The 72,089-nt window shown below is 44.0% G+C and overlaps 1 protein-coding gene across 1 annotated transcript; it reads left to right on the top strand.

Moving 5' to 3' along the window:
- Positions 1-25,926: 25,926 nt before the first annotated feature.
- On the top strand, positions 25,927-27,250 carry LOC149874444 (uncharacterized). The gene is made up of 2 exons (XM_090044612.1): positions 25,927-26,809; positions 27,165-27,250. Exons 1-2 carry the CDS (start codon positions 26,020-26,022, stop codon positions 27,248-27,250), a joined length of 876 nt encoding a protein of 291 aa, XP_089900738.1. The 5' UTR covers positions 25,927-26,019.
- The last annotated feature ends 44,839 nt before the right edge of the window (positions 27,251-72,089 follow it).

The following is a 72,089-nucleotide window of genomic DNA, read 5'->3' as shown; positions in this document are numbered from 1 at the left end:
CCTGATCATGCGAGTGGCCCTCCTCTGGACCCTCTCCATGCTGGCCTCATCTCTTCTAAAGTGCGGTGCCCAGAAATGGATGCAGTACTCCAACTGTGGCCTGACCAGTGTTGCTAGAAGGGGAGGATCACCTCCTTGGATCTGCTTGAGATGCATCTGTTGGTGCCACTGGGTATACACCTCTTTTTTGGCTTTCAGGCATTCCTGAATGCCTTTGGTGAGCCAGGGGGAACTTTTGAGCACTCTTTTCCCCTTTGATCTCATTGGGACTGTCACCCCTTAGGCTCAGAGGATCATCTCCTTAAGGAATGACCACTCATCTTGGACACCCAGTTCCCCAAAGAAGCTTGAATCTCTTCTTTTCCCCACCTGTACAGCAGTGACCATTGGGAAGTTGGAAGTAGAGCCTGTTTCGGGGGTCAGTTGTCAGGCTTCCTTATGACATGTCCTGTCCAACAGACCTGTTACTGTATAAATATGGCTTAAAATGCTTGCAGTACTTCCTTAACCACAAAGCTAGCATTCATTCTTCTGTCCTTCCAGTTAAGATGGAGGATATTCTGAAGGCATTGTAGATGACAAGGTCCCAAAGCTTTCAGGTGTTTCTGAGATGTTGCCCAGGTTTCACACCCATACAGCAGGTTAGGAATGGGAACAGCCTGACAGATGAGAAATTTGGTTTGGGTCCTGATATCAAGATCAAACACAAGATTTCATAGACACCCAAAAGCAGTGCTGGCAGATTTTAATCATCATTTTTGGGAAAGCGTTCTACCCAGGTTGGGAAAATGCTCAACATTCTCCAAGGACTGCTCTCTAATTGTATTATGTGGGTGAGCAGCTGGTTGGTTTGGGGTAGGTTGGTGAAATATCTTGTTGGTTTTCATGAAGCTGACAGTGAGTCCCAGAAGCAATTAAAATGGTCTAAAATGGAGAACCAATCTGCAGCATCAAATGTTCTGCCTGACCATCATGATCCCAGAATTTGCTACTAACATTACAGCATGTAACCTATTATAGGGTACTAACCTGCCACCCATCACCCCAATATCCAACCCCTTGCCAAAAAAAGTTAATAGCAACCATGAAGTCTCTCCTGGAGTCTCTGGCACTGCTTCCTGTTAATAATTAAACACTATATTTAGGAGTAGGGCTTTTTTATTATTATTCATCAAAGTACTCAATGTATATGTAATTGTAATTCCTGGGTGCAAATGACATGGCATTTAAACATGTATTTAGGTCCAACCACATTTAAGAGGCAACTTGAATAAATTCTACATGCATTCACATTAAACCCCCTTTACACTTCTGGGAGGCCTTAGGATACATTAAAATGAGACCCTGAGGCAAGAACAAAGTAAACAGTTCATTCACAGACTACCAGACCAGGAAGATGAGGCAGATGAGGCTTTCTTCAAACATAGAAGTTTCTAGATCACAGGCCCTGGTTCTCATGGGGGATTTTATCACCCTGACATCTGCTGGTAGGGTAACACTGCAGTGCACAGACAATCCAGGAAGTTTCTGAAGTGTTGGGGACAACTTCCTGGTGCAAATGTTGAAGAGGCTAACTAAGGGGCTGTGCTCTTCTTGACCTGCTGCGCACAAACAAGAAAAGGATTGGTGGCAAATGTATAAGTGGATGATAACTTGGGCAGCAGCGACCATAAGATGATTAAGGAAAGGAAGGAAGGAGAGTAGCAGAGTAAGGACCCTGGACGTCAGAAAGCCAGACTTTGACTAACTCAGGGAACTAATGGGCAGGATCCCCTAGGAGATTAGTCTCAGGATGGCCAAAGTGCAACTGGAGTTGCAGCTAGTAAGGGACATGTAGGAAAACAAGAAGGGTTTTTACAAGCATGTCAGCAACAAGAGGAAGATCAGGGAAAGTGTGGGTCCCTTACTCAACTGGGGAGGCAACCTTGCGAGTAACAGATGATGCAGAAAAGGCTGAAGTATTCAATGCCTTTTTTACCTCAGTCTTCACAGGCAAGTTCAACTATCAGACTACTACACCTGGCAGCTATACCCAGTTTTAAATGACATCTGTCATGAAATAACAGGATGTCTAAAACCAGCCCTAAGGATAGCCCGCAATTACTGGCTGGCATTGCACCACCTGATATCAGAAGAAAGCTAGCAAGCTAAAAAGAAAGATCAAGGCAAATGGAAGACCCCAGCCATCCACTCTATGGTTGCACAGAAGTTATTAAATGGCTTAAAGCACAAAAGAGTTTTATGACCAGTGTTGCACCATTAGACATGACAGTTGACAGGGCACAACTGAGGTTATGGAGGAAAGATTATGTATAGTCAGATGCTCTGCAATGTACCTGGAACCCCAGGAGGACCTTCCCAGAGGGTCTAATTTAGACTAGCCAACATGGCAATGCCTGAATCACCTGTGTACACAAAATGAAAGATCAAAAACAAACGTGATCAAATGGGGCTATTCTAATGACACAAATATATCCAAGTGAAGTGAAGTGCAGACTGTGGAGCTAACTCCTTGGTGAGACCTGTACAAAGGAGTACCTTGCTGCAGCAATGGAAACAGCTATCGCCTGCGCAGAATTCTGGAAAAACACTTATTTTATGACAAGGACACAAGAAAAAGAAATAGAACAACTAACACTACAATTTGTGGAGGAGGTGAGTAGCCAACAGTGGCAAAAGAACAGGTTAGGGACTATTTAGAAAAACTGGACCTGTACAAGCCCATGGGGCCAAAAAGGGTGCACCTAAAGGTGCTGAGCAGAGTTGGCTGATGTGATTGCAGACACACTGGCCATTATCTTTGAAAACTCATGGCAAATTGGGAGAGGTCCTGGATGACAAAAATGGGAAATGTAGTGTCTATCTATAAGAAAGGGAAGAAAGAAGATCTGGGGTACTACAAACCAGTCAGCCTCATCTCAGTCCCTGGAAAAAATCATGAAGCAGGCCCTTGAAGAATCCATTTACACACACTTGGAGAAGGTGATTAGGAACAACTAGGCCTTTCATCAGTCCCATGGGATGCCCATGCCCACTATGGGACAGGGAGGTCCGGGTAAGGATGATCCCCTGCCCTCCATCAATGCTGACCTCGTGAAGGAACACCTTGAGAAGCTGGATACCTTCAAGTCAGCCGGCCCTGACAATCTACACCCCAGGGTACTCAAGGAGCTGGCGAGCATCATAGCCCAGCCCCTGGCACGGATCTTTGAAAACTCCTGACGCTCTGGTGTAGCGCCCGAAGACTGGAAGGCAGCCAATGTGGTGCCTGTCTTCAAGAAAGGGAGGAGAGTGGATCCAGCAAACTACAGACCCATCAGCCTGACCTCTATTCCGGGGAAGGTCTTAGAAAAGCTTATTAAAGAGGCCATCCTTAATGGACTGGCTGATGCCAACATCCTGAGGGATAGCCAGCACAGGTTTGTTGTGCGTAGGTCTTGCTTGACCAATCTCATTTCCTTTTATGACCGGGGGAAGAGATTGATGTCATATATCTTGACTTCAAAAAAGCCTTTGATCTGGTATCCTATGATCACCTCTTGGTGAAACTGGCCAACTAGCCTTAGATCCACCATGATCCACTGCCTGGGAAATTGGCTCCGTGGTCGGACCCAGAGGGCGGTAATAGACAGAAGTCAATCATCATGGTGTCCTGTGACTAGTGGGGTCCCCCAAGACTCTGTCCGTGGGCCCACATTGTTCAACATCTTCATTAATGATGTGGATATTGGAGTCAGAAATGGATTAGCCAAGTTCACCGATGACACCAAACTCTGGGGCAAAGCATCCACACCCAAAGACAGGAGGGCAATCCAGCCTGACCTGGACAGGCGCAGCAAATGGGCAGACGAGAACCTGATGGTGTTTAACACTGAAAAATGAAAGTTCTCCACCTTGGGAGGAAAATCCTGCAGCATCCTTATAGGCTCGGCCTGGGCAGGGCACCCATGGGGGTGTGCTACGGCTAGTGCTACGGAAGAAAGAGACTTGGGGGTCATCATTGACCACAAGATGAACATGAGCCTTCAGTGCGATGCTGCGGCTAATAAAGTAAGCAAAACACTGGCTTGCATCCGTAGATGCTTCTCAAGCAAATCCTGGGATGTCATTCTCCCCTTGTACTCGGCCTTGGTGAGTACTGCATCCAGTTTTGGGCTCCACAATTCAGAAAGGATGTAGAGAAGCTTGAGTGAGTCCAGAGAAGAGCCATGAGCATGATCAGAGGTCAGGAAAACAGACCTTACAATGACAGGCTGAGAGCCATGGGGCTCTTTAGCCTGGAAAAGCGCAGGCTCGGGGTGATCTGATGGCCACCTATAAGTTTATCGGGGTGACCACCAGGATCTGGGGGAACGTTTGTTCACCAGAGTGCCCCAAAGGATGACGAGGTCAAACGGCTATAAACTACTACAAGACCATTTCAGGCTGGATATAAGGAAGAATTTCTTTATTGTCCGAGCCTCCAAGGTCTGATATAGCCTGCCACTGGGGGTGGTTTTTCTGAACACCTTAGAGAGAAATTTGGATGCTTATCTTGCTGGGATCCTATGACCCCAGCTGACTTCCTGCCCCTTCCGGCAGGGGGCTGGACTTGATGATCTTCCAAGGTCCCTTCCAGCTCTAATGTCTATGAAATCTATGAAACAGTCAGCATGGATTTACCAAGGGCGTCTAACCATCCTGACTTCCTTCTATGATAAGATAACTAGCTTTTTGGTTGAGGAGAGAGCAGAGGATGTGACATACCTTGTCTTTAGCAAGGCTTTTTATACAGTCTTCCACAATATTCTTGCAAGTAAGCCAAAGAATTATGGGTTGGATGAATGGACCGTAAGGTAGAAAGAAAACTGGCTGGATCACCAGGCTCAGAGGGTAGTAATCAACGGCTCAATGTCTAGCTGGCAACTGATATCAAGCAGGCCTGCTCAAAGCGGCTAGTATTCACTTTGTATTTGGATTCGGCCAATTCAGGGAACAGCAATTTGATTCGGTGATTCAAATCACTTCCCTGAATCAATTTGGCCAAATCTCCGAATCAGCCAGGCCCATCCCCCGCCCGCTCTCCCAGCCCGCCAATGGCTTCCTCGCCCACCCCAGCTCCCAGCACTTGTTAAAAAAAAATCCCTGGCTTACCGGGTGCTGCCGGGCAGGGAGGTGATCCCCGCTGCCCCCCACTGCTCCACGCTGCATGGGGGGCTGTGCACAAGCTCCCAACACCCCTCTCACTCCCCCAGTCCCCCTATGGGTGCCCTGCCCAGGCCAGCTCCGGCCTTTTATGAAAAAAAAACCCAAGAAAACCCCAGGACTCACTGCTTCTGCTGGGGGGGCATGAACCCGTTGCCCCTGACTGCCCCATGCCATGTGGGGGGCTCTGCATGAACCCTCCAAAGCCCTGAGGCCATTGCAGGAGTGGCGAGTCCTGGGGCTTTTCTCAGGTTTTTTTTCTTAAAGGGCCAGAGCTGGCTTGGGCAGGGCACCCATGGCAGGGGCTGGGGGAGCAAAAGGAGGGGTCAGGGGGCTCTTGCATAGGCCCCCATGCAAGTGGAAGTGGGGGGAACTGGGGATTGCCCCCCCCACCACCAGCACACAGTGAGCACTGGGGCTTTTAAAGTACTGAGCTAGGGCAGATGGGGCATCCATGGGGGGGCAGAGGGAGCAGGCAGGGTTCAGAGAGGCTGGAGGAGCAAGGGGGAGCTGGCAGGGGTCCCCCATGGTCCCCTCCTCCCTCCCTCCCTCAGCTCTCTTCCTCTCCCCCTAATACTTACCAGCTCCCAGTCCAGCTGCAGCTTCCTGCTGCAGCCACCGGGGACTGCCCGAACCATCAAAGCATATCCAAAGATTTGGAGAGCTTTGAATCAATTTTGACCTTTAAATTGGTCCCCTGATTCAATTCAGATTCAGAGATTCAGCCATCAAATCGGGCTGAATCTCCTCTGAATTGTATCACCACTGGAAGCTTTGCATAGCCCTAGAATCAAGTGGAGTGCTCTAGGAGTCAGTTCTGGGACCAGTTTTTGTTTAATATTTTCATCTACTATCTGGAAGATGGCACAGAGTGCACCCTCAGCAGGTTTGCAGATGACACCAAGCTGGATGGAGTAGTAGACATGCTGGAGGATAGGGCTAGGATTCAGAAAGACCTAGACAAATTGAAGGACTGGACTACTGAGTAACTGAAGCTCAGTTAAGACTCACAACTATTGCACATATTTTGTATATTACTCCATGGACATGGAGAATGATCAGTTCCTCCTAAAATAAAACAAAACTCTATTGAAAGCAAAGAACAAACATTTTCTATCTGTGGTGTACACAGTAAATCTTAAATTGGTCATGTTAAAAGGATGATACTCAGTGGAAAGTATAAATTAATCCTTCTTATTATTTGTCTTGCAGTTTAATCTCAAATGCCACTAACCTATATTTGTTTAAAAACAATCAATTTCCCTCTGCTTCAATGATAGTTCCATATACTCTAGAATCAATTTTCCTATTTTTGCACTGCTCCATCCTTTCACAAGTTTAATCGCCTTACTTAAAAATGTGCAAGAACTATAAATATCAGAAGAAGCAAACCTTTCAACCATGAGGCTGAGTGGAGACGTGCATATCGGTGAATACATTTCCTGAGTAATAGCACACTATGTATTTGTAAAATGCAATTACGCAGTAGCAACTCTTATCAGGAAATGTATTTACACTGAATTCCTTGTAGCAATAGATCAAAGAACTTATTTTACAGGCCTATATCTGAACTTAATCATACTTCAATTTTTCACATAAGCAAATCATCTCCCTTTTTCTGAATAATTTCCTACTTATGAAAACCAGTTTTCTTGACATAGATGATTTGGACAGATGAATTTCTGTAAACTAAAAGTCTTGTTTGTATTTAATAGAACCTACCCTAGAAAACTTTCAAACTTAAAAAAACCACTGGTTGGCTATAAAAGAAAAAAACAATAACGCACTATATGAGGCAGTGGACCTGTGAGGAGAAAATAAATAGTATGTGATCACACAACTGAAGCAGCTGGGACAGCCATTGTGACAGAATCGCAGTCATAGAACTCACTGGGAAAAAAGTCAGTATATAATTTTGTTATGGTGATAAAGGCCACGGAGCCTGGTAATCCTGGATTCCAAGGTCCCAGACAGATTTCTAGCCTCCCAAGGGCTATGACAAGTCAGCAGACAGACTGCCCTATAACTGGGGCTCCTTTAAACCTGTAGAGACAATGGTAATTTCATTTTATGGAGAATTTCAACATTTTGGGCTTTTATTACAAATTAAATTTAAGTCTTAAAAACCTCCATGAAAGAGAGCAACCATTCTCTACACAACTTTAACCATGGGCTAGTCTGTCTGGCAGCTTCAGAACATGAAATTGTGCTGTGTAGATATTGTAAGGCTTGCTATCTCTATTTAAGGGCAGGGATAGCCACAGAAAACTGAGAGGGGATTTTCACAGGGGTAGAATATCATCACACTCAAACTAAAACAAGGGGTCGAGTAACAAGTTTCACTGAGGGAGACACTTGTCCCTCCAAAACCAGAAAAGACTGTCTGAGGCAGGGGTGAGCAAAATACAGCCTGCCAAGTAATTGTATCCAGCCTGTGGTGGGTCCCTTGACCCTGCCCAGCCTAAGCATGGGGGAAACTGCAGCCATTGCAGTTGCAGTCAGTCCCAGAACCCCCAGGTTAGTGACAGGTGGGGGCATCATTGCAGCCGGACTCCACTTCCCATCAGCCCCAGCAGCTGTGTCTCCTTCTGGGTGCTGCTACCTGTTGCTGACATCAACAGACCCTGTCCCACTACCAGAGCCCCAGTCCATCCTCTCTGCACCCGCCACTGAGGAAGACAGATACAGCAGTCAGGCAGGAGGGCAGGGTCTCCATGGACACTAGCTTGGACCCCACAGGCAGGGCATACTTGACCAGGCAAATGGAACAGGGCTGTGGGCAGGCAGAGAGCAGCATGGGTGGGAAGGAACTGGGACTAGGATCACAGGGTGGTAATAACATGGCACCTGGGGCAGAGGCATGATCTGCTCCACATACAGTAGGAACCTCAGCCCACAACAGCTCACCCAAATGACTAAAGAGGCCCTCCAACCAAAATAATTGCCCACCCCTGGCCTAGGGAGCACCTGGATGATGCTAGACCATTCAGAATGACAGAGTGAACCAGATGCACTAGAAAGCACTAGAAGACACAGTAGCGATGCATAGGGGGTGCACAGGAGTGCACATGCATCCCCTGAGAGCACTGGTACACCCCATGACAGCCAGCATTCCCCGATTAGGTGACAGGCGGCAGGGACGGGGAGGCAGGTGGGAGCTCTTGTGCCCCCCTGAGAGCACTGGATGGGGAGTAGGGGTGCCAGGAGAGGTGATCATTGTGGTCTCCCCACGGCCAATTGTGCTGACTGGGGGGAGGGGTTCTCTGCAGCGAATCACACCAACTCAGAAGTGCCAATGGGTGACCCCTCCACCCCTGGTTGATGCGATTGGTCCCCTCCCCCGCTCGCTGACTGGCCACTGTGGGGCAAGTGCCCCCCTTCAACTCAGGAGACACCAGTCACCCATGAGAGGACTGCTGTCCACATCAAACAACTAGCAACAGAGACAAAACAACCCTCAGTAGAGGTTTGGTCCTTATCCCACAAGCACCACAAAAGCTGGGCAGGTGCTACTAAAATAATGAATTGGGTCAGAGGACAATAATCTATATTTAAGCACTTGGAACATAGTATTACAACTTGTGAATGTGCATATATAACTTTGCATGGGGATTTCCTTCTGCTTTTACTCCCTAATGTAGGCTAAAGGTTTGCCCTGCCCATATGAAGTAAGGTTATGTTATTCAAACCTCTGTCCGTCCCTGCAGTTAGTTCAGGCTTCCCAGAAAGAAGTTGGCTTTGATCATGGTTGCCTCAGATGCATGGGTTAGGGCTGAAACCCCCACAGTTATTCCCATATACTCCCATCTAATATTAAGTTGTCAGAGCATATTTTTAATGGACAGCAGCAGAGACTTTTTAATGACAGGAAAATTTACAAAACTACCTTTTCTCTGCTACTGGCTGAAAATGCTCTGCTTCTGGTGGGGGTAGGAGAGGAGGGTGGGGGCAAGAAAGAGGGAGTTTCATTAGTGCATTGCTAAAACCAAAACTCATCATGGGAATGTGCCAGTTTCATTGAAATGTTCAACAAAAAAAGGTTTCTCAACTCCAGGATTTTAATTCTGTAATCTACCTGATTTGGACCAGGGATCAAAATCAATTTCCCACAACTCCAATAAGGTCCCTAACACCAGAGAAGGTTTTTTAAGGAGTAAGTCTCTTTCAATTCTCCTGATGGTGCTGTTCCACTCTTTTTATAAATACGTGAACTCTTACTGGAGCAAAATACATGAACCTGAGTCCCCTATGTCCTAGAAGACTTCTCTAACTCTGGGCTATAGAGACAAACCACTCAGCAAACCAGCTACAACTGAAAAGAATGAAGGAGACCCACCACAGAATGGCCAATAACCTAATGGTTAGGCAACACCTTTTGAATGTGGGACACCCAGCATCCCCCTGCTCAGATAAAGAAGGTACTTCAAGCCAGCTCTCCCCCATCCCAGACAAGTATCCTAAGCATTGGGCTAGTAGATATCTTATTTTGGAAGGAACTCTTCCTTTGCCATGAAAGGGCAGAAAATCTTTGAAAAGTTTCTATTTCATCCAGCTGTGGAATGGGAAATTTTTCATGGGATGGGAATACCATTTTACACTTAGGCCTAACCTTGTTCTTGAAAATGTTGGGTGTGTTCACACGTTCATTAACACACTTTAGTTAATACACATTAAATCTAGTACCTCCATTGTGAAGTACTAGGAAAATGCATATTAGCTTATTTTAATGTGCATTGACTAATGAGCAATGGGCATTTTTACATGTGCTACAAGAGCTACTCTAATTAAAATGCCACCGCATCTCATGTATCAGTGTCCCCACACTTAAAAATGTCAGCGGGTGCAGTTGAAATAAAGTTCATTGAATAAGATTTACTTCAAGCACCCCCACCACCACCACCACCACCATTTTTAAGCATGGGGATGTTGATACACGAGACACAACACAGGAGGCTGATGGAGTGTAGTAATTGCCAAGTTTCAGCAGACTCGATTAATCAAGTCTACTCCAATGCACTGGAATGCCAACGTTCCTGAGCAGCCTTCTCACTCATATATAGGTTCCCATGTGGTTTTTTGATGCTTTAACATTTATTAGCCTATTTTAATTCTCATTAGCAAAATTGCATGTTTTTTTTAGTGACCCTATAATACACATTGAAATAAGCTAATGTGCATTAAATTACACATGTGGACAAGCCCATTAGCACCATTTTTGCTAAAAAAAAATTAATTTCTTAAAAAATTAATCTTGAAGTAGAGACCAAACTTTCAAAATGCCTATCAGAATGGTTATTTTGACAAATACATGAAAGAGGATTACATAATGGGAACTCTTGGTCTACCTTAATAGTTAAATATAAGGCATCCATTTGTGAGAGTCTGGGTTTTAGTTTGAAGTTCTGTGTGTAACACAGGCTTCCTTTTGGCAAGAAAAACAAATTTGCTTCCTCAAATTAAATTAAATACCACATGGGGGGATATCAACATGGATTTAAAATTATAAGGTAACCGATTTGTGAACCTGAAGTAGTTTTACTACCCTGCAAAAATAAAATATAATTGTATTGTTTCAGGTTTTGTAAGTCTTACCATCTCTACTATCCCTAGCCTGTGGTTTTTATGGGGAAAGTAAGATGCAATAAGTTTATTAGTAAAATTGTATACAGAAGGTAATCTGTCTCTATAAAAACTACTATATGTGGTTGGTTGTTCTGTCATTTGTTACGTCAAACGTTGGTGGGTTGTTTGAAGTTTTAACTGAGATTTTCAAAGTAGCACAGGAAATAGTCACATGTTTTCCCTCAATTGTAAAGAGAATAGGTGGCTAAATCCATTGCACGGCTTTGAAAATTTCAACCAAGATGTTTATAGTTCAATTGCATTATGTTTGCAGCACGTAACATGTTTTAGATTTTAAATGAGTGGTAATTCAGCAGCAGAATGAAGGATTAAATTACAAGCTTACAAAGGTTACCATTCTGTAAAGGTAAACTGTACCATTCTGTGAGAGGAAAAAGCACTCACAATTTACAAGAGCAATCACAATTTTAAGCTATGACAATATTAATCTCTGGTGGACAGCAAATGTCCATTTGTACCCTATATCCAACTACAAATTTGACTTGGTGTTTGCAAGTGCCATTTTGATAGTAAGACTGTACAAGTCCTACATATTTGCCATTTTACTCTATCGTGAACTTCAAGAGAAGTATCAGGAATAATTCTTGCAACATGTGAAAGACTAATGGTACAGAGCCACAAAGGGTAGGTAAAGTCTTAATTTTGACTTCCAAAGAACTGCTGCTCTAAGGAACCTGTTCAACAAGCTGAGCTTGTAACCAGCCAACAGATCACCTGAGAATATATCTGAAGTCACTGAGGAGCATCACCTGATGCACTGGAGGCCTGGAACCTTATAAAGGGAGGCTCCTTCACTGGTCATTTCAAAGAAAGGAGAAGGTCGTGATCAGGAGCAGATAAAACTGGGAAGAGCAAAAGAGAACACTAGACTTCCTAAATGTTGCTGAACATGTCCCAAAAGATTTCTTGGTAGGTTGAAGAAAAAAAGGAAAAGGTTGGCATACAGGTTCTGTTTTTTCACAGATGTTTGTCTTTTGTGCCCTTTTGAGGGGAGAGAGAGGAGGTATTAATAATTTCCTCTGCAAAGTCTTTGCTACTGGCTTTTAAATGTCTTACAGATCCTGAAGAAAGAAGCAGTAAACCAAGGGGTCTGCAGATTTGGTCAAACTCTAGAAGTCGAGAAGGCTTGGGAGAGCTGCTACTGTTTTCATTGCCTAGGTACCTGGACTCAGGGACTTCACTGCCAAAAAAGGTGTCAGACACTAGAAGCAAGTTTCCAAAGTGCGTAAAATGAGGAAACTTACACCAGCAAGCGGAAAGCATGTGATCCAAGATTTGGACCCAGTAGAACAGCCTTGTGGGCATCCACCAGGGGGAACTCAGAAGGGACTGTAACAAAAAGTGTTAATCTAGTCAGGAAGCTTTTGTTCATGGCTTTATCTTGCAAGAAAATGCAAAAAAGAACCAAAGAAATCAGAGAGGAACAAGCCATAAGAAATGAGGAAAGCTGGCACAAAGACCACAGTACATCAGAAAAGAGATTCCATGAAGAATAAGGGAACATGACCATCTAGTAATGATGTACACCAAAAACTGCCTTTAGTAGTAACACACACATACAAAAAATAGACTTCCCTATGAACAGCACCATTCTAGAGTTACACATTATACAAATGTTAAAACTTAAAATCAAATGTCGAAACATGTTGCATTAAAAAGAAAAAAATCTTGAAAGAAAAACAACTCTATTTAATCATAGAGAAGTAGGCTGGAAGGGACCTCCAGGGGTCATCTAGTCCAGCCCCCTGCCTGAGGCAGAATCATCCCTATCCAAACCATCCTCCACATTGCATCATCCAAACTCTACATATTGTCAACCCTGACACAACACAGACCTAATACCCTAACCTGCCACAGGTAAAGTTAGAGGAATCATGGCATACAACGTCTGCTTCTGTGGAAGTTGTTAATATAAGCTTAGGAGGAACCAGGTAGAGGCGATGCTCCCTGCTACAGAGGAAGGCAGAAACTCTTGCAGTCCATACCAATCTGACCATACATTAAAATTCCTTCCTGACCTTAAATATGGCGATAAGTCTGACCCTGAGCAGAGGGTCAAGATCCTCTGGCCAGGAACCTCCAAGTTTTGGTCCCAGGAGGAGCATTGGCACACTCCATTCAAAGTCCCCAGCCTTGGCTGAAGCCAACATCCAATGCCACTGAGGAAGGCTTAAAAACACCCTGAGACATAGCAGAAAAGGCATGCAGGAGGAAAAGAGGGAAAGGGCAACCAGCAAAGCCCAGAAGCATGAGAAATACCCATAGTAGAACATAGACATAGGGATCATCTCCAACTGGTGGCTGTCCAAACTCTTCTTGAACACCTTCAGTGATGGAGAGTCCACAGCTTCCCTAGGCAGTCTATTCCACTCCCTCACTATTCTCACGGTGATGACGTTTTTCCAGATACTCACTTTGAACTTACTTGGCTGAAACTTCAAGCCATTGGTCTGCATCCTCCCCACTGCAGCAAAGAAGAAAAGGTGCTTTCCTTCTTCTTGCATGGCAGCCCTTCAAGTATTCAAAGATTGCTATGATGTCCCCCCTTAAGAACCTTTTCTGCAAGATGAACATGCCTAGCTTCTTCAGTCTCTCCTCATAAAACTTACCTTTCAAGCCCTTTATCATTTTTGTTGCCCACCTCTGGACCCTCTCTAACTTCTCCACATCTTTTTCAAAATGTGGAGCTCAGAACTGCATGCAGTACTCCAAATGAGGCCTAACCAGTGCTGAGTAGAGAGGCACTGTCACCCCCTGTGTCTTGGACCTAATGCCTTTGTTGGTGCATCCCAAAACTACATTTGCCTTTTGTGCCAGCTCTCATCTCTGGGAGATGCAGATGACTAATAGTGTTGTATCAAATGATCATTCCAGAAACCAAGTATTTAATGAATAAGTGGCGTTCTAGACTGGGAAAGTGAACAGTATTTTGAAATGTATTACACATTAGTTTTCACACTAGAGGTTGCTGGAAACTGCATTTACTTCTACTGAAAATTTCAAATTTTTGGTGAAAAACTGAAAGCCAAAGTATTTCAGCTCAAAACTGAAAAATGTGACCATCATTTTTTGATTAAAAATAAACTCCAAAAGATTTTCTTTCAAAATGCCACCATGATAATTCCAACCCTCACATACTCTATGAGAGAGTGAGCTTGGCCCAAAATGCACCATGATCTCATAGTACCTGAGATGTACCACAATTGTGGAAGGAGGGGTTGTTTGGGGGAGGAGGGTTTTTTCCCCCAATCAGAAGTCAAGAGTTTTCTCAGAAAATATTTTCTTTTAATCAGTTTTCCTTAAGCCAATTTTCAGCCAAACAGTTGTGATGAAAAAGTTTCACCCAGACTTAGCAACTAATGCTGAGAAAGACAGCAATGCTATGTTTTGTTTATGGACATGTTAATTAATATGGATTAGCTAATCTATTGAAAGCACCATTTACTATCCCAGGTTACACTTTGAGCTTTGGGCTGGTGAGCCACAAGATAAGAATTCTAACTGGAAAGGAAGGAGCAGCATCTAGCTATTAAATTAAAATATCCTTTTGATGTGTGATCTTTAAAAGAGATATTACAAAACTGGTTAAAAGGCCGCTGTTTACTACACTGCTTATATACAACTTGAACTCTGGTTCACACAGGAATTTGGGGGAAGGAGGTGATTGGGAGGTAACTTTTATGCCAGATGAACTATAAACTATTTTTAAAATCAAGAACTACCATTTGTAATAACTGGGTTGTTCTTTTAATAGGTACTGGTTTACTAAGCAAAAGTAAATTGAAAGGCTGAGGTGGCAACAGTGATTAAGCAGCAAATTTGTTTGTTCAGTTGGAAATTGCAATATGTCGGCTTGTGCTTTGATGAAGTCAAATGGAGAGGTTTCAAAGTGCACACAGGAAATGCTCCAGCAGATAAACTTTGTCCCCAAAGGCTCATCCCCGTCAGGTCAGTTTCCTGCATTCTGCACTTTGTTATCTGATCAGGCAGTTCTATGAGCCAAACACCAAGGAATCCATGAATAAAAGTGACTGTGATAAAGTCAAGAGCTGTCTTCTATGACAGGGACAACCAAATGTCTTTGCCTTAATGCAAAAATGTCAGGTAAAGTTGTTAATAGGACAAGAAAATAGAAAGATATATTTTTGGGTCCAACAGCATAAGAAACAAAATTGTTTCATTTAAAACAGAATTCATTCATGGGGTAGCTAATTATTTCTTACCCAAAAAAGCTTCATAAATAAAAAATTGGAAAGGGTTGTCCCTGTCAAAAAGTTAACAAATTACCTATTCTTTTGCAGGGGGAGGAAGGTAAAAGGAGAGGAATGTTTCGTTTCAGCCAATGTTTAAATGTTTTATCCTCTGCTCTTTATAACTTTCATGTGAAAAGGTGAGGAACCAATTAACAAACTCTTCCCCCTGTAAATCTGCAAACATGCATACCTCTGGAATATTGATGAGGAAACAAAATTGAAAAAAGGGAGTTTTTGACCTGCCATCAGCTATTGTTTTAAATATCAAAATATCAATCTTTTGATTATCTAAATATGTGTTTTCAATTTTAGAAGTGAAGAGAGGGTTGTTTTTTATTTGTTTTTAAACAATAATTCCTGGTTGATAATCAAAGCCCAAGGGGAATCTGCTCTCTATCAAGTCAAAGAATCCTGCTAGGTTTAAAATGGGGATGAGATTAGAGCCCTTTTAACATATGTGTCAATGTGGCCCTGGGCCCTCTTTAAATATTACTGAATTTAATAAAAGGCTGTTCCATTGACAAGGCTGTCTTTTTTCACAAAGAAAAGAATGTTGCTTTTATACAGCAGAAGGTCAATCTCAGAGGCCAACATTTCATAAGTACGTTAATGACCAATATCTACTGAATAGCAATTTATATAGCATCTATCAACAGTTCAATAAAAGAACCAAACTTTTTTTAAAATTTTTTCTTTGAAAAAGAACCAAGATTCATCCTGGATCTGGGGGGCATCTGGTGTCCCCCTAAAGCCGATTGCCGAGCCAGGGAGGCACGGGGGGGTCTCCAGCACACTCCCTGGCAGACCTGTAAGCAGGCCAGAAGTAATTCCAGTCCACTTCCGGGTTTGCCTTCAAGCACACAGGGGGCCCCTGTGCTCCTGTGCGATGCTCCATCCACCCCATCATCGCAGCATTCATGAGCTGCGCCTGGTACCTCAAGGTATGTAGAAAAAACATGTAAAGCTATATCTATGCCTCAATCGCTGATTCTCTGAATCAGCATCAAATCTTCAGATTCAGGTTCAGCCAAATTGAATCGGGACAGTGATCCAAATCAACAAATCAAATCACTGTCCCTGATTCGGGCTGAATCTCAGTCAAATAGGGCCCGTTTCACACACCCCTACTGCCAATATTTGTCTCCAGTGGTAGCCAGCACCAGGCACCTTACAGGATGGTGACAGTCTTGCAGTAGGCAGATATGGAATAAGCTCACCCTCCCCATTAGGTCTTATTCTTATTTCTGATAGTTAGAAAATGACTTAAACCCAGAAACATGAGGTTAATTGTCCCTTGCAAAATCATTACAGTTAATTATCACAACTCCAAAGCTTCTTGTTACCCATACAAGCATCCAATTCTTTTTTGACTTGATAACTAATTTACTAATTCTTATTCTTTTTAAAAAGCACTGTAGAATTTTTTTTTAGGGGGGTTCACTGATCTTGAGCTTGTTTTGCTGCACCATACACCATAGATGCAAACTGTCTGGCTTTCAAGGGATAGCATGCCCATTTGAGGAATAAATCATTCAGAATTGAGGATACAAAATACTTGTTTTTTGTGGTGGGGGGGGATAGCAGTGATTGCTCATTTAAAATGGTTAATTTAATCCATGAAAATAATACAGATTTGCCTATCAAATCTAGGGAGAGCTCACTAGTTTTAATGAGCACTGACTTTTGCCCATAATGCACAATGTTTGAAACTGGCAACTGACTTCAGTAGAGCCACCTTCAATGGAAGTGCAGATGTTTAGATCAAATTCATGTCTGTCCATAAATAAGAAAATATCAATAGCCCCTAAACCTTTGCATCTACAGTCATGCTCAAACTACGTCCCATGGAGTGGTGTCATCTGGATTGTGGGGGGCCCCAAGAGCTAAATGATGTGGCCCAACCTGTAGGGTCAGGCTGCAGATGGATTCATCATATGGGATCAGGCTGACGTGCAGGTCACTATGCCAGACCTACTACGCGGGGCCGGACTGGCATGTCAGACTGCACCTCTGCTGGATCTAGCCTGCAGACTGACCCTGCATTTAGGATCCAGCCCACAGGCTGGCCCCATGCTACTCAGCAGACCCATGGGTCTAGATAAATCAAACACCAGTGGTCTACATTACTCCATGCTCCCCTAGTCTGACCATAAAGGAAGTTAATTGTGGTAAAATAACACTGTAGTGCCTCATTTAAGATTATGGCTACACAAAATTCTCCTGTAGTTGAGAAACCAATTTATAGCAAACCTCCTTGTGAAAGCTTGTATTTTTTCTAAAAAAACCTAAGCCCCGATTTACTAAAAATCTAACCCAGGTGGCTTTGTTTTTAAAATATCTAAAAATATATAAGGCAGTTTGCCAATAACAGCAAATATAAGAGTTTCTTGTTCTCTTGAATACTGTGGCATAATGGAAACAGGACTGCTTAGTGAGTTATATAGTGCTAATATAGAGCTAATTACTGAATTATATGGTTTGGTGTAGTATTGCTTCTAACCTAATGAAATAACTTACCAGCCATGAACAGCAATGTCTAAGCTGATTGGTCAGCTAGTATGCTTCACTCTTATAAGAAAAGCACTATTTCTGCAGATAATCAATCTCAGATTATGCCACCTAGAGTGTTAGAAACCTCAGGTACAGCCTTAGTTTCCAAATACCTCTGTCTTGGGATCACCCTGATACTTCAAGAAATATAATTTGCTGAAACCTTGCCACACTTCTACTTGCCAGGTATTTATGTTTCTAAATCTTGTCACGTACAGGACACTTAACTGTCAAAAAGTGTGTTCACACAACAAAAAACACTCTTTCTACCTGGGGCCCATGGAAGGTGACTGTAATCAATTATTCATAGAGCGCTGACAATATGTGGCAGGCTAAGTTTGGTTCACTGAAAAGCTAAGTTGAAGTGCAAATAGCTCCAGTATATTTGTCCTGCATATCACCATTTGCAGAGATGTAGCAACCTCTTCCAAAACCTGGAGCATGAGATGGAGAAGGGATTATTCTGGCCACAAGTGATAATAGGAGTGGGGTAGGGATGGAGAAGTGGTGACTTACCTGATAGGGCTCCCCTCAGGCAGCAGCTGCTCCTGCTGCAGTTGCTTCTGTAGCAGCAGAGGTTTGGGCAGCTGCTGCTGAGAAACAGGCAGTGGCACAGGCTTCATGGGGGCCCCACTCCTGGTACCCCATTTTGTGCTTCCCACTACTGAGTGTGGGGTCTGTGCCTGTTCGCCTCCATTAGCTAGGCAGCAGAGCTGCACCTTCTGCGGCAAAGCCTCTTGGGGAGAGGAGGCCATACTAGTGTGCCAAGTCAGTACCCAAAGAGAGTGCCCTGTAGGGCTGTGTGAAGCTTTGGTCCCTGATTCAATTCGGCAGAGATTCGGCCTGATTCAGTGGCTCAATCTCCGAATCCAAATTGAATCAGGAGACCCTTTAATCTCTCCAAATCGACTCGGAGAGATTCAGAAAGATTCAGAGATTCAGACATAGACACAGATTTTCTACGTACCTCTAGGTAGCAGGCAGCTCATGAATGCTGAGATGTTGGAGTACATGGAGTATCCCACAGAAGCATGGAGGGGCTCCCCAGCATGCTTGGCAACAGACCCAGAAGTGGACCAGAAGCACCCCCCTTGCCAGCTCAGCAACTGGGTCGGGGGGGGGGCACCCAGAGTCCCCCCCCACAGCTGATCGCCAAGCTGGGGGAGGTGCGGGGGGGCCCCCTGCATGCTCCTCGGTGGACCCAAAAGTGGACCGGAAGTACTTCCAGTCCACTTCTGGGTTTGCTGCCGAGCATGTGGAGGGCCCCCCCACTGCACTCCTGTGGGATGCTCCATGTGCCCCAGCATTATAGCATTTACAAGCCACACTGGTACCTCAAGGTATATAGAAAAAACCCTTAAAGTTGTGTCTGTGTCCAAATCACTGATTCTCTGAATCAAATTCTTCAGATTCAAATTCAGACTAATTAAATCAGGGACAGTGATCCAAATCAACAAATCGAATCACTGTCCCTGATTGGGGCCGAATCCGAATCAAATAGGGCCTGCTTCGAACATCCCTAGTGTCCTGGTTGCCCCTTTTCCCACCCCTCTTCCCCTTTCCTCACAGTTACACTATTGACAATATGTCCTCCTGATCCTACCTCTGGGCACTCTTCTATGCAACACCATATGTCTGGATTCTCTTCCTGTTCCCTTCCAATATTCTTCCACTTGCTCCCCAGTGTACTTCCTTCATCAAAGTCTAGAGACCCTATCCCTTTCTTCACAAAAGTCTCAAAGTGAAAGTATTCGAGAAAATCCAACTCCCCAAAATTAACATTGTGCTCTTTCACCTGATTTTTCTGATAGTCTGTTCTTCATCTTTCTGTTGGTAACCTGTTTGAGCCACTGAAACTGTTTTCTCTGCAGAACTCCCCATAACATCTCTAGTGCTCCATAAACAGTTCTACATTCTAGTTACTAGTGAAGCTCAAAAACCATCCATTTTTAGTTTAGCAATTAAGCTGGACATTTCACAAAGGCTTTCTTGTAAGCTTTCAGATATTTCTTTAGGCTTGAGACAGATCAAGTACACCCAGAGGAAAACTTCTGTTCACCATTTCTTTAGGTTTTTTTCCCAAACCAGTCAAAAACATGAAGACATGAAAAGTCCAGGCTTCAAAGTTTGGGCACAAAGATAAAGGGTCAAAATGAGTAAAGCTGTGACACCGCAATTAGAGATGGAGAATTTTGGAGTACTGCTGGTAAGACATGGCTTCTATTTAGGAACAAAATTCCTTTATTCCTGGAGGGCCCATCAGATACAAAAAAAATCCTTGTCTGAAGAACTATGTGCAACAAGAATACCCAGTGACAACTGACACATCTAACCTGGCAGTCTGCCTGGCTGAGACAGCATCATTTCTTTTAGCTGGAGAATGACAGCCTGTCTTCTGAAGTCCTCACTAAAATATGAAACAAACTTCAGAATACCCAGATCTATTCAGAATTAAAATAAAAGAGAATTCAGGGGGCAAAGGGCAGATGATCCACTTGGTACTTGGTCCTCACACTGACTACTCAAAGGAGAAATCCAGGAAGTATATTGTTCTGAGATGAAGATCATTTCAGTGACCTCAGAATGAAGCGGCTTTTGCCCTTACAAGAGTTACAGTAGGAAATGTCAAAAAATCTGCAAAGCCCTCTGTCACGGAGTCACGTAAGTGCCCCGTGACTGTGAGTGTGATTGGCAGAGCTGCCAATCACCCGGGCAGCTCAGGTGCCGGTTACCAGGGCGACCAGGCGGGTCACATGGCCAGAAGGGGGCAGGGCCAGGCCTTTATAAACAGCTTAGGCTGGAGCCTGCCTCACAGTTCCCTTCTGGCTGCCGCAGGAGCAGGAGCTCTGCGGCTGAGCTGAGTGGCCTGAGTTAGTGGTCGCAGCCTTACTATGCTAACCGGCTGCGATGATGCGGGGAGCAAGAACGCCCTAAAGGGAGGTAGGCTTGAGAGCCTTGGTGGGGCTTGTGTTTATGTTCGGAGCAGGGAGACTCGGTGTGGTTTATGTTACAGCCGGGGTGAGGCTGTAGGGGAGTGAGGAGGCCTCACGGGGGCTCTCCAACAGCTTGGGGGTTTCCGGTGCCCAGTAGGGGCACGGTGCCAGTGGGGCACTACTGTCTGTGCCGGAGAGGCACTGTATTGCGCCAGGGAGGCGCAGTATGCGGGGTTGCAGACCCCAGCCCATAAGGGTGGTGTTTTGCCCAGGGGGGCAACCGGACCCAGAGAAAGGTCAAGGGGACAGGCACGGCGACGATCGCCTGTGCCCCTAGCATGCGGGGGTGGTAGCGGCCCCTGAGAGGGCGAGGCCCCAGAGCGGGGCAGAGGAGGAGCGCGAGGCGCGCGGTGTCGGCCCCAGAGCGGGCAAGGCCCCACAGCGGGGCAGAACAAGAGAGAGAGTGAGCCAGGCCCAAGGGCACTGGTATTGGGGCGGTGGTAGTGAGCTGGACCCAGGGGACGCCAGCAATAGTCGGATACCGGCGAGACAGGCCCAAGGGCGCAGGGAGCGGGCTGGAAGATAGGAGCCCGGCCCAAGGGGGCGCCAGGTGGGCAAGGAGCCCAGGGTGCCCAAGAGAGAGAGAGAGAGAGGGCACCAGAGGGGCGAGGGACTGTACAAATGTCCCACAAAACAGCTGTGAGGCTTGGGGCGTGCTGAAGGGGAGGTTTGGAGGCATGCATAGCCCTTAAGGCGGGGCGCATAGAGATATCCCATTTCGGAGTAGGGGCAGGAACATCGGTACCGTCAACTAGGGGAACAGAGGCAGCCTCCCATACAACTTACTTGTCATCAAAGTCGTGGCAGGCGAGATTCTGAGGGTGCTGAGTCCACCCTAACGTGACGGTAGGGGGCGCTAGGGCGTTCACGGCCGCTCCTAGGCCCCACTCCCTCACACCCTCGTATCTCACTTCTCCTTACCTCCATCTTCCAACAAACAGGAGTTTCCTGGGATGCTTGCAAGTTTTCCACAAGGGAAAATTAGTCATCCACAAAACGCTTTATTTTCTTCTTCCCTTTTTTTTAAAAAAAATGAAAACCACACTCTTCCTCGTTTCTTGAACGTGAAGATAGTTGGGTCCTGAGAATTATTCAGAAAGATTATTTCCAACCTAGTTACATGTCAGTGTAAAGTTACACCACCAGTTACTTTGAAAACAAATTTGGCCCCTTGAGTTGTGTTTATTATTATACACAAAAGAAATCATCACACTGAGCCAATGATATAAATTGTTTGTGCGTACTAACGTTTCTATTGTTCTGAACAGCTCATCAGTACACAGGGACACAGGCTAATAAGCCTAAGTTTCAGAAGGCTACTAGCAAATTTGAAAGTGAGTTTTTCAAAAGTGAATCTTCTTTTGCATACAGATAAGTCAGCTACATTAATTCCAGTGTAAGTTGGAAATAACTCATTAAAACCACTCCAAATTTACCTTTAACAGTAAAGACAGACATTGGTGATACATAGGGGGTGCATGTGGGTGCACACGCATCCCCTGAGATCAGCTGTGCGCCACCTGGAAGCACCAGCCGCAAAATCAGAAGTGCCACTGGAAGTGCACTTCCAATTTCTCCACTAGCTCAGCGATCGGCAGCTGGGGACCCCTCCCTCCTCCCAGCTGGCGATTAGCTGCTGGGGACCCCACCCGCCATCAGCAATCTGGTGCCCCCCTCCAGAGTTAGGAAGCACCAGTCACCCATAAGATATCATAATCTCTCTCTCAGTTTTACATTTGAGCTAATAAAAGGCATCATTAAAACTGCTCAGAGGATTTCTTCAGATGAGTACTGAATAATGTTACAGTAAATCTGAATGACCTCTCAGCCTAAAAGCAAATGTGACATTTACATTTATTTCAAGTTGGACTTAGGTGTGCTAGCCATACCATGCCAAAAACAACCTTCTCAGTGTTGAAAGTAAAAAAAACCACAGGCAGCAGAAGAAAAATGGCCAAGACTTACAGTTTATAAGGGTGGTCTTATCTCTGGCTAGAGAAGTACTGAACTTTTATGTAAAATAACAAATTGCAAGAGCTACTATTTGTAATAGTATCCTGAGAAGGAGTGAGAGAGAGGAAAAGACTCTTAGTGAGCTAAAAACACATAGGCCGCGTCCAAACGAGCGCAGCCATGTGGTATGTGATGCCACAAACACGTCTGCACAGCCACATACTGCATATTTAGATGTTCTCATCACTCTAGTGGTGCACTGCCCATGTGTGCACTGCTCTGCTTTTTTTTCCTGTGGGTTTCTTTTACCCCTGGATAGTCAGGGTCAAAAAAACCCACGGAAAAAAAAAGTGGAGCAGTGCATGCATGGGCAGCACGTGCCACTCAAAAGCAGAGCCAGGCCGCCTCGAGCCACCCTGCTGGCCAGGCTCCACATGGCAGAATCACCACTGCTGCAGCCCCAGGAGGCCCCAGGACCTCACATAAGGCTGCTGGGGCCAGCCTGGTGCTAGCCTCAGTGCACATGGTAAGGGCATTCCCCAGGGACAAGTAGTGGCAGCACGCTTGTCTCCAGGTAACCAAACATCCACACACATCTGGATGCAGCCGGAGTCCTTGCTCTCACCCAGAAATTGCATTTATTAGACTGAAAGAGACCCAAAAGAACTGAGGAAGAGTCTAAGGATATTTTCCAGGGGATAGGGAAGCAATAAGATACAGAAAAAGTTTAAAGAACCTAATCATCTCACAATGCATTTTTCTGGAAAGACTTCCTCTAACCTAAAGGCAAAGACTGAAAGAGTAGCCCCGCAGATTCACTGCTCTGAGAGTCAGAGCCAGGAAATGAACCAACTGAATAGTATATTTCTTAACCACTTAAACAAAGAATTCAGACATTTTTGCTTAACTCTTTGCTTATGTATAGGCTCAAAAGAATTAAATACATTTTTAAAAAACAAAACAATTCCCACTATTTACAGGGGGAGATGTTTTTGAAGACATAGGGGGTACCAATTTTTTTTATTATTATTATTTTTAATATTCTTGATTCATCAACAGGATTTTTGCAGGTGCCCTAAGAAAGGCATCATACATATGCATTCAGCATTCCCTTTGGGAGACACTTCAGGCTATGTTCGGAACCCAAGGATGCACATGGAAAAAATGAAACAATATTTTGATTGTATAGAAAAGGGGTGGGCAATTATTTGGGCTGGAGGACCACCTAGGGAGTTTTGGAGAGCTGTTGAGGGCTGGCTCAGCACTCCCTCACCTCCCTCCTGGCCCCAGAGCCCACAACAGCTTACCAAAAAACTCCCTAAGTGGCTCTGCCCTGAGGTCCAGCCCCACATTGTCACCTCCCACCTGGGATCCACATGGGCAGGGTATACTCAGCCAGGAGGATGAGATGGGGCCATGGGCGAGTGGGGAGCAGTGTCTGGGAGTGGGATGATTTGGCAGGGCTGGGGCCAGGCCAGAATCTTGGCCTAGTGACAGTGCGGATTCAGGGCCCAGGACAGCCCCTGCCCGCAGAACCGGCGGCCGTCACAGGGACATGTGGGCAGCTGTTTGTGGCTGTGCCCTGGCCCTACACTATCAATGGCCTACGATCCTGGCCCTGGATCTGGCCCTGGCCCCGCCTGCCCATCCCACACCCATATGTTAGAAATATTATTAAAAATGCATTATCAATAGCAGATTTAGGGAAAAAAAAAACAACACAGCTGCTACCCCTCCTTGTCTCCTTAATGGGAGAGGGAAGGGGGGGGGTTGGAAATTGATGGGAAAAACCACCAAAAGCCCATTGTACTAAGGTATCACTCCCTCTCTGTCCTGCAAATTTACTATCTCTTTGTTACACTAAATCACACTTTCTTTCATGACCCCACATTCCTAAGGCTAAGATAAGAGCAGATGCCATTTTTGCCTTCAGGTTGAACCTTGAGTAACCTTGGGTTCCATCCACGCACGCGTGATAGCCTAATGCATATTAAGCCTACCCGCCCCGCATACTTAAGTAGTTCATTATAATGCACATGGGACGTATGAAGCGACATGTTTACATATATGTTTGTATGAACCGGAAATGAGTTGTAAAAATTCCTCCTTCTACACACGTGGTCAGGAGAGGGGGGATAAAAGCCTGCTAATGATTGTGCTCGGGGGCAGAGTGATTGATCTTTTGTCTCTCTCTCTGACCCTATTTGCAAATATATACCTTTTGTGTTGCTAATAGAGTGTGTCTGTGAAGGTTTTTTTTCCTCCTCCCGAGAAACGAACCACGATTTTTATATCAAAATTGGCGCCCAACGTGGGGCTTCTCGAGGACTACCCCGGAATTCAGTGACGGAGCACCTCCGGTACCAGGGATTTGTGCACACCGAGCCGACTTTGGACTCACCCTGGTATTTGAGGTTTAAGTCCAAATATCCGGGAAGTTAAAGGAAGTATCCTATGTAAATTCTGAGTTTCTGGAGAGGCAGACACACTCTGGAATTTGGATCGAGATCTCTGGGGTATCTGAGTGAGTATACGAATTCCCTTTGCCCAATCTGGTATACGGATCTAAAACAAAGGATGTGTAAGTTTGCTGAGAAATTCTAGGCTTAGCTCTCATTGTAAATCATCTGTTGTTGAGATCTTTTTGGTATTTGGTGTGCATTGGGCGCATTTTTGTGGGCAAATGGGTACGAATAGCTCTCGTGTAGAAAACAATATTGATACCCCTCTAAAAGTCTTATTACGTCATTTTAATAAATTTGCAAGGCCGGCCGATTATGGAATAAAAATGAAAAAAGGTGATTTAACTAAGTTTTGTCAACTCGAGTGGCCAACATTTGGGGTCCACTGGACCCCGAAAGGATCCTTTGTGCTAAAAGAAGTGATAGCTATCCATGAAATTGTTATGCAAAATGGGTATTGGAATCAGTTTCCTTATATTGATTGTTGGTTGTGGGTGGTTCAAAATCAGCCACCTTGGATTAAGAATTACTTAGCAAAGTCTCATGTGATGCTTGTTAAGAAAAAGGCTCGGGGGGGGCCGCCTGTACTTCCTGAGTCTAATGAGGGGGGGGAATTCTGAATTGGCTGAGTACCGGACCCGTGCTCCGGTTGCCCTGTCGGGTAGCGAAGATGAGTCAGACGCCTCCTCGGCATCCAGTCCTTCTGCACCACCGCCCCCTCCCTTAGAGAGACCACCACCGACGTACCAATGCATACCTAATGAGTTAGAGCGTGAGCCTCAGCCAAGTGCCTCATCTGAATCAGGAAATAAGGGTTATTATTTGCGCAAGCCTGTAGAGTCACAGCCGGTGTTGAACTGTCTGATGCGAGAGGTTATTGGGGAAGGAGGCACTGCAACTTTTGTCTACACCCCATTTAGCACTTCAGATTTATTTAACTGGAAAAATCAGAGCCCCTCTTTTCGTGAAGACCCTGAAAAGATGAGGGATTTGTTTCGATCTATTGGGCAGACTCATCGACCCACTTGGGCTGATGTCCAGATGATGCTCCAGACCCTCCTAACCCCGGAGGAGAGGAGATTAGTGTTAGGTACAGCAGAGCGTATTGCGGCAGCCAGAGTTGAGTCAGAGGGTGCTGCTGGTCGTACTCTGCGTGATACCTACCCGGTAGAAGAGCCGGGATGGGACAATCATACTGCAGAGGGCAGAGAGCTGAGTGCACGGTATTTGGGAATTATAGTGGAAGCAATGGGAAAGGCAGTGCCTCGGATTACCAATCTGTCTAAATTGTATGAGGTGAGACAGGGAAGAGAGGAGGATCCCTCAGCTTTCCTTGGGAGGCTGTATGAGGCGTTTCGCAGGTTTTCGGATCTGGATCCAGAAGCCCCAGATAACCAGCGCATGGTAAATCTTATGTTTATTGGTCAATCTGCTGCTGATATCCGTAAGAAGTTACAGAAAACTGAGAGAGGTCCCGGGAAACCGATTTCAGAGCTGGTGGAAATTGCATATAAGGTGTATGGGAATCGTGAGCAAGTGCAGGAGCGCAAGGAGGATAAAAAGGCTCAGCGACAGATGGCAGCACTAGCAGCTGCTATAACTGGAGGGAACCCTGGAAAGGCTGGGATACAGAAGAGGAAGGGAGAAAGAGTGGGAGCAGATGTTTGTGCTTATTGCAAGGAGAAAGGACACTGGAAGAGAGAATGCCCGAAGTTGAAGGAGAAGAGAGAGGGGGAACCGAGAGGTCACCTCATGCGGGCAGAAGACAAGGGTGAGGATTCAGAATGAAGGGGACAGGGATCTAAGACCACTACCCTTCGGGTTGGAGCCCGAGAAGATCCCATGGTAACCATTAGGGTTGGTGGCAAAAACTTTGAAGCCTTGGTGGATACTGGGGCTACATTTTCAATGATTCCAGAAAAACCCCCCTGTGCAGGAACTAGTGAACAGCATGTACTTGTAGAAGGGATTGAGGGAATGCAAACTCGACTCCCTGTTTGTAAACCACTCCTCACCAAGGTGGGAGACCATTTGCTCGAGCACTCCTTTGTGTATTCTCCAAGTTGCCCGGTTGCACTCCTTGGGCGGGACTTACTCACAAAATTGCAAGCTGAGATCTTTTTCAGAGACGATCAGATGGTGGTCCAGCTACCTGTCAAGCAGAGCTCGAACTATCAGATGGCTCTCCTGGAGGACCGACGCCCTGCAGTAAGTCCAGAACATCACATGACTGGAGTAGACCCTTTGGTATGGGCTGATGGAACCCCTGCGCGAGCTAAGTTCGTCTCCCCGGTAAGGATTGTACTCAAGGATGGGGAGGGGCCCGTTCGGGTAAAGCAGTACCCACTCAGCCGAGCGGCCAGAGCTGGACTCAAGCCGTTAATAGAGAAATACAAGAGGTACGGATGGCTAGTGGAAGGGTCTTCACCCTATAACACCCCCATTCTTGGAGTGCCAAAGGCAGATGGGGTCTCATACAGACTGGTCCAAGACTTACGGGCAGTAAATAAGAAGGTCCTTTCAGACCATCCTGTAGTCCCGAACCCTCACACGATTTTGACACAAATACCGGGGGAAGCTGAAATATTTTCAGTGCTAGATTTGAAAGATGCTTTCTTCTCTATTCCTCTTCACCGAGAGAGTCAAAAATTGTTTGCTTTTGAATGGGAGGATCCAGATACTTTCCATAAAGCCCAACTCATGTGGACAGTTCTTCCACAAGGATTTATAGCAGCCCCCCATATTTTCGGACTTGCCCTTCAGAAGGACTTGGGGGAATGGAAGGGATCACACCCCGCAGTGACTCTCCTCCAGTATGTGGATGACCTGCTAGTTGCAAGCCCAAACTTGCAGCTCTGCGAGGAAGCCACCAGGTCACTCCTAAACACTCTGGGGAAAAAAAGGATATAAAGTCTCTAGAGAAAAAGCCCAAATATGTCAGCCTGAAGTCACATTTTTGGGATATAAGCTCTCAAAAGGAGTCAGAGCCCTGAGTGCGGATCGCATACAGGCGATTCAAGGTCTAACCCCACCTAAGTCACCCAAGGAGCTGCGAGCATTCCTAGGGCTAACTGGATTCTGTCGACTATGGATACCAGATTACGGTGGGAAGGCTAGACCACTGTATGAATCCCTGACTAAGGAGAGTCTCACTAAATGGAAATGGAATAAAGAAATGCAGCATGCTTTTGATCTGCTGAAGGCAGCATTAACCCAGCCCCCAGCCTTAGCCATCCCAAACAGTAAAAAGCCATATCAACTGTATGTTCATGAGAATCGAGGGGTTGCATCAGGGGTGCTGACACAGCCATCGGGCCCGACCTGGAGACCCGTGGGATATTATTCAAAGGTTCTAGATCCAGTTGCACTCGGGTGGCCAGCCTGTCTTCGGGCTGTGGCAGCCACAGCAGTGGTTGTCGATGAAGCCCAGAAGATAGTCATGGGTGCGGACATGGAAATACACACCCCTCATGGAGTTCCCCAGATTCTACGGACTGAGGGAAGAAAGTTTCTCAACCCCTCCAGACAATCACGGTATGAGATATTTTTGCTCTCTAATCCAGGACTTACTTTCAAACATACTACAGCCTTAAACCCTGCAACCTTGCTGCCAGAGCCAGGGCAACCGACGCATGACTGCCTTGAGGTCCTGAATCAGACCACGCAGGTGCGACCTGATCTTGCTGAGGACCCAATTGAAGACCCAGATGTTGAATACTTTGTGGACGGCTCCAGCTCTGTCATCGATGGAAAAAGACGAACAGGATGTGCAGTGGTAACCTTGGATAAGGTAGTATGGAGGGAGTCATTGCCGAGCTCATGGTCGGCACAGGCCGCAGAACTCACTGCGCTCACCCGAGCATTACAGCTGGGGACAGACCAGCGAGTTAATATATACACTGACTCTCGCTATGCTTTTTCTACAGTCCATGCGCACGGACTATTGTGGAAAGAAAGGGGTTTCATTACTGCCTCTGGGAATAAGATTGCTAATGGCCCCCAGATTATCAAACTACTAGAGGCACTCCACCAGCCTAAAGAGGTAGCAGTCATTCATGTGCGGGCCCATGGGAAGGCTGCTGAGAAAAAGCATAAGCTTGGAAATGCAAAGGCTGATGCAGCAGCAAAGGAAGCTGCATTTATTGGGAGAGAAGCGGAAGAGGTATCCAAGCAGGCTATGTCCCATGCCATATGGCCATACGTTCAGGATTTAGTCCCACAGTATTCCCCTGAAGAAGATAAATTTGCACAGAAAGCTTGTGCAGAAAAGAACTCCCAGGGGTGGTGGATAGTACCAGGAGGGAAAGTCATGATACCCAGGCCATTGCTTCGGGAGGTGCTGCAACAGATCCATGCAAGAACCCATATGGGAGGTTTGGCCATGGGTGATCTAATGATCCGCCAAGCAGTAGCCCCAGGGCTATATGTAGAAGCTCAGCGCATTGCTACCAGGTGCATTACATGCCAGAAAGTAAACCCTCGAAGGAAACCCCCTGTGCCAATGGGAGGTAGACCCTGGGCAGCGTACCCTGGACAGGCATGGCAGATTGATTTTGCCGAGCTCCCACGATCCGGACATCATGGGTTTTTACTTGTCATGGTAGACCAGCTCTCTGGTTGGGTCGAGGCTTGGCCCACCAGGACTGCCACTGCAGCTGCAGTAGTGAAGTATTTGTTACAGGAGATCATTCCCCGGTATTCCCTGCCTGAGTCCATCGAGTCGGATCAAGGACAACACTTTGTGGGAAGAGTGGTTCAAGAAGTCGCACAAGCTCTCAAGGTTACTTGGAAACTACACACACCATGGAGACCACAGAGTTCAGGACAAGTGGAACGTATGAATAGAACTTTAAAGACTTTGCTCACCAAAATCTGTATTGAAACACGCCTTAAGTGGCCTCAAGCATTGCCGCTAGCTCTTACTTGCATTCGAAACACTCCCCGACGGGGCCTCAAATTGACCCCATATGAAATTATGTTTGGCAAGCCGCCTCGAGTCTTACCTCCTGGGATGCGAGAGAATGTAACTTTTGAATTAGGTAATAGTGAACTTCATACATATGTTATTGCCTTGCAGTCTGTCTTGTTTTCTCTTCACAGGTATGCAGCCTCCTTTCAGCGTCTGCCTTTAGATGTACCGGTACATGACTTCTCCCCGGGAGACTGGGTCTTGGTGCAGCGGTGGAAAAAGGAGCCTTTGACTGAGAGGTGGAGTGGCCCTTTCCAGGTACTTCTAACAACCCACACCGCTGTAAAGATTACTGGCCATGATCGTTGGATACACCATACCCGTGTGAAACGACATCCACAAGCGTCAGAGGACAACAACTCCCAAGACGAACTCACTCCGGAAGCTGAGTCGTCTTCGGAACAAGAAGCCAGCAAGTGGAGCTGTGAACCTACTGGTGATCTCCAAGTGCGCCTGAGACGGCTTAATCAAAGCTCAGAAAATTAGACAAGAAAGTAAAAGGGAAAATATGGTGGGAATCTTAATGTGCCTTGTTGTTATCTGCATAATGAAAGAAGCAGAATTGAGCAGCCTTAACCGCTGGCTCACACCCTCGCTTTCCCAAATTGCTCCCCCAGGGACAAATTTGTATGTTGATATGATGGAAAGAATTGCAGGTACTTTTAATCTTACCAACTGCTGGGCCTGTGGGGGGCTTCGGGAGGCCAGAGGCCAGTGGCCTTGGAGGGCTTTTCCTTTGGCCCCGAAATGGCTAGTAAATAGTAAGGCAGATGTTAAAAGTACTAGTCAAAAATGGGATGAGAACCACAGTTGGGAACTTTCCCAAGTGGCGTTAGGAGAGTATTGCATCAGTAATAATGGTACAGGAAAAAGGTTGGGACACAGCCGTTGCATATGGACTTTAAAAGTAAGGTGGATGAACCTTACAAGATTAGAACGGCTTTATTATCCTAATAGCCCAGGGTATAATCGGCTAGTGTGGCAGCATCCCAATGGAACAATTGTGTGGTTTAATAAATATTGGAGTGCCACAAATCAAAGTGATGATCGGACAGATTGTACAGACAAGAACCAGGATGGGCTATGGGAATGTTCCATGAAAGGAGGCCACGCAGTTGCTGGTCCTTTGGGTCCAGAAGGAGGCTTGGGGTTTCCCGAGATGCCCTATGGTTGGGCCCCTCCAAATGCCACCAATAGAGAAAATAGGGCCTTAAGAGGATACTATTGGATTTGCGGACGACGGGCCTATACAATACTACCACAGGGGTGGACGGGAACTTTCTATATGGGAGTAATTGTACCAGCTTTCTTTTTGTTACCGTCTGAGGTTGGAAATAAGCTAGGAGTCTCTTTGTATGATGATTGGAAAAGGGCCAAGAGAAGTATTGATGTAAGTTTGACACAGGGTAGCTCCCAAAAGTGGAAGAAGGATGAGTGGCCCCCTCAGAGGATTATTGAGTATTATGGACCAGCTACATGGGCTAATGATGGGAGTTGGGGATACCGGACACCAATATATATGCTGAATAGAATCATCCGGTTGCAGGCAGTCTTGGAAGTAATTACTAACCAGACCGCCACTGCTCTCGAGTTATTGGCCCGACAAAGTTCTCAGATGAGAGCAGCCATATACCAAAATCGGATGGCCTTAGACTATTTACTTGCAGAGGAAGGCGGAGTCTGCGGAAAGCTCAACCTTTCTAACTGTTGCCTCCAAATAGATGACAACGGGAAAGCAGTCTTAGAGATTGCCAAAGAGATTAGAAAAATAGCCCATGTACCAATATAAACGTGGGAAACCACATGGAATAAGGACTGGTGGTTTCAATTATTTGGAGGACCCTGGTGGAAAAAGGTAGGGTTTGTGCTTTTGTGTGCTCTAACTGGTTTGATTTTTATCCCTTGCCTTATTCCTTGTCTCACTAGATTGATAACCACCACAGTGGAAGGAATGCAGGTCGCAGCAGTCCCTCTAAAAGCACAGACTGCTGCAAAGGTCATGGTCCTCAGAAAAATTCCTCGTAATTATCTTGATATGCCCGAATGAAGTAAAGATCAGAAAGCATCTCGAGGGGGGATATTGTTAGAAATATTATTAAAAATGCATTATCAATAGCAGATTTAGGGAAAAAAAAAAAAAACACAGCTGCTACCCCTCCTTGTCTCCTTAATGGGAGAGGGAAGGGGGGGGGGTTGGAAATTGATGGGAAAAACCACCAAAAGCCCATTGTACTAAGGTATCACTCCCTCTCTGTCCTGCAAATTTACTATCTCTTTGTTACACTAAATCACACTTTCTTTCATGACCCCACATTCCTAAGGCTAAGATAAGAGCAGATGCCATTTTTGCCTTCAGGTTGAACCTTGAGTAACCTTGGGTTCCATCCACGCACGCGTGATAGCCTAATGCATATTAAGCCTACCCGCCCCGCATACTTAAGTAGTTAATTATAATGCACATGGGATGTATGAAGCGACATGTTTACATGTATGTTTGTATGAACCGGAAATGAGTTGTAAAAATTCCTCCTTCTACACACGTGGTCAGGAGAGGGGGGATAAAAGCCTGCTAATGATTGTGCTCGGGGGCAGAGTGATTGATCTTTTGTCTCTCTCTCTGACCCTATTTGCAAATATATACCTTTTGTGTTGCTAATAGAGTGTGTCTGTGAAGGTTTTTTTTCCTCCTCCCGAGAAACGAACCACGATTTTTATATCACATACACGGCTCCCCATCTGCCTGCAGCCCCATTCTAGCCACCTGGCTGAACATGTCTTGCCTGCACAGGTCACTGGCCAGTCTCCATAGGGACTCCACCCACCCACTCCATCTGATACCCCTGGGAGTGAGTGCAGGGCAGACAGGCCCCACAGGTACCCAGGCAGCAGGGCTGGGGCTGGTGGCAGTGGTGAGGCTCCAAAGGGAGCCTCTGCTGCCAGGAGCCAGAGTACAGCTGCTGTGCTGCCCTGGCCCCACTGTGCACCTCGAGGTGGCAGGACTGGCTGCATGTACCTGGGCTGGGCAGGGCCAAGGGGATAAGATCCTCTGGCAGGCCATATTTTGCCAACCCCTGCTCTAGAAAAAGGAATTAAGGGTTTTAGTATTTGGTGGCTGAGACCCTCTCTTTCAAATGATAATAGGGACTTGGAATACGGTATCAGCACTACAAGGTACTGGGTTCAAAAGCACCAGGATGGTAATTAAGACTGTGGAATTGCTGACTATGTACCTCAAATCTATTTTTGCTAGATCCAATATAATTGACATGGTAACAACTAACCATGGGCTACAGCAGGAGTGTCAAATATATAGTCCATGGCATGGATCTGGCTCACAGAGCCGTTTCACTCAGACCATGGAGCTGCCAGAGGGGCCAGGAGTCTGGAGGCAAGGAGGAGCAGGGATAAGAACTACTACTGAATTCCCAAGTGCAAAGTCCCATTGGAGATGTGTGTCTGTGGCAGGGGGGCAAGTGACAACTGCATTAACTCCACACTACCACTCACCCCACTCTTGTCACTGCTCATCCCACCACTGCCAAGTCCAAGCCTGCCCTGTGGGGCTCCTTGCAGTGCAATCCCTGAGAAGCCAGATCCAGGCCAAAAATGCAGGCACGTCTGACACGCCTAGCCTTCAGTATAGCAGAGACAAGTTTAAGCAGTTGCAGCATAATGTAGGATTACACACATAACTGCCACAGTTACATGTCCAATGGATTGATGGAAAACCATGTTAAAATAAGTGACAGAAAGGCAAATTCATACTTAGCATCATTAAATTGCACTAATGAAACCCAAGTATTCACCTGATGACATTTTCAGTTTTCTGTTACACAGGAATGGCTAGACTGTTAGAAACTGATGTCAGTGTCTTGGGGGACTTGCAGAGGTCTAAAAGGAAAAATAAAATAAAACAAGAAGTGAAATGACCTGGGATCCCTGCAGATGCTACTTCATAAAATTGGCTTTGTGCTACAATGGAAGACAATGGTAACAAGCAGTTAGGTTATCACATGGAACAGCCCTGTGAACACCCCATACTCTGGGGATACAATTTTCAAAGCTCAGAAGGAAACAGATTAAATGCTTTATCCACGGAGACCTCCAAGAGACAACAGCTACAGCATATTGAGATAACCAGGCTCCAAGACATGACAGTGAGAACTAATGTGCTTATTGTAACATGGCAACAGTAGTGCTGACGACTCGGGGGAAACAAATCCACAGAACAGTACAGGCCACAGTAACTAAACATTATTAGTCAATATACTGTTTCCATATGCCAGAACTTCTGTATTATGTTAATTGGTGCTTGTATTATGATGACATTTGACTGGGGACATAAGATGCGGTGAGGTAAACCTTTTAAGAAGCTGTTGTTACTAGGAACCAGTGGTATTGCTCAGAGGCTGACCTTACCCAATGCTGGTCAACTAGCTTCACACACTGAACGCATGAAGCAGACCCATGTCAGACTCCCCGGCTGAATGCACCCACAGCAGTGGATGGCCTCTCTCATGGCCTTACTGCCAGCTGCTGAGATCTAATCGTGCAGCAACTTGGACCAGGTCTGAAAGGCTGGACCCTGCAAACAGCTCCTAGTCCGAGCCAGGATTCTTGCTCCCTCAAGGCATAGTCTCACTCCTCTCCTCCCCAACCATCCCCCAGTTGGTAGGCTTCCTCCCTGCAGGGGTACAGCAGGAAGGGCTAATTGAACAGGGACTAGCTAGCCCCAGGTTTCCTGGCCCATAAAGGGACAGGCTGCCAGTTAAACCACCCTTCAACAATGTACTAGGCAGGTACTGACAGCTTCGCTCTCTGTTGCAACAAGTGAGTCAAATAATACAGACAAAAGGATCCATCTTTGACATTCCTGGAGGTTTTCTGTAATGGATCACTTTTGATTAATTAGAAAAACAAGCCTGAGACACCCAACCAGTATTTTATGTATGTTTGTGCCTAGAAGTATAATAAAAAACTGAATCTATCTCCCTGTAACATATTAACTTAAAACATTTTTCATTTATTGTTTCAACTTGTATGGTTTTTTCCTCCTCTCACTGCAGGATTTATTTCATAGATTTTTATGTTACTATTCTAGACATAAAAATGCAAAATGTGGTTTTGTTTGGCTCTGTGCTTACCAGTCTGAAAGAAAAAGATGAATTGTCACCAGGAAAACAGCAAAAAGGTGGTACACTAAGAGGAGACTTTCTAACCTTTTGAAGTCACTGCCTAAATTCAGTGAACAGAAATAATATTAGAGGCAACCACCTCATCACAGTCTGTTAATCAGCTGTACAACTGAATATTGCTACTTAGTATAGATCAACTTTGACACAATCCCAGGATCTGAAATATATTGAATTTTCAGTTGATTTCTATTAGTAAATTCAATATTATTCCTGAATAAAAAGCCATGCTTTGGAAGAAGCTTCTATGCTGCTCACTTGAGGACTTTCTAATTAATTATTTTATACACTGCCCAAATCACAAGAAATCAAAAAATCACTCTTTGGGGAAGGCATCTTTCACTTTTTTAGAAGGAATCATTCTCCAAGGCCTTGAACACTTTCCCACGCTCACAGTTTGCAAGTTATAAATGCGTGGGAGTACTGCAGTTTCGATCAGTCAGGTAGACTTGGTTTCTGTTAGCTGGCCTGCATACCTTTGAGCTCTATCAGCACACAATGATCAGTGGAATTCCTGGCATTTTTGTCATAGCATCAGAGGCAGTGCTTTACAGAGTAAATGCCAATGACCTGCTGTTCTGTCAGAGCTCTGTACTTACCTTTTATTTTCAAGTCAAAGGTTAGGCCTATTTATGTAAATCCTCAGCCATGGGCCAAGTAATCTGACCTCCTAGCTTTCATTCTCCTAATTGTTTCAGGTATTTTTCATGAAAAGTTTTGGTCAGTTAAATCTAGTTTTAAAAAGTTGTCTTTGAAGGGTTTTAGGAGCTTTCATAGCCCACCCAGTGTGCAAAAGTAGAAACATCAGGGACACAATACCCTTAGGCACTTATTTAAAATTCATTACTAGGAAATAAGGTTTTGATATATAGTTCTTCCATCTGAAGAGCATCTGTAGGAATACATGCATGCCACTTTTTATTATGGACCATGTGGTCTCTGTTGACATAAAGAGGCAATCTGCCATTAGTTTCTACTAACAATATTAGTCAGGTGCATATTTTTTCGACTTTCCCAGTCCAGGGCAGTTCTTACAATTACTTTGTTACTTTATAGCCCGCCACAGTGTTTATGATGCTAAAAGAGACTACAGAATAACCGAATGTCTCAAAGAAACGTATTAGCTTTTATCCTTTTTTTCACAGATTCAGCATCCTATTATAATGGTAAAATCATAAGAGAACATTTTGCAAAACAACACAATACTCTCATTTATTTTTAGAAAATACGTTTCTCTTTTGGTTTTGTTGCTACTGCCCATGATCACAGAACCTGAGAGCCTTCCACATTAGACAGATTAGTAGTCATTAAGTCCCTAATGGCTTTCGCTGAGTTCTACCTCTTCTCATTTCAGGTGTATTAGAATGCAAAGTAGCTTTCAGATCACTACTTCCTCTTCTGAGCATGGATAATCCACATAAAATACACATTATCACATTTCACTGTTTCTCTTCCTGCTCTAGTGAAATGTCACTTGAAGGACCTCGGAAAAAGGTGACCTCATTTTATCTAGGAGTATAAAATGCCTTTCAAATGTCCTGGCACAGCCCCTTGTGCTGTCATTAACAAACAAGAGCAGATTTAAGAATTAGGCACCCAAGGTTCTTTGAGTAAATGTGATCTCTTTTATTAAACTAACTAAATGTTGGAAAAATTGTTCTTTGCAAGCTTTCAGGCACAAACACCCTTCTTCAAGCACAGGGAGAGTCTGCTAGTGTAGTCTCCCTACACTTGAAGAAGGGTGTTTGTGGCTGAAAGCTTGCAAAGAACAATTTTTCCAACATTTAGTTAGACTAATAAAAGATATCACATTTACCCAAAGAACCTTGTCTGCCTATGTCCTTAGACCAACATGTTTCACAGTTCAGACCCATAGGGTCCGAATGTATGCTCAGGTAGCTGAAGTTTGTAACTCCTCAGAGTTATATAATTCAGTTAGCTCTACAGGTTCCTTTTTCATGTTAATTACTGGAGTAGTCATTTGTCTGCTGCATATAAGAGATTGGGAGAAAACTGGCCAAAAACAAACAAAAAGTCAATTGCATACTTAATTGGTATGGGTTCTGGCTTTGGTGCACATGACCATACTGGTGTTGCCTAGTCAGTTTTCAGCCATTAGGCAACAATGACATGATTCTGAGAAATAGAAAAAACAATTCCTACATTCCATACTTTGTCACAAGGGAACTTTCAAGAAAACCTGCAAGGAATGAAAGAAGGTATCTCTCCATCTGAAAGAGTTAGCACCTAAAACATTTTAAATGGCCTCCTCCCAGGTGACAAAAACATTCTTAAAATGTTTAAATAAGAGATACATTGACCAAAACATGGAAAAGGAAGCCAAGTTGTGAGGAAAAAATAACACAAGTATACTCTTGTGACGTTAGACGTTCTCAGTGTAGACTGAATTTTACTAGAGACCAACTCATAGACATCTGCAATCCATGACTGTATAATCCCCTTACCCCAGCCACACTTCTCAGCATCATTTGATGCAACTATAGCAACTGCCTGCATGGAAAATATTAAGAAATGTTAGAGTCCTTTTACCTCCTTTTAACGTGATTAAGCTATCAGAGTTAATTGTATCTTATCAGCCAACTTTCTACACACCACAGTTTGAAAATCTCCACATTGATTCCAAATATCACTCTCAAACTATAAATGTGTTTTTCTTCTGATGTTTCAGGCTCACATGCCATATCAAGCAGATATCACAGCAGCAAGTTTTAAAAATGATTTCTTTGGCAATGTCATAGTAACCATCCTGTTCTACACCAGAGAAGGCCAGCTCTGATATCCTACTCATACCCAAAGTACCACTGAGTTCTTATTACATTCCATCATGAGTAGTTGTAGCACTTGTACAATCAGACTGCCCACATACCACTAACCCTGCTTAACAAATGAGCCCTGAGTTCATGACAAAAAAAATTAAAAACCAGTGTAACCAGGAAACTGCAAAACAAGAAATCAGCCCCAAAGTATAGTTTAAACAGGGACGACAGGTTGTTATCGCATTACCTGGATTGGCTTTTGTGACCGCTTTGGTCCTATGGGTTCATTTATAATATGCCACTCAGCATTCCTTGTCTCCCTTCCCCTCTTCCTCTTGCTTTCCTACCTATTGTATTCTAATCAGTGACTCCATATTATACTCTACTTTTTGTACATTCTTTCACAGCATCAATGAGGTGAACTTCAGTTCATGAAAGCTTGTGCTCTCCCTCACCCTCTAAATATATATCTTATTAAGTAAGTCTATAAAGTTGCATCTCTACCCTGCCTTCTGCATGGCACAGGTCACACGTGCATGTCATTCTTAAGCATGTTCTATGGACAGTGGGAAGATCTACTTACTGCCAACATCAGCCTCCAATGCAGACTCTGGAGGAAGGCACAGAATCAGAGGAAGACAACAACCTCCTTATTTCAGGCCTATGGAGGCATCACAGAACTAAGGTAGTGAGGTGTTGGGAAAATTTGAGAGGGACCAGAGGTCAAAGAAGAGACCTAATGGGGTTAGGAATGCAAAAAGTAAAGCTGAGAAGGAGCTTTAATTAAGGAGGACATAAAAAAAAAACCCAGAACTGAGACCATATAACTTCATGATCATAAAAGTTATGCAGGCTATTATGCATGCTTCTGTTTATCCCTAAATAGTCCTAGAGATGCATTTTGGAAGATTACAAACTAGCTTGTCAGACAATCTGTGACATGACAACTGTATGCTGGGTTTTTGGCTGTAGCTGTGTTGTTCTAAGGACATAGGCAGGCAAGGTGCTTTGAGTAGAGGTGATATCTTTTATTAGACCAACTCAGTTAGACTCAGTTGGTCTAATAAAAGATATCACCTCTACTCAAAGCACCTTCCTTGCCTATGACAACTGTATGAGCTTCCAAGGATAGATACTGAGAATCCAGAGTTTTATGTAAACTGTAGTTGCAATATATACTAAAATACTATTACAGCATTAAAATGTACAAGATACTGTCCATATTTAACTCAAGAAAATACAACTCAGACAGAGGAAGGCACTAGTCAATTGTTGAACACCATGACCATATCTTAAATACAAGATTACTAGTGGATAACTGTTAGATGTGTATATAAACAGCATGCTTCCCATATAAAGATACAAAACTGCTTGCCTAGGGACAGAAATTACACACAAACTGCTGTAAGTGATCAAAAACCAGATCAAATCTGTAACACAACAGAAGTTCAGTGCACATAAACCACTTTCAAACTGTCTGAAACCAGCTTAAAATAAACCTGGATGGATGTAGTATCAGATTCAACTGATTTAAGTTAAATAGTTTTACTAAACTTCTGTTCCAGATCCCCTCCAGATTCAAGTCAAGCCACAGTCCCCCAGCATCCCAGGATGCTTTGCAACTCTCCTGCAAACTTCTCCTCATAGAGTGGGTCGGCTAGCTTTGGTCCAAGCTGTCTGCTCCAGCCAAGCATGGAGGTTTGTTCTAGTGCACCCTAGCTTCTGACCTGGACCACTGCAGGGATGTGGCTGCATTTCCAGAATCAAAAGTGAATGTGTTCACTTGCTTATTGGTTCAATATATGCAGCTTAGACTAACCTGTGACAATTGAATCAATTCAGCCTCAGGTTTGCTGACTGTCTGTACTTAGCCAGTAAGAATAGGCCTGCTTGCAAGAAAAGTAAAAGACTTACATCAAGTGTAGCATGGGAACAAGCATTTGATATAAAATGCAATAAAAATGTGGTAGCTATGAAGAGCATTTTAATTGGGGTGGGGGGGAAAATCACTGTGTATTTGCCTATGTTTCTGTTATGTGACATGAATGAGCCTTAAATAAAACAATCTTTCTGAGGAGTAAAACACAGTATTTCCATGGACTGAATGTCTTTTAAATAAAATAATATGCACAACTCTTGCCACTGTGTCTTAAAGAAAAGACAGCTTACTGCTTAATACAGTAAGATGGCTCTGTGGTGCTATATTGTAATTTGAAACAGAATTAAACCAAGCATCAAAAGCTGCCCTGTTCCACAGTTCACATAATGGTATGCATTAGGGCTGTGCAAAGCTTCAGTAGCCGATTCGATTTGGAGGAGATTTGGCCCAATTCGGGAGTCAAATCTCCAGATCAAATCAGGAAATCCATTAAAAGGTCCAAATCAAATTGGAAGCCTCCGAATTGATTTGGAAAAGATTTATCGCTGATTCACAAATTCAGCCATAGACTAAACAGGCAAGAGTCCTCGACCACACTGGACACATCTGCCTCCAGCTGGTATGTCCGTTGTGGTGGGCGGAGGGGAGAGGGAAGGGGCATGGTGGGGCAGATCAGTGCCCCCACAGCAAGGGAGAGATTGGGGTTGGAGTTGGGGTTGGGACAAGCTGTCCAGATGGGGTGGGGAGACACGGGACTCAGGGAGGGAGGCTCCCACCACTGTGCGCTGCTGTGCACCACTGGTCTGGGACAGCATGGGAGTGGGCATGTCCTGCCAGATCTACACGGGGCAGAGTGGGCCAGGCTGCACTCCAGGAGTAAGCCGTGCCTGCATAGCACCCCCTACCCCCTGGCTGGGCCAGCAGCAGCAAGGCATAGCCCCTGCTCCCAGTACTGCTGCGCCCACATCCCACACCCTACCACCCCAGCTGAACAAGCAGTGGTAGGGCATAGCCCTCACTCCCAGAGCCTTCCGCCACCCTCCCAGAGTGCAGCCCAGCTCAGCCCGCCCCATGCACATCCAGGGGCACATACCCACTCCCATGCCCTCCCAAACTAGCGGAGCATGGCAGCACGCAGTGGCAGGATCCCCCCTCCCTGAGTCCCACACCCACACTGCCCCAATCCCTCCCTCACTGTGACAGTGTTGATCTGCCCGCCCCCCCAATGCTCTTTCCTTCCCCCATCTTCCCACCACAACAGAGTTACCAGCTGGAGACGGCTGTATCCAACATGGTTGAGGACTGCTGCCTGTTTAGACTATGGCCAAATCTCCAAATAGGTGATGAATCTTTGAATCTGATTTGGCCAAATAGAATTGGGACAGTGACTTGAATCACTGAATTGAACCACTGTCCCTTCGAATCGGCCGAATTCAAATCCAAATCAAATATTTATTCCTTCACATAGGCCTAGTATGCATATAGTTAGGTATATAAATTCATCGTTTACACTATGTTGATGTTAATTAAGATCTGAAACATTCATAATTACAGACATTAAAGTTGGATTGAACAAAGTAGGTAGTTGATCAAGGCCCAAAAAGTTTGTGGTTGTTTTACATCTCTTTTACATCAACTTAGATAAAATAGGTGCCTGTGCTGAACTGCAGATGTATACATTTATAACACTCAAACTATGCATGCACACTTTCCATTTGACACTAAAGCCTATACTAATCAGGATTAGAGCTAGCAGTAGGGGAGACATCATGCGTTTTGTTTTGGGGGGGACTGGACAAATTGCACTTTTCTGTAAAGATACTGTTTCAGATGCAGCAGATCTATTTCTAAATTTTAGTAAACAGTTTAAGCCAGGAAGCATAAGGAAAACATTTTATGGTAAAACATTTCAGTTTGACATTTTCAATGTTTCAAAAATGCCAAAATTTTTCGTTTCAACATTTTTAATGTGAAATATTTATATTTATAAATTTAAAACATGGCTTTTTGGGCTTAAAAATTAATTTAAAAAGAAAAAAGAAGGGGTGGGGTAAAAATATTCCCAAATTGAAGCAAACATTTAATCTGAAATTAAAAAGAAAGAAAACCCTTGGTCAAGCCAGTCAAACTGAAATTTCTGATTTTTTTTTACTTGGACACCAAACTTAAAATTGCATTATTTGGGGAAATCTAACAGTGCTAACTCAAGTCCTAGAAGAGCTGTCCTGGGCCATTAAATCCACTGAAAGCCTTTACAAACGTGTGATTTAGTTAGTGGGGATACAAAACCTTCAAGCTGTAACCTAGCAGAGCAAGACAAAACTTTGTTTTAAACATGTAGGCTGTTAATCTTGTTTTAAAAAGAACAGTCTGTAAATACATTTATTCAAGCATTGTAAATAAAGCAGTTAAGGACTAAAGTTAATTACACTTTTGTTTTGTCATTCAGAAGAAAAACACCTCAATAAAATTCAGGAAACACAGAAAAACAATTACTAACATGCCTTTATCCTGGGGTGGAAGGTACATTTTTGAAAACATGCCCTTAAGTATTACATATGTTTTAAAGGATATTTTTACAAATTAGTTGCAATGTTTCACCATTCGTAGTACTTAAAGAGGTACAGGAAATGACATTCTACTGTAGACAAAAAGTGATTTCATCTCCCCAGAAATGTGAGCATGTGTGTGTTTTGCTTTCCCAAAAGCAACACGTTGATGTACAAGTTTTCACATGTATATATCTGTTCCAATAGTTACAGGCAAATTGAAAGACAGTAGAACATTTCAGTTAAGCTCAACTGGGCTGGCCTAACCAGTGTTTCCTGTTCAGCCCCATAGATTTTGTTCTCCTGCAAATAGGAGCAATATATTTTCACCGGCTTTGTTAAACAAACCAAAATAGTATGGCCCCCACATTTTATAAACCTATGTATTCAAAATAAAGTTAAGCAGTGCTTTGAGGCTTTAGGGCACGTCTACACATCACCCTATGGCAATGTAGTGATCATGTGGGTCTACACGTGATCAGCACCTACGTTGTTGTAGCAGCACAATCCCCCAGTCTGGTACACTACTATGGTGATGTAGTGGCAAAATCTAACCATGTGCTATGTGCATGGCACAGTAACCATCCATACTGTGCTGTGCTTTAGTACTTTAATCCAAAAAGAAGTACTAAAGCACAGTGCCATAGCAACGTCAGCATACACTGATGTGTAGACATGTCCTTAGTTCCACTAAATAATTCTACAGATATTTCAGATTTTTTGGTGTTAAAAAAAGAAAATCTCCAAACACTATTCAGCACAAAAGACATCAGATCTGCAGTGTGGAAGTCCATTTCAACCCAGAGGTCTCATGCAACACTACACTCCCACGACTTTCTGATGTGGGCTCTACTGTTTTAATTTCCCAAGGCTGACAGGAATAAAGTATGATGCTGCTTGCAGGGTATTACTTGTTCAGGATCATTATGCTTAGGCCAGAAAAAAACTGGGGAACATTCCAAGATTAAATATTTAAGGACATCATAAACAGAACAACACATACAATAGACTGTAAATCCCATGCTCATGATGTTACAGTATTAAGTCATTTTTTATCTCCTTCCCCTTAAAACCATATAAACACTTTTAAGTTTTACTCTGCATCCTCTTGAACATGCTACCTCAGGTCTGAGACAGAACATCTTGGGCCACCGTTCATCTGTGGCCACTGGATTACTGCTGTCCAGATGCTCAGGAGGGGTTTTAAAAGGTGTTCTCCATCTGTTAGAAGATACCCCAAAAAAGATACTAGTAAGACTCCTCTTTATATATGTTTTCACATAGTGCTAGCTCTTGTACCTTATACCTCCTATTTGACCTCCAATCCGCTTCAAAATTTGATAATCTGTCCTATTTAACTGAGCTCCCCTGCCTTCATTGAAAAGGCTTGAGGCTTCAACTCTAGATACTGGCAGACCCAGTCAATATATAGCCTGACTTCAGAGACTATTCTGAATCTGGACTTCATGCTCAGCCTGACTCCACATTCGTGTACATCTCCTCGCTTCTTTCAGTTCCAACATGGCTGATCCAGGGCTGCCCTTAATGCCCATTTGAGCCTACTAGGTGTAGGCTGGTAGAAGAGTGAATGGGCAGGCCACAAAAGGAGCTGGAGGTAGAGTTAGGGGGAAATCTGTGCCACTGCTGTATGCTTGATGTAGATGAGTCAGAGGAATAGGTCACTTGAATTGTATAGTGTTACTACAACTACATGGATGCCATGATGCCATGACACAGTGGTTATCTATCCATCATAATTAAGGCAAATCAAACTAAACATCTTACTTTCTATAGCAGTAATTTGATTTCCTTTCACACTGACAAGAATATAAACATAATCTTGTCCAGCAAGGAACCCACCAATTTCTTGATACCTAAAAAATTAAAAGCCTCTTAAATTGCCGTGTCACTAGCATAACGAAGTGGTTGCGGCTCCTGTAGATACAAATTGTGAGCAACAGATTTGAAATGTACACACATTAGTATACACTTAAAAAAAAGAGAGAGACAGAGCTTAGTTCTCTGGCATAGCTTCTTATCAAAAAAGTCAGACTCTAAGTGGAGCTCAAAGACCTCTCTCATCCTTTAAACTTGTCCCCGACCCTTCTGTGGAGAAATGTAGATCTTGCAGCGTACCCTGAAGGAGGTAAGATTTAGCCTAATCTCTAGTGGAAGCTTGTTTCATGGTGGCCTTTGCTGATTAAATCCTGACCCTGGGCTCTGTCAGTTGAAATGCCCCAGTTGAAAGCAGCTTTCATTCTGAAGTAAGGAATGAGATGTGGTAGAAAGAGCATGCATGCGATTATCAAGTAAGAGACCTATGCCTACTCTCAATTCTATTTCTAAGAGTCATCATTTCACATTTTTAATTAAGGAATCAACTGATCCCCACACAAATCACTTTTCCAGTTCAGATTTTTTTGTTAAGAAAAAGGCACTTGTGTTATAAAGAATAAGTACAATTCTAGGTGCTTAAAATATGAAAAGCACAAAAAAGCTTAAATTTATTAGTCAAAAGTCAGTGCTAGAGTTACCATATTTCCAGCCCCTGCCAGCCCTGCCTGCCCCCCTTCACTCCCAACCCACAGCCCCCTTCCCCTCCAGCACTGCCGGTGCCCCTCACTCCCACCCCACAGCTCCCTGCAGCCCCCTGCCTCCCAGCACTGCTGGTCCCCCTCAGTCCTCACCTGCAGAACCCTGCCCCCCAGCCCTGCTGCCCAAGCAGCTCCCATGTTGCACACGTGCATACGCACACACACACACAGTCTCTTTATCTAGGAGTGGCTTGCTGGGGCCTCCACAGGGAGCACATGACCCACAACAGCCAATCACCTTGCCTGCTGCTCTCAGATACAAGCAACCAGCCCAAGAGAGCAGAGGAAGAGCAAAAACCCGGACATTTGCTCTCATTTTAAAAACCCACCTGGACACAAGGACAGGGGCCAAAAGAAAGGACATGTCCAGGAAAACCTGGACGTATGGTAACCCAGAAATCACATTATTTTAAACACACATCTCATCATTTTTTAATGCTTGAGGTTAGAAGCATGGGCGACTGGTGCCTCCTGAGTCAGGGGGACACTTGTGTCCCCAGGGGCCAGTCAGCAACCGGGGGGTGTCCCCGCAGCCAATCACAGTGACCGGGGGGGGACACTTCCGAACCGGTGCAATCGGCCACAAAGGAACACCCTCACTGTTCAGTGTGATCAGCCGTGGGGGGACCACAGGGATCGCTTCTCCTGGTGCCCCCACTCCCCAGCCAATGCTCTCAGGGGGCACCAGCGCTCCAGCCTGCCCCCCTGCCCATCACTTAAGCAGGGAATGCTGCTGTCAGGGGGTGCACATGCATCCCCGTGCACACCCTACACATCGCCACTGGTTAGAAGCAGTGAGACTATGGCTCTGTTGACAGTGACTAAGCCACCAGTATCACACAGCAGAGGATGATTCATTCTAAATGGAAACCCTGAAAAGGTAACAGCAAATGGCAAATATGCAAAACGAATTCCAAAACTGTGGGACTTGCAGCTAAGGAAGTCATAGTTTTTGGTAAGGAATTTGACAGAGTTGTTGTTTTATTGCATATCTATCCTACCCTAACCTATCATATCTTACCCAATCAATACAGTACAGGGATAAAAATACTCATCAAAAGAATCCCTGTTTCCATCATTTCTATGTAAACATGGTTTGTTTCCCACTTCCAAGAACAGAGACCTATTCTGTACAATTTTCCTGCCTTCTCTAGAACAGGCTTTCCCTTTTTAGGACATTGCTCTAGAGTTCTTGGCTGTTGAGTTATGAATGTGCTGGTATAGATCTGGCTGTACATCATCATTCAGATTTTATGTAATACAGAACTAAGAACAAAGGTTCATGTTGCTTAAATCACCTGAGGTTAGGTGTGGGGGGGGGGAAGGAAAGGGAGGAGGGAGAGTAAGGGTAAGAGAGGGTATCAGATGTTATATTAAAAAAAAGAATCTGACTTACTTCAGGGGAAAAGTTTTCTTCCACTTCAGTGGAGCCTTGTAGAAAACAATCCCATCACTTGATACCTTTAAAAAGTTTAAACAATAGATTCTTCAATCTGAGGAAAAGCTACAAAATGCACTGGTTGGGGGAGATGTTAAGAATTATTAACATATTTTTAATTTCAATAACTTGTCTCTCTCATGATCAATACCATGAAAGGAAAGGACCCTATAGCACTATAGATCTACGACAGACCTGAAACTCCCCCTGTTGGCATTTTGTAGGCAAGCAGAGAAAAAGACCAAGAAAAAGACTCCTCACATGCCTTTACAAGTCACTCTGGATTTGTGTAACTTAAAACTATGAAATTCTTAGTTTGTAATTTTGTTTTCTGATGCCACAAGAGAAAGAAAAGCAGGATTTATTCCAGTCCCATTTTTTATTCAGATCAAAAAAAAGGGGGAAGTTTCAAAGGAAGAGGAAAATAATAATTAAAAACACCCATCAAAACATAGGACTCAGGCAAATGAAGAACAAACCGCTAAAAAAAAAGATCAAGTCATTCTGGGAAAGGAGAGTACTGCATGGTCAACAGACGTTCAGCAGCAAGTCTTTAAAGAAGTCATCCGAGTTCCATCAACCTGTCCCTGGGGTTGCAAGGCTATGATGACTCTACTGGATGTTTCATTCATCATCAAAAAAGCAGGCAGAAGCCAAGCAGCAGATTCCTTTACACCACTCCAAAGAAACAAATTAATAATTCAAAAAGCTTTTTCTCAATTAGAAGAGTGACCGTAAAAATGAAAAAGCAATCAGAACTCGTAGTAGAGATGATATCTTTTATTAGACCAACAAGATTTTTGCAAAAAAAAAAAAAACTTTAATTGCAAGCTTTCAGGCACGAACACCCTTCATAAGGCATTGGGGAAAAGATTGTAAAAATTCTCCTGGGTAGAAATGAAAGCTCATATTTCATAGGATTTCACAGAGAAGTCAATAGATGGAAAACTCCTCTGGGCAGTCAGTTCATAGCTGGTATGGAGCCTCTCACCTATTGTGAGGTTAATAACCCTATCTCCTTGATGCCTCCAAGTTGTAGCTACCCACTGGTTCTTCAGAGAAAATTTCAAGTTGTTTGAAGGCTGCATCCTTTGTCATTTGAAACAAGCTGCTGTGAAGTTCTTTCTTTTCCTTTGAGCCATCATAATCATCATTATTATGCCACCTTCCATTGCAGTAGGAGTAGCAGACAGAGTACTTTGACATGCAGACTGCGTATTTGTCCTAATTCCCTTTGGCACATATATAGATGCTTATTCTCCTGACTCTGGAGATGGAGAGAGAGTCTTAAAAGGATACCCAGAGCCAGAGATGGGGCTGGAGCTGGAGCTGCTGCCATGGGCCAGAGTGGGACTGAGAGGTAAGCAGTGATAGGGTGGGATCGGGGGGGAGGGGGAGGCAGAAGGGGCAGGGGCAGGGGCAGGGGCAGGGGCAGAAGCTGTGGGAGGCAGGTGACTACTGTGACTCCAACCCCAACTGCAGGCCAGGTTCTGCCCCTACCCTATATTCATATCCAAGACAAGGGACTTTTCTCCCCACTGTTCAATAGGGAAAAAAATCTTGTCTTGGATTTCAGTAAATACAGTACCAAGTTCTAGCTGTAGCAACTTTAGTCTGGTATTGACATCAGAGGCAGAAAGATGGTGACCCAAGTCTGTTGTGAAGGAAGGTAGAAAAAAATCATTGCTCCAACTATAAGCTGGGGGCGGGAAATATGACAGAAATCACTGGGTAAGAATAGTGTTGTTTTATGCAATGTCATTGTAATTGAGCCTTGACATGGGTGAGCAAGGGACTTAGTTGTTAATGGAAAAAATTGTAGAAGAGTATTTACAATCAGTGAAATGAGGAAAATGCACAAAAAGCCAGAAGAAGTGGAATTTTGCCTCATATTGTTTCCCATTTGTCCACAGGGAAAGTAAAGTATGCTTTGCAGGTTAAATGTGCTGGTGGTATAATCCAAGGCAGAATTTGGCTCGTTATTTTCTGAAAAACAGTTATACATGCTGAACAATTCCTTCTTCTCTTTCCATTCCTCTTCCCCTTCCCTGCTCCAGACTCCTGATTTCAGGAATACTGCCATTTAAATGAGGAATGCAGGTTCTGATACTAAGTAAACTGTGGCTGCATTCAAACAGTTCCTCCTGTAGCCATGATTGTAACAGAGGGTCTACTCTGATTTTTTTTCCTTTTCTAGGAACGCCTGTCCAGCAGGTCATTTAATGTTAAGTGAAATTAGCTTCTGCACATGCAACTGTACTTAGTTTATTTTATTGAGGTTCAGTTTTGTTTTGCTGACTATAAATATAGAGACAGCTACTTAAATTCCCTTGTAATAAAATGGATAGACATAGCCATCTGCTTGCCCATTTTGAGTGAAATTCATCAGGGGCACAGTACCCCAGTACCTACCACATCACAGAAGAAAACCAAACTATATATCCAAAGATATTGAGAAATTCACATATGGTTCATGCTACCATATACCTACCAGTACAGTTGCACCACCGAAATTATGGCCCCATAGCTTCTTCTCTTACTGATGCATTCTTATAAGAGGAACAAGTGCACTTCTGCCTTAAGTTCCTTTAAAGCCATTCATGTTTTACCTCCATTGTCATATGCTGCTTCTGCTTTGAAACAGATAGCAGACAGACTTTGATATAATACAAGTCTTGTTTAAAACTATGATTCTGTTGTATGTAACACAACAGGATTTTTCAGGACACAGCTGTGGACTTCATAATACAAACCGTTAATAAAGATGGTGAGAAATGCCACTGGATGGCAGCACACAACTAGCAAAGGAGGTGTGACCAATCTTCCTCCCAACAGATGTGGCATGGTGCTAGTTAATGCAAGAACATTATTTGGCAGGTTTGATTCTTAGAGTCGAAGGAAGCTGTGGGGTAATACATATTTCACTACTATACAAAATTTATCTGGGACCCTTAATCCTGAAATTGGATCTCTGAAACCTGAAGAGAGGTTCTTGAAAGGAACTGCCCGTGTGTATGCAGGATGCTCAAGAAAACTTAAAGGGTTGGCCAACAAAAGATATAAAGCTAGGGTATACAAGTTAATGGGGTTATTCTCCCACGTAGATGGTCTCATTCAGGGAGGAGGTAATGATTCCTCTAGGGAAAATTAAGATACAGCAAAGCAAGGTGACTTACTCTCCAATTAAGACATCCACACCAACTCCAAAGGTTACTTAAACTTTTTTGGGTGTTCCCAAAAAGGCATAACCTAGGACCAAATAAAGAAGGTCAGATCCTGCAAGACCTGATGTGGCACACATCAGGTGAGCAGAGTGCAAGTGGACGCTACTCATCAGCCCATCTTCCACAGACTGTCCTGCCTCCAAGCACATAAACTTAAATTTTCAGAAGTGACTAGCAACTATCATCATTTTGAAAGACAGGGGCTCCATCCAGCAAACAAAATTGATTACGTACATGTTCAGGAGCAGTCCTATAACTGGATGAATACAGAGTTTGAATAGATTTTTCCTACAGTGACTGAATTCACTTTCTCCGTGTGCACACCCCTCCTGCATTTGCTTTTTATGGATGTTCTAGTAAATGAGTTTGCTGGCATGAGCAGTCAAATAGTGAAGTATTAACAGGTCTGGTAGGATAGTCACGGAGAGCAAGTTCTATGTAAACACGAATATTCATATTGAAAATTTGAATCCATGAGTTCTATTTATCCTGTCAATTCACATGGTGGGTTTGTGCTTATGTGTCCAATTAAAATTAAACAGAACAGCATGAGCTTTAAATATTTTAATGCTAAAAACTTCTTATTAATGAGCTGCAGACCAAGAATTTTTTATTGAATTTATTTCACTATTGACCAAATATTGAAAAGTACTGGCAGACAGTTCATAACACAAACTCCAAGATGGCCCTTGAAGACACCCGACTCCATTTGAGCACCCTTTTTATTATTTCTCTAATTTGTTTTGCAAGGCTTAATACATAGCTTCACTCTAAATGTGTATGTATGTGTATGTGTATGTGTATGTGTGTGCATACACGTGCATGCCCACATGCATGCACGTTGAGTGGCAGATTTTTCTTTTAATATAACTTTGTGCTGTTTCATGAATTTCTGTTCTTTTTGGAATGTAAATTTGAAAGCAAATTCACTTTACTTAATATGCAAATGCCTGCACTGAAGTACAAGAAATAACTTTAGGGAAAATAGTGTGACCCCACCACCAAAAAATAGAAGTCACATTAAGTGACTTCAGGGCCCCTGGCACACATTACATTTCCTAGGGGATTAACCTGTTAATTATGCCTTAAATAGTAACCTGACCACACATTCAAGTCAATTTATGGCAGGATAATACAGTAAACAAGCCACAGAGTTTTTACACATGTGATGTGCAACATCCTTATGGCAGGGGCTGGCCTAAGACAGATCCCACTGCTCAGCTGAGTATTGAGAACTGGCATGGGGCAGTCCTAGAGTCTGAGACACAGCTGTCTCCTACCCAGTCAGGCTGGGGGCAGAACTAGTTCATGGCCCCTGTACCTCAGCCAGATTCCCAGAGGTAGACAGGGGTGCACTTCAAGCTTGAAATTAGGGAGCATCTCCCCCATCCAAGGACTACTTTCCACGGGTTCATAGTTGTGATGGAAAAGGAAGGAAAAGCATCATGTGCAGTTCACTACACAATCGACATTAACCTCAGGTTTGGCTCTAAATCAAAGTAATACAGGTCAAAAAACTTATAAAAAACTCTCTCTCCCCCTAGAAAAAAAAAAAAGATGGTTTCAGAGTCTTCAATTTCTGCAGTTTCTAATGGATGGCCTTGAATGTCCAGGTTCCTGCTCTTTAAGTGCCGTCTTCACCCTCAAGTAGTTTCCATGGGAGAAGATGGGATAAGACCTGGCTGGGGTCTTATGACCCTGCCACCCCCAGTGCTCCTTCCTGCCCATGGCAGGGGGTCGGACTAGACAATCTGTCCGGGTCCCTTCCCACTCAGTGATTCTATGATTCTACTGCACTCCAGACCTTTCAAAACGTTATGTGAGGCTAAGCTGCATGTGTGGTTTTATGACACCCTCAAAGCACAGGGTACCTGGGATAAGGAAGAGGTTCCCTAATGCTGGGATAGCAGTGCACCAGGACCCTTAAAAACTGTGCTATCCAGCTACACGTACTGTTTTAACATTGCTGGTGCCCAGGGACCCCAGGAATAAGGAGTCTCTCACCAATCCCAAGGTCCCCATGCCCAAGGATGTCAGAAAAGCACAAGTTGCACATGCAGTTTTTACTTGTTGCAGTGATGAGCCCAATCAATATATGAAAACCCTGCAAGTGTAGTGTTTAAACACCCCCAGTCAGGCTCTGATCCCCTACGCCTGGCAGGCCAGCCAGAGCTGCCAAGCATAGGGTTTTGACAATCAGCTGATTGTCTTGCCTGCAAGGACCACACTGGGACCAGTTCTCCCTCTACATCAGGCAGGTTCTCTAATTGCTCTAGCTTTACAGGTAGAAATATCAGTGTCAACTTCCTTTATATTTGAAATTTAATATGTTCAATGAGCCTGATCTGATACTTCTTGCATTTCTGATTTCTACAGTGACATGGGTTCGATTTGTTCCTCTGCTTTATTCCCTTCATGGACAGTTTTTAGTGTTTGTCAGATCCCTTCTGTTACTCTCTTGTTCCTCCGTCTCCCCAGTATAAGATCTCGGAGCAGCACATGGCAAGAATTAGCTTTGCTGGTATCTCTTCTTGATGGCCAAAACAGTCTCTCCATTTTCAGTGGATGAAAATGCATTCATACCTATCTCATGTCTTTGTTTGTCTCAGTTTTAAGCCAGTTTATATGTAAACTTGCACCAATTTGGGTTGCAATATATTCTTTACACATCTTACCATGAGGAGTCAAGAAGATGATGCTATATCTTCCATAGGTGTGTTCCTATAAGCCACCATGGTAAGCAAAGATCTTTGTTATCCAGGTTAGAGTTTAGGAATCATTTTTACAGTTTGAACTGCTCTCTGCCATTCCCTTCAATTATGGAACAAACAGACTATGTTCTTCCCATTGCTCAGTTTTAAAATCACTGGAGCAAAATGGCAGTCCATTGTTACTAAATGTCTTCAGGTATGCCATGCCTTGCAAATATAGATTTATACTGTCCAATGATGGACACTTGCTCTGTCTTGAAGCAGGAAAACTTTTACCTATTTGAACAGGAATGAAACAAGTTAAGATAATATGCTCTTTGAAACCAAAACAGGTCACTTGGACACATCTCAAAGGACTGTACTATAGCTTCAGGTTGACTACACATGCCTGGCCAATAAGCAGCATTTCACACTCTCCTTTTACATAGTTTTGCTCTCAAATTACTCATCAGTAGTGATTAATATCTCAGTCCTGAAACTTGTCTTTAAAGAGAGTGACAGAATCAAAGTACCAGAAAATGCATACTCTGTTCCTCTCTCTGTGACCATGCAGTGCAAGTATCCTCTAGGACTTCAGGTCTCTTGTCTGATCATCTTTTCAAAATATCTAGCAAGATATTTTGTCCTAAGGTTCAGAGGATCATAGCATTTACAGGAGCTGTTGAAAATCCTTCTGTGTCTGTCCTGATCTTGGCAAACAGGACCTCATGAAGTGTACTGCAGTATCAGCTTCCCCAGAAATTCCTCCATCATTCAACACAAGTTTTCTGAATAAAGCATCAGCAATTCCTAACTCCTTTCCTGGTCTACAAAGAATATTCAGTTTATGTTTTGGGAATATGAGGAACCATCTTTGATACCTTCTTAGCACATAGCACAAACAGCTTCTAAAAACAGTTTCAAGAGGTTTGTTTCAACAACTATTTTCTCATAGATAACCTGATGAAATCTCATACAGCCAACCACTATTACTAGCATTTCTTTTTCAGTTTGGATGTAGTTCTATTGTTATTGTCAGAATTTTAAAATCATAAACAGTAGCAATACAGCTTCTAATTCTGTGAAAATAGCATCCATGGACACAGTAACTGGTTTTTTGACATTCAAGCCGGTCAGCACTAGTGACCTTATGAATATCTGAGAGAATTGCTTACATGCCATTCCATGTACTGGCATGCAGGCAAACTCAGTTTTTTTCCAAACAGTTGTCCTGAAGGTCTTGTTGTTGATATGCGCAAAATACACTTACCCAGATAAGTAACTATTTCCAGGAATCTTAGCAACTCAGTCCTGCAGATCACTGCCATAACTGTAAGGGCCATACTGCATTAAGTTCCCAGGTGCTGGACTTCCAAAATATTTTATCTGTCAGAGTTACTTTGCATGTGTTTTTATTAAGCCCCAGATTTGATTTAGGACACCTGTCTATAATTCTCCGGTGCCATCAGGATTTTGTCTGGTATTTTACCATAGTGGTACAGCATTCAACACCCTCCAGCCCTGAAGGTGTCTGCTGCATCATTCCTTGATACCCTTTCAGGAGCCAAACAGATACCAAAAGGTAACTGGGTAAACCTGTACCTACAAAATGGGCATTGAATGTACACAACTCTATAGCTTTTGTCAACCAGCTATGGCAATTTTGCAAGGTGCACATATTACAGGGTGGTACTTGCAAATTTACTGTGTGTTTACATGACAAACACCCTGAGCCTTCAAATATATCCTTGTATCTGGAAATACACCACTGTCTCCATTTCTTTCTTCTTTAAAATACTGTCTGCACTAATTCCAAACTGATCACAGCTGGTAAACCTGGTATGGCTTGTGAGTTAAAATCTAACAGTGCTTTCTTATACTCATAGAACTATAGATGGGGAAAGTGTCCTGAGCCAGAGTGCCATCTCCTGCATTTGCGGGCAAAATCATTTATCCAAGAACTCCTCCAAATAGCTACTACAAACCCTCATGCAAAAGGCTGCAATTCACAAAACACCAGGAACACACCACAGACAAGCCAGAAGTAAAAGCAGAGGAGACAGGCATTGACCCTGCTATTACAGGGAAGTAACTAGTTAACATATGCTCAGAAGATGCTAGGAAAAAGAAAAAGACCTCAGGCAAAACTCTCCAGAGTCCATACCAGTCTAGGAGGAAAATTCCTCTCTGAGCCCATATTTGACAACTGATATGACCCTGAGCAGAAGGTCAAGATCCTCTATCCAAGAACCTCTGGTTTGCTTGGGTTTTTTTTTGTTTTTTGTGGGAGTTTTTTGGAGGGGGGAGCTGTTGTTCTTGTTTGTTTGTTTTTAAGCAACAGATGGAGGATCAACATACACCAGCCAAGATCCACATCCTTAGCTGTGACCAACATCCTACTGCTTCATGACAAGGTAAGGTGTGGAAATCAAAGTAGAAGCCAACAGTATTCTTGAAAGGGAAGAGGGGTGAAAATCCTTCCTAGCTTCTCCAGGCAACCACCAAGAAATCTGAAGCATAGGACTGATTACCTACCACATTATAAGAGTTACATCTATAATCCAGTATGGGGATTTCAAATATATGAGGTCTGTTCAAAAAGTATCGAGACTGATGCTGTAGGAAACAAAATATTTTATTTACAGGGGTTTGGGCTTAATCTCCTTTGAAGTCTGCTCCTTCTGCAGCCATACACAACTCCCAACATTTCTGCCATTGTTGGACACACCTCTGATAAGCAATTTGTGGAATCGCTAAAAGCTGCTCAGTCACATTTTGTTTTCTAGTTTCCAAATCACGAAATCATCTTCTTCTCAAGGTTTTCTTTAGTTGAGAGAAAACAAAAAAGTCGCATGGGGCCATATCAAGTGAATATGGAGGCTGCGGCACTTGTGGGATACGGTGTTTGGCTAAAATTTGACTAAAAATTGCTTCACAATCTGTGCTGAGTGGGCAGGCACGTTGTTGTGGTGAAGCATCCAGGAGTCGGACAATCACTTTTCTGGTTATTTCATTCCCAAACCTCCAGTTAGAATTGAATGACATGAACCAGCAGAAATTCCAACTACTTCTGCTATCTCTCAGACAGTCAATCATCTATCATTTTGAAACAAACTGTGACCCGCAGCCACGTTTTCATCATTTCATGATGTTGAAGGCCATCTGGAATGTTCATCATTCCAAAAGGACACTTGCGTGCCTGTATGCAAATGCCAGGAGCTTAGGGAATAAACAGGAGGAAGTTGTCCTCCTGCGTAACAAAAATAATTATGATGTCACAGGGATAACGGAGACCTGGTGGGACTCCACTCATGACTGGGCCACAGATATAAATGGTTATACCCTGAACAGAAGGGATAGAGTGGACAAAAGGGGCAGGGGTATAGCTCTCTATATCAAGGAAAGCTACACGTCCCTGCAAGCCGCCATTGCCACCCATGGTGGATGACTGGAGACCCTCTGGGTTAAAATCCGTGGGGAACATGGCACAGAGGACACAATGGTGGGACCTTCTACAGACCTCCTGCCCAGGATCAAGAGCTTGACCAGGAGTTTGCCAGGGAATTGGCTGAGGCCACACACTCCCAGTGCATGGTTGTCATGGGAGACTTCAACTACCCAGACAACTCGTGGGAAAAGCTTTCATGCAAGAAGTCTATGGGCGGATGAGAGGTGAAGCATTGCTTGACCTGGTAATGGCAACTGGGGACAACCTAATCAGCAACCTAACGATCAAAGGGAAACTGGGTGACAGTGACCATGAGCTGATGACCTTCACCATCTGCCATAAAGCTGGCAAGTCAGTCGGCATTACAGAAGTCCTCGACCAGAACCCAAAGGGGAGGGGAGTTCAGGATGAGTGGTTGTTCCTTAAAGATGCAAGCCTGGATGCACAAGCAAAATCTATTCCAACTCAGAGGAAAGGCAGCAAAAGGGCTCTCCAGGAAACTAGCAGACCTCCTGTTTCCAAAAAGAAAGACCTACAAAGGATGGAGGACTGGAGCTACCACCAAGGAGGAATACTCTGCTCTGGTCTGGACCTGGAGGGAGCAAACCAGAAAAGCCAAGGCTGCAACGGAACTCCAACTAGCTACAAGTATCAAGGACAATAAAAAGTCCTTTTTTAGATGTGGGGAGCTGGAGGAAAAGCAAAGGCAACATTGGACCCCTGCTAAGCCAGATGGGACAACTGACAACCAATGCACAGGAAAAACCCAACTTGCTAAATGGGTACTTTGCATCAGTCTTTCACCAGTCCCATGGGACACCCCTGCCCATTATGGGACAGGAAGGCCCAGGTGAGGGAGATTCCTTACCCTCCATCACTGCTGACCTCGTGAAGGAACACCTTGAGAGGCTGGACACCTTCAAGTCAGCCGGCCCTGACAGTTTACACCCCAGGGTACTCAAGGAGCTGGCAAGCATCATAGCTCGGCCCCTGGCATGGATCTTCAAGAACTTCTGGTGCTCTGGTGAAGTGCCTGACAATTGCAAGAAGGCCAATGTGGTGCCTGTCTTCAAGAAAGGGAGGAAAGTGGATCTGGCAAACTATAGGCCCATCAGCCTAACCTCTATCCTGGGGAAGGTCTTAGAAAAGATAATCAAAGAGGACACTCTTAACAGACTGGCCCCTAGCAACGTCCTGAGGGATAGCCAGCATGAGTTTGTCGTGGGTAGGTCTTGCTTGACCAAACTTATTTCCTTTTACGACCAGGTGACCTATCACCTAGACAAGGGAGAAGAGCTTGATGTTGTATAACTTGACTTTAAAAAAGCCTTCAATCTGGTATCCCATGATCACCTCTTAGCTAAACTGGCTACTTGTGGCCTTGGCCTACCATGATCCACTGGCAGGAGAATTCGGTCCGCAGCAGGACCCAGAGGGTGGTGGCTAATGGAAGTCAATCATCATGGTGCACTGTGACCAGTGGAGTCCCTCAAGGCTCTGTCCTTGGGCCTATACTAGTCAACATTTTCATTAATAATGTGGACATTGGTGTCAGAAGTGGACTGGCCAAGTTCACCGACAACACCAAACTCTGGGGTAAAGCGTCCACACCTGAGGACAGGCAGGTGATCCAGGCTGACCTTGACAGGCTCAGGAAATGGGCGGATGAGAACCTGATGGTGTTTAACACCGAAAAATGCAAGGTTCTCCACCTTGGAAAGAAAAGCCTGCAGCACGCTTATAGGCTCGGCAGTGCTATGCTGGTTAGAACTACAGACGAAAGGGACTTGGGGGTCATGATTGACCACAGGATGAACATGAGCCTTCAATGTGATGCTGCAGCTAGTAAAGCAATCAAAATGCTGGCTTGCATCCATAGCTGCTTCTCAAGCAAATCCCAGGACATCATTCTTCTGTTGTACTCAGCCTTGGTGAGACCACAGCTGGAGTACTGCATCCAGTTTTGGGCTCCACAATTCAAAAAGGATGTGGAGAAGCTTGAGAGAGTCCAGAGGAGAGCCACACGCATGATCAGAGGTCAGGATAACAGACTTTATGAAGAGAGGCTGAGAGCCATTGGACTCTTCAGCTTGGAAAGGCGCAGGCTCAGGCTGGACCTGGTAGCCACCTATAAATTTATCAGGGCTGCTTACCAGGATCTGGGGGAATGTCTGTTCACCAGAGTTCCCGAAGGGATGACAAGGTTGAATGGTCACAAACTCCTCCATGACCGTTTCAGGCTGAATAAAACAAAGAACTTCTTTACTGTTCAAGCCCCCAAGGTCTGGAATAGCCTGCCACTGGAGGTGGTTCAAGCACCTATTTTGAACGCCTTCAAGAGATATTTGGATGTTAATCTTGCTAGGATCCTATGATCCCTGCTGACTTCCTGCCCCTGGGACAGGGGGCTGGACTTGATGATCTTCTGAAGTCCCTTCCAGCCCAAATGTCTATGAATCTATGAATCACTTTCGACCAATGATCATCCTTCTTTAAACTGACGATACCATTCAAAAATTTTTGCACAGCTCATAGTGTCATCACCAAAGGCTATTTTAAGTCATTCAAATGTTTCACTTGCTGTTTTCCTGATTTTCATGCAAAATGTAATTCACACTTGCTGTTCTGGACATTTTGCCCTAATGAAAGGGAATGCGAGACCCAAACAATCTCACTGGCCACAGAGAACTGGGGAAACACCATGAGCTGCAAATCTGTCCAGAGGAGTCCCAACATGCCCAGACATGTTCAGCAAAGCCATGCCTCCTACGCAATACTTTAAAAAAAAGCCCCCCACTCACTGGATGCTGCAGCAGCCATTGGGGCCTCTTAAGGCTTGTGACAGAGCTCCCCCATGGAGCGCAGGACAGTGGGGGGCAGCGGAGATTGTCCCCTTGCCTGGCAGGAGCTGGTGAGTTCAGGGCTTTTTTAGTGCCGGGACACTGGGGCCGGGTTGGGCAGCAATTGAAGGGGCTGGAAGAGCAGGTGGGGGATGGGACCTGTTCAATTTAGAGATTTGGCCGATTCGGTGGCAGCCGAATCTCCGAATCAGATTTGGTCGATTCAATTCAGGACACTGATTCACATCACCAAATCATATCACTGTCCCCTGAATTGGCCAAATCTAAAGTGAATACTAACCACTTTGCACAAGCCTAATAACTATGTATTACGCACTGACTGTCAAGCCAGAACATCATGTCCTAGCACTGTGGCTTTCAAAGTCACAGTACCCTTCTGTCACAGAACCTCTGCCCCTAACCCCATGGGCCACCTGAGCCAATGCAGAGTCAGGCGACCTCACCCAACAATAGCAGCTCACTGCCTCCCAGCCCACTCCACCATTGCCACCAGTCTTTTTACAGAATCCCTCATGACCTACTGTGGAATCCCAGGGTTCCTCAGAACACAGCATAAAAACCACTTTCCTAGCTGATCATCCCCTTCCATAAAGCTGTGCAGAAACTGCAAGCAATTCAGTTTCTTTACCCCCACCACTTTGCTAAGAAGACCATAAGAAAAAGAGACCATTTCCTTAACCATCTTAGTGACCATCCTTCAAGCTTGTTCCAGTTTAACTTCACAAATTTTAGACACTAGTGACCAGAACTGCATACAGTATTCTAAATAGGATTTTACCAATGCCTTGTAAAACAGCATTGTTATCTCTGCCTCTCTACTGGCTATTATCTTACCTAATAAACTTTAGGATTGCATTATCTTTTTTCACAACTGCATCACACTGACAGCACATGGGTGTCTTACAACAAACCAATAAATATACCTACATCCCATTTTCCTCCCCTCAGTTGTCTCCAGTCTACACACCTCCACCTTACAGCCGAAGCTCTTGGTGTTAGTTCAAGGCACATGATTTTGCACTTCACACTGTTAAATCTCATACCACCTGTAATGCTCCATTCCACAAGATTAGCTAAATCTTTTCTTAATCTCCTGCACAAATCTGGTTCTCTTCCATATTAGTGTCATCCACAGATTTCATAAGGACACATTTAGTTCTTGTACCCTGGATGCTGATAAAAGACATTGAACTGGATCAGTCCGAAGACCAATCCCTAAAGAATGCCTCTGGTAACTTTTATCTAATAAATTAAATAAGCTTTTAACATGACCTGCCATAGTTTCCCTTTAATCCACCTCGTTATCCATCTCCTGATTATGGCACTGTTCCCCATCCTCTCCAGTTTGGCCAAAAATGTCCCATGGGGCACAATAGCAAAAGCTTTCTTAAATCTAGATATATGAAGTCCAATGAATTACCTTAACCATGTTTTCCAGATTTCATAGACATTAGGGGCTGGAAGGGACCTTGTGAGATTGAGTCCAGCCCTCCCCCTCCCCTCCCCACCATAGGCAGGATGTCAGTTGGGATCGAGTGACCCAAGCAAGAAAAACATCCACATGTTTTTTGAAAGAGTCCAGAGTAGGTGCTTGCACCACCTCTAGGGGGAGTCTGTTCCAGACCCTGGACACATACACCATAAAGAATTTTTTTCTTATATCCAGTCTAAATTGGCCTTCCTGGAGTTTATGGCCATTAGATCTTGTTATCCCTTGGGGAGCTCTGGTGAACAGATGTTCTTCCAGGTCCTGAAGTACCGCTCTTATATAATTGTAGGCTGCTACCAAGTCCCCCCTGAGCCTTCTCTTTTCCAGACTGAAGAGCCTCAAGTCCCTCAGTCTCTCCTCATACAGCCTGCCCTCCAGGCCTTAAATCATATGAGTGGCTCTCCTCTGGACTCTCTCAAGCTTTTCCACATCCCTCCTGAAGTGGGGGGCCCAAAACTGGATGCAGTACTCCAGCTGCAGTCTCACCAGGGCTTAGTAAAGTGGGAGGATAACATCCCTGGTTTTGCTTGAGATGCATCGGTGGATGCACCCCAGAGTTTGGTTTGCTTTGCCAGCCACAGAATCACATTGGTGGTTCATATTCATCTTGTGGTCAATCAAGACCCGCAAGTCCCTTTCAGTCGTGATGCTAGCGAGCATAGCACTGCCGAGCCTGTAAGTATGCTGGAGGTTTTTCCTACTGAGATGCAGCACCTTACACTTCTCTGCACTGAAGGCCATCAGGTTTTGATCAGCCTACCTTGAGAGTGTGTCCAAGTCAGCCTGTATCCCCAGCCTGTCCTGTGATGTGATCACCCTCTCCCATAATCTGGTGTCATCCACAAACTTTGTCAGTCTGCATCTGATTCCCAAATCCCAATCATTAAGGAAGATGTTAAAGAATACTGGCCCAAGTATTGAGGTCTGAGGCACTCCACTGGTCACCCTGTGCCACATTGATTTAATCCCATCAACTAGTACTCTTTGGGTCTAACCCCGTAGCCAGTTATCTAGCCAACGGACCATAAAATGATCGAGGCCACAGTTCTCCAGCTTAACCGTGAGGACATCATGGGGAACCAGGCCAAAGGCTTTCTTGAAATCCAGATATATCATATCCATGTCATCTCCCTTGTCGAGGGCACGTGTTACCTGGTCATAGAAGGAGATGAGATTGGTCAGGCAAGACCTGCCAGTCACAAAGCCACGTTGGCTGGCATTCAGATGCTTGCCTTGCATTAGTCAGGTGTTGTTGTCTCTTACTTTATCATAGAAAGTTATTTAAATTGGTCTGATATAGTCATCCTCTGAAAAACCCAGTTGTTTTGTCCCATTTTCCATTTCCTTCCGTATTTTGTCTATTCCTGCCATTCAGTGTCTGTTAAGGCCTTTCATACTATTGAAGTCAGGCTAACAGGCTTGGAACTTCTCCCTTTTATAAAATTAGGCACATTGTCATTTTTAGTCATAAGGTGCTATCCTCGAGTTGCACCAATTCATTGAAGATTGAACTACAGGAGTTGCTATTTTGTATGAAGATTACTTCAGTAATAACCTGTACCCCTTCAATAATCTAGGACATTCTAGATGATCCACGCTTCCCAAATCTGACACAGTAACCAATCTATGTTCTACCTCCACCTTTGATATGGAAATTGCTGTCATACAATACCTTCCTCTAATGTCCTTAGTTATTGATGAAGTTATCCTTGATTTCTATCTTGTTCTCAGCAGGTAGTGGTTCCACTTCTTCCCTCCCATCTCTCTCTAATTATAACCAAAGCAGCTTTCACCATTAATCTTAATAGTATTTGCAGAGTTGAGCTCATCTTATTCCCTCATTCCTGGACCATGGAAAGATTCTCTTCCACTGAGGAGTATCATTTTCCCCCGCTTGTAGATCCTCTGCTTGTTAAGAGTCTGCTTCAGATACCTGTTCTTCCAGGCAGGTCTGTAGCTGTTCCTCATCAGTATTTTTCCCCTTTGGTTTGGGATATAAACACTTTATAATAGTCATACTTCTGCCTTAAAATAATACTGTGCTGTGTACACAGCCAAGTCAGTTCTCAAACCCAATCAACTTCCTAATTGCTTTAGTTTCTTAAAGCTAGCCCATCTAAAGTCTAAAAGCCTTGTTATAGACCTATTGTTGTTCTTTCTACAATTTAGTCTTAACTGAATCAATTCACAGCTGCTTGATCCCAAATTATTTTCCACAATCAGTTTTTCTACAAGGTTCTCATTACTAGACAAAACTAAATCTAAAAATAGCTGTGTCTCTCATTAGTATAGTGAGGATTTTGAAGAGAATCTATCAACTATCTCATCCAAAAATACCAGTACCCTATTATTATTTGATGTGTTTGTTACCAAATCTATATCAAGCAGACTGAAATCTCCTGTAATATAATAGTTTCCACTATTACTGAAATCTCCCAAGAGCTTCTGGATTTCCCTGTCCATTTCCAAGTCAGAGCCTGGGAGTTTATAAAAAATTCTCAACATAATTTTTATTATTCCTTCCTAATATGATTTTCACCCAAAAAGATTGTTTCATCTATGCCATGACATCTTATTTCACTGCAATCTACAACTTCATTAATACACAGTACTGACCACTGCCTTCATTATTTCTGTCCTTCCTAAACTGATTATATGCTTCAATATCCACAATCTAGTCATGGTTAATATTCCACCATGTCTCCATTATTCCTATAAAGTCTGGTTTAATGTCACAGATCAGGAGCTCTAGTTTCTCCATTTTATTGTCCAAATTCCTTGCACTGAGATAGAAGCATTTAAAGGTGTTTCCATCTATCATTAACTAAGGTTCTAGTTGGAATATCTATAACCATTTTGTTACCACTTACAACTGTGCTGTTGCCTTCCACAGGCCTTCCATTCATTGGTACCCTTCATTCCTAGGCCATCTCCTCATTTACCAGACTACTCTCCAGCTGTAGGTTTACTCTCAGTGTAAGTATTTCATAGAATTCTCCCAGCCTTCCCCCAACATTCTAGTTAAAGACAGCCTTGCTCCTGACATCATAGTTTCCTCACTTATTCAAGCAGAGCTCATTCCCTGGACAAAAATCCTATGGATAAAATGTCGAAATGTGTTGAAAGAGTGAAACAGTGTCAATGAAACAAAATGGGACAGTGCTTTGAAATGAAATAAAACAATGAAAGGAAACACTGTCCCTTCAAAAACAGCAAAGCAGACACCGAAACAAAATGATGGTGTTTTGCACAGCCCTACTGCAGAGCACTTTAAAAGTAGCTGAGTGTGTGACAAATTAACCCTTGTCTAATGAGAGATCAAGATGAAGCCACTCCACTTCTGCATGATGCAGGTATCAAATTTATCCTCAAGTCACTGCAAATCACTATATTTACTGTATAGTATGGGTATGCACGCGTAGACACTCACCCGTACTATGTAGTAATTCTGGTTACTGCCTGCATCATGAAGCTATCAAATTTACACTCAATTAGGTACTGAGCAGTAATACACATGTAGATGCCTTACTGTATAATAACGCTTCAGTCCCAGTCAGTCGACACACAGTGTTAATGTGCTTTAACACCTGCACATGACACCGACCTATTCCCCGCTTACTGCGCCATAACTTACTGCAGAGTAAATTTAAGCCAGTGTAAATGCACATGTAGACATGCCCACTCTGCAGGAATGCACTGCAAATACAGCCAGCCATTTGTGTATAGGCCACCACATTCATGACCTTCTCATCACCTTTTATACCAGGTGGTATAAATTCACAATCTTCTCATCACCTGTGGACTTTCCTACATAGTACACAAACACTTATATTCTGCTTGTGGACAATCAACAAAACCCCTTCATAATGATGTTAAGTGGTGCAAATGGCCTTTTGCCAGTCCTCCATGTCAAGGATGAATTTAATCTTAACCTCAATGTTTCAATAATATAGGAGAAATGGAATATGCCATCAGCAGAAATTTTTGCAAACGAAGAGGGAAAAAGGGAGAAAAGAAAGCTGAACAAACAAAACACAGGATCAAAAGGACATGTTAAGCAACATTTCTGCATTAGCGTAACGTGTACACTAAGATCTTCCTTTCACTCTCAATGAACAGAGAAAAATACAACCTAACTGCAAATATTGAACAGGAACCTCTCTTTGATTAGTAAAGTGCACAGACTTTACAAAGATAAAGTGAATTTTAATTTTGAGAATTTGACAAGTGATTTTTAATTGAATATTTAATGGGAAAAAATTCAGGGTTTGAAATGTTTTGGTTCATTACACAAGTCATCCAATGAGAGAATATAAGTGATCAATGCAGCACAAAATTTGTCACTAAATAGCTATACTGAAGGGCTTGCAAATATCATACAATGCAAGAAAATTTCCAAATAAACTTAAAAGGTTTCATTTCACAAAAAGTTTATACATAAATAACTCATAAAGAATTTCTACCCTGTTATATAAAAGGTTGATTATTTTTTCAAATTCTAATAAGCCATTAGTATCTCTGAATACATTTAACATGTTGATTACTATTCTGGATACCCTAGAATATCCAAAATATTTAATTGAGATATAAGATTAATATTATATTGAACAATTCCACATTAGGGAATGCAAGTAACCTTGGTCTTAAGAACAGTATAGCCCTGACCCAAGGACAGACATAGGTGCATTCCTCATAGGTGGTATAATGCCTAACATGACCCCCAGAGTGGCTTCCAAAGCCAAGACAGGTACCAAGGCTATAAATGGAGAAAATAGCTGCCTGAGATGGTTGATCCAAGAAATCTGGACACTGAGCAGGGACCAGCCAAGAGCTAGCCAGTAGAAAACAAAGTACAAAGTGGTGTCTGAAAATTTTTCTAGAGCTTAAACCCAGGATCAGGCACCTGAAAGAAGCACCTCCCTCAGGGAAGGTGCCTGCCTACATGTATGCTTTGAAAGACTGAGAAGAGCTTATTGTTTTTCAAAGAAAGGTGAAAATAATTAGGGGAGTGCAAAATGGGCCATATTCAATTTGGATTCAGATTTGGATTAGGCCTGAATTGGAGACAGTGATTCAATTTGTTTATTCGTATCACTGTCCCCGATTCATAGTTTCATAGCTGGTAGGGTCAGAAGGGACCTGAGCAGATCATCAAGTCTGAACCCCTGCCATGGCAGGAAAGAGTACTGGGGTCAAATGACCCCGGCAAGGTGTTCATCTAGCCTCCTCTTAAAGACCCCCAGGGTAGGAGCCAGCACCACTTCTCTTGGAAGTTGGTTCCAGATCCTAGCCGCCCTGACAGTGAAGTAGTGCCTCCTGATGTTTAGTCTGAATCTACCCTCTACCAGCTTGTGACTGTTATTTCTAAACAATCCTGGTAGTTCTCGGGGGAACAGGGACTCCCCCAATGCCTGCTGGTCCCCTCTGACTAGTTTGTAAATAGCTACTAGATCCCCCCTCAGCCTTCTCTTGTGGAGGCTGAACAGGTTCAGGTCCCTTAGCCTCTCCTTGTAGGGCCTGTCTTACTGTCCCCTGATCATGTGAGTGGCCCTCCTCTGGACCCTCTTGATGCTGGCCTCATCTCTCCTAAAGTGCCGTGCCCAAAACTGGATGCAGTACTCCAGCTGCGGCCTGACCAGTGCCACATAGAAGGGGAGGATCACCTCCTTGGACCTGCTTGAGATGCATCTGTGGTTGGCCTTCATGACTGCGTCCCCACACTGTCAGCCCATGTTCATTTTGGCATCAATAATGACTCCAAGATCCTTTTCTGCCTCTGCACTGATGAGAAGGGAATTCCACAGTCTGTAGGTATGGTGCCGGTTCTTCCTCCCCAGGTGCAGTACCTTGCACTTGTCAGTGTTGAAACCCATCCTGTTCTCATCCGCCCACCCCTGTAACCTGTCCAGGTCCAATTGCAACCTATTCCTCCCTTCTAGCGTGCCCACTTCCCTCCACATCTAAGTGTCGTCTGCGAATTTCAACAAGGTGCTTTTTACATCCTCATCCAAGTCGCTGATGAAGATGTTGAACAATGCAGACCCGAGGACCGAGTCCTGGGGGACCCCACTGCCCACATCTCTCCAGGTCAAAAATGACCCATCTACCACCACTCTCTGGGTGCAACCCTCCAGCTAGTTAGTGACCCATTTGACTGTGTAGATGTCAATACCACAGTCCCCTAGTTTTTTAATGAGGATGGGGTGAGAGACAGTGTTGAAGGCCTTCCTAAAATCCAGAAAGACTACAACCTGCATCTAAGGATTTGGTGACCTGATCGTAGAAGGCCACCAGATTGGTCTGACAGGACCTGCCTCTAATGAACCTGTGTTGGTTGCCCCTAAATATAATCTTCCCTGCTGGCCCCTTGTGGACATGTGCCAGGATAATTCTCTCAAAAAAGCTTACCCAGGATCAAAGTAAGACTAACTGGCCTATAGTTTCCTGGGTCCTCCTTCCTCCCTTTTTTGAAAATGGGAACCACTTTGGCCCTTTTCCAGTCCTCTGGCACCACACCAGAGCACCACGAGTGCTCGTAAAGCTGTGCCAGGGTCCCACAATGACCTCTGCTAATTCCCTCAGCGCTCTGGGGTGAAGATCATCAGGACCAGCTGATTTAAATATGTTCAGTCCCTCCAGAAGTTCCCTGACTAGATCCTTACTGACCCTAGGCCTGGGTGTGCCTCCCCTGGGGCCTACAGGAGTCCTGGGCGGGGGGGGTGTGACCTGGTCCCTGCTCAGAAAAATGGAGGCTGAATCTGAATCTGAAGATTCAATGCTGATTCAGAAAATAAGCCATTCAGCCCTAGACATAACTTGTTTTTTCTACATACCTCAACATACAGGGCACAGCTTGTGAACCCTGTGATACTGGGGCAGATGGAGCATCCTACAGGAGTGCAGGGCCCACCCCCCTGCACCCCCGCATTCTCAGGAGTGGACCTGGAAGTGGACCAGAAGTACTTCCGGTCCACTTCTGGGTCTGCTGGGGAACACACTGAGGGGATCCCCGGTGCCCCCTGGCTCAGCGTCATCCACAGGGAGATTCTGGGTGCTCCCCACAGACTCAGGAGGCACCAGTCACCAAACCGGGGGGTGTGGGAAGGCCCCCCAACATGCTTCCCCAGGGACGCAGAAGTGGACCGGAAGTACTTCTGGTCCACTTCTGAGTCTGCTGCTAAGCATGCTGGGGAGCCCCCCGTGTTCCTGTGGGACGCTCCATCTGCCCCAGCATCGCAGCATTCACAAGCTACCTGGTACCTTAAGGTATGTAGCAAAAACATATAAAGCTGTGTCTATGTCTGAATCTCTGAATTTCTCTCAGAGGGTTCTGATTAAATTTGAAGAAATTAAAGGGTCTCCTGATTTGATTCAGATTCAGAGATTCGGCCACCGAATCGGGCTGAATCTCTGCCAAATCGAACCAGTGACAAAAGCTTTGCACAGCCCTAAAAATAACAGTATGGTAATATCCAACTTCAATATAACTGACTAGAACAGGACCTGTGGATGTACATCATTTGGTCCATGAGGTGCACCTGACAGCAACCAAAGCATTAAATGCCACTGCTTCTCAACCCCACTGCTGTTGCTGCATGAACCACAGTGTCAGTCAGACCCCAGGGGGGCTGCCACAGAATTCAGTGTTTTCAGTCACCATCAATTTTAGTCACCAGCAACATTCATGCTCTGGCTGGTGGCCACACCAACACTGCAGCTCCAGCAGGCATTACTCGAGGTTGGGTTGTAGTGTCATTAATTCTTTGGCTGATGGCACAAACACACCAACAGTTGCAGCCAGGAGACTGCAGCCATGAGTCCTGGACTACTGATGACTGGTACTCACTCAGAAAGCAAGAGACCTGGGTATAAGGCTGTCCTCATTTTTGAAGATTCAAACTCACTTCTCACTTCCAAAGGGCATAGTCTAGCCAGCAGGCTATAGGCTAGTCTGAGGGAGAGGGGTACTTTCTGTCCCTTCAGTGGGAGTTGAGCCATTCTTTATCTTATTTACCAAAGAGGCAAGATTCATGGGTATAGAAGGAAAGCAAGTGGAAGCCTGTCTCTGTAGCTTATTTGTTAAGGCACTCCGCTGGTGGGGTGAATTCTGGATTCCCATGCCCACTGTCATGGTTACTATATATGCACTTAACATTAGTTTAGGAACAGTCCTCCTTCATAGGTATTTGGTGTAGAATGTGTAGTCAGTATGTAGCAGGTTTCTTTTGCACGTACCATAATACCACACTACCTAGTTTTTCAATCAGAATGGGGATTAGGAAGAATCAGGCACCTATGATGGAACTCGGAACAGAACAATCCCATGCACCACTACAGGCTGGGGACCAACTGTCTAAGCAGCAGCTCTGCAGAAAAGGACCTGGGGGTTACAGTGGACAATAAGCTGAATATGAGCCAACAGCACACCCTTATTGTGAAAAAGCTACCTGGGCTGCATTAGTAGGAGTGCTGCCAGCAGACTGAGGAAAGTGATTCTTCCCCTCTAGTCAGCACTGGTGAGACTACATCTAAAGTACTGTGTTCAGGTTTGGGCACCCCACTACAGAAAATATGTAGACAAATTGGAGAGGAGGGTGGAGGGTAACAAAAATGATTAGAAGGCTGGGGCACATGACTTCTAAGCAAAGGCTGGGGCAACTGGGCTTATTCAGTATGGAGTAGAGAAGACTGAGGGGAGATTTAATAGCAGCCTTCAATTACCTGAAGGGTGGTCCAGACAGGATGGAGCTAGACTGTTCTCAGTGATGGCAGATGACACAGCAAAGAGCAATGGTCTCAAGTTGCAGCAACAGAAGTTCAGGTTGGAGATTCAGAAAAATTTTCTCACTAGGAGGGTAGTAAAACACTGGAACAGGTTACCCAGAGAGGTGGTGGACTCTTCATCCTTGGAGGTTTTTAAGACCCAGCTAGAAAAAGCCTTGGCTGGGATGATATATTTGGGAATGGTTCTGCTTTGAGCAGGGGGTTGGATTAGATGACCTCCTGGGGTCCCTTCCAACTCTAACCTTCTATGATTCTATCAAAAGTCTAAAAAAAGAAGTGTAAAGAAATTTCAGGTCAAGAAATGGAGATACTTTGTAAATGTAAATATCTCCAGAGTTAGGGAAGCATTGAGCAGATTTGTTTTGTTTTAATCATAACTTTGGACCTGCACACCTACCACCCTGTTTTATACACTGAAGACTTTCTCTTTCCCTGGAATAGGCATATAAGATCAGATTTCAAAAAGTGATCATAATTATTGCAGAGCTATCAGATTTCTCCAAGAATACTCAGCATCTTCAGTCTGATAATGTTTAAAGTTATGCACAAAAACACCACAATAAAAAGGTACAAGCACTGTAATATCTTAGTTTTTTTTAAAGGTCATGTAACAGAAGAAACAAAATAGCTTAATATGACTAGGCTGTAGCTAACGAACAAGCAGTAAGTCATGAAAGAAAGAAGGGCACAAAGCAAACTCAGAAAATTCACTGAGTGATTTACAATGATAGGTCTAGCAGTTCTTGCTCTAATATAGTAATTGTCAATTAATCTTCATGAAACTTGCAAAATATATCTAGAAAGAGATCATTATGACATTCCAGTTCATTTCAAACTGATCTTCAGGATGTATAAACACCACACGTATTCTAGATATCTGGTATTGTACAAATGTACAGAATACTTGTCAAATTTTGAGCAAGGCCAAACTTCACTTTAGGAATCTGGACAGATACAAATCTTCATAAGAAAAAACATATTTTTCTGACTAGCTCTAATTATTACAAATCACCTGCATTTTCTACAAGATATTTATGTCTTCAGCCAGCATCTAGCAACAACATAAACCAATCCCTGCCATTACCACCTGCAGCCCCCTAAACAAACCAAACAAAATTAAATAGGCCTTTTCTTTTTTCAAGGTATCATCAAAAAAGTGGGTGGACTTGGGTCTTGCAGAATACAAGGAGTGAATCCCAGAGTCGGGGTTCCCTAAACCACAACAACATTCCAGTCAATTGCCTGACAAGAGGGCTAATCATGACTACAAAAGGCTATAAAAAAACCTTAAAATGTCAAGCTCCATAGAGTCCCAGACTAAATTATGATTATTTTTACATTAGCTGTTTCATCCTAAATTATTTCCACTTGTTTTCTCTTAGAGAACTGCTCATTCAGATACGTATATGTTCCTAAGATATGTACATGTTTGTTCAGTTCCATTCAAGCTCTGGAAGAAGATTTTCGACATGAATTACCAGCAAGAAACAGCATCAAAAACAAAGTGAGATGATAATGGGGTGTAAGGATGCCATTATTTTTCAGGTCCCAAAAATTAATATACACAATGAGTACAATAATTGGTCTAGGATAAGATAAGTCATCGCTGAAGCAAACACGTTCCCTGGCTGTAATCGCTGTCCCTGTCCATTCCTTCATTTCTGTTGCCTACTCCTGTCCTTACAGCTCTATACTATGCTTACCCTACTGTATTCTACCAGAACTCCTGCCAGTAACCAAAGGGATATCACCTTTGTGACACTTTTGTGCCTCCTGGCAACTACACTTTATCAGGTGTCCTAGCAGGGTTCAAACTGCACCTTGGGGAGATGCAGCTGTTCAAGTGGCTGCAGCAGAAAGCGGAAGGCATGAGTATATCTACTGCCCTCTTCTGCTGGGTTTTAGGTGGCAGCAGAAGCCTTCTTCCAGTCAGAAATATGATATTACTCTGCCAACAGAAGGGATTCTGCTGCCAAAGGAAAACTTTAAGTGTGGCATGCTCAATTTTGCCAAACAGAATTTGAGTTCTACTGGCAAAATTAGATGAGGCTTTAGAGAGCAACCTCTGCTTTCCATTTCCATTGCCTAGTAAAGCATCTAAGTATAATTTAGATCCACACAGTAATATTTTGCTACAACTGATTATCCTTTCCCCATGAAACACAGCATGAACACAATTAAAGGGTTTGCTACAGTGTTGTGATTGCCTAATGCTTGCTACATGCACACAGCAGACTGCACCAAGCCAGAATTGAGAGCATATGCCTGAGTGCTGATTTTTGGACTAACCGAGAAGCAATTTTAATCACTGAGAATTGCAGTAGTGACTTGAAATTAGAACCCAAGTCTTACCATAGCTATGGACACAACAATGAGCTCAATGCCCATTCTGAATTTCTACCAGATTTTAGGACTTTATGTTGCTGAGCTGCTGGCTCTAGTTTTACCAACAAAAATCATTTTGGAACACGTTGCACTAAAAAAAAAAACAGCATTTTTACTCTGTTGCTGAAGCATGGGAATATTTGCTTGTTACTTCAGCTTTATACGAAAGAAACTCCAGTGATGACAAAGTATAAAAAAGAGTAACTCAGTATTAAAGCAAATACATAACATTATCAACATTTCTAATGTAGCCAAGTCTAAGAATATACTGCATGAAGTTTATCCATTTGCCTTTGCCAAGAATGCTGTATTAAAGCAGTTTTCCCTACCCACAAGGTTTTTCAGTTCCTCATTATACCCTTCCTAAAACCTGATCCAATCAATTCTAGTGATGAAGACTTCCCTTTGCCAGGAAGTCCTCTCCAATTACTTCATAGCACCATTATAAAATTAATGCCATTAAAAAGATGAATCCCTGGTGGGAATGATTTTCATTTGTTTGGTTTTTTTCAAAGGAGCCCTCTAGGAGCCAAATATAATTTCTCTGATTTAACATGAATAACATCCAAAGACTATGGCTTAGATTATAGAAGGGTACACGACAATTTCAATAGGGTTAAGTGCCTAAATGCCTTTAAAAATCCAGGCCCATAAACTAAGCATTAGTGTCTATCATGGATCACATCCTAGCTGTACTGAAATCAAAGGGAATTTTTTACCACAAATTTCACTGGGTCCAGAATTACATCCTTTGTATGTAAGAGCCAAAGTC

This window comes from Crocodylus siamensis, chromosome 1, assembly GCF_052110815.1.
Source record: "Crocodylus siamensis isolate JL-2025a chromosome 1, ASM5211081v1, whole genome shotgun sequence".
Lineage (NCBI taxonomy): Eukaryota > Metazoa > Chordata > Crocodylia > Crocodylidae > Crocodylus > Crocodylus siamensis.
The sequence above is the reverse complement of the archived record's forward strand: the minus strand, read 5'-3'. Positions and strand labels throughout refer to the sequence as shown.

Coding starts and splice junctions, on each gene's coding strand:
- LOC149874444 (XM_090044612.1), top strand. CDS start 26,020: ATGAGGGATTTGTTTCGATCTATTGGGCAGACTCATCGACCCACTTGG. Junction 26,810..27,164: donor CATGCGGGCAGAAGACAAGG/GTGAGGATTCAG, acceptor GATCTTTTTCAG/AGACGATCAGATGGTGGTCC.